The sequence below is a fragment of the Protopterus annectens genome, chromosome 16.part0, assembly GCF_019279795.1.
Source record: "Protopterus annectens isolate FY-2018-M chromosome 16.part0, PAN1.0, whole genome shotgun sequence".
NCBI lineage: Eukaryota > Metazoa > Chordata > Ceratodontiformes > Protopteridae > Protopterus > Protopterus annectens.
In genome coordinates, this window is record NC_056750.1 from 789,872,361 (window position 1) to 789,944,449 (window position 72,089).

Genomic DNA, 72,089 nt, shown 5'->3' on the forward strand with positions numbered 1-72,089 from the left:
CCCATCAGTGAGAATAAAGGCTGAGATGGACAACACACATGAAAAGTTATGGTAAGCACAGAACTTCTTTTTACTACTTGTTGCAGTGTAATCTTGAAGCTTCTATACTACTATAAGCACTGGTTTATTTAATCCCAAAGTACTGTTATTACTTGTTGCAGTGTAATCTTGGAGCTATTATACTACTATAAGTACTGGTTTATTTAATCCCAAAGTACTATTACTACTTGTTGCAGTGTAATCTTGGAACTATTATACTACTATAAGTACTGCTTTATTTAATCCCAAAGCACTGTTACTACCTGTTGCAGTGTAATCTTGGTGCTACTTTACTACCTCAATGCTCCACATAACAGTTGCTTGGTGCAGTTATTAGATTTATTATCATCCTGTTGGTGAGAACAACTATTCCATCATCATCATCATTAGAACAGCTAATCGACGATACTTGGTAATCCATGATCCATAATACATGCGGAATCCGGTGCTTTCTCATAAACCCCAGTGGTGTCAGTGTGACTAAAGTCCCTGCCAAAGCAATAATGCACAAGCTCCATAATCTCCATATTGTTGTCTACTATTAAGTACTGAAAAGGGTTGCTAAAGTCCTACATAAGTGATGTACAATACAATCAGGCACAGGCATGAAGTCACACTCGCGAGATGTGCAAATACACCAACTGGATACTCCCAAAAGGACATCAATGGAATGCTTTCCTTATAAATGAACAACTGTCAACTCCACACAAACAAGTTTTCTAGTCAGTCACAAACAAATGAGAATACCAGTACCTGAAACACCAAACTGCATAATAACAGTAATATAGCCTTTTACACCGGGTATGCCCCTGCACCCTCTGTGTGTGTGTATGTGCATATGGGGGGGCAAAGCTCCCCACTCCTTTTCTTAAATATAGCAACTCCAAAATTGCACAAATATGTGAAATGGAAAAGCACCCTGCAAGGATGAATCAAAGTAAACTGCCGTTTCATAGCCTTCACTACTGTAGAGGAAATGTAACACCAGAGAATCAGGAAATGGTAAATAGCACCTGAGCAAATGGATGTGGGACACTCCCATAAAAGCTGAAATAAATACCAGGTCTGTCTTATATGGGAACAGCCATTCTCACCAAATCACTACAGGGAAAGGATAAGAGCTGATGTGACAGGTCAAATTGGAAGGCCACCAATAGCAATAGGTGTGTATAGGGAACTGGAGACATGGAAGGGTCCAGTGGACCTGCAGAATGATAGTTTGTGCATGAATGGAGAGATTAGGACCAAATGAGGAAAAACACTCCACTACCAGAATATTTTTATTTATTTTACAATTTTGTTGGCTGAGTTAGTCCCACTGGGCTAACAGATTCTTTTCATTTGAGACCAAAGGGGAAGTCTGGCCAGGACACCAAAAAAATGCCCCTAATCTTTTTGATAAGTGTCATGGGATCTTTTAAATTCACCTAAGCTATTACCATCTCAGAAATATGGGGTCTCAGTTTAACACTCAGGAGTGCATCCCCCTTATGCTGGTGTTCAGTTATGAAGTCAGAAACAACTATCCTCCTATTATTAAGTCTTTTACAAGCCAGATAAAAAAAAAGAAAGAAACAAAAAAAGAAAGTGAACCTTTGATTAAAAGAGTAAAAGACAGGCAAAATAATATATTATTTTAGAAAGACAAATTATTTTGCTAAAGCAATTAAATAAATTGAAACATTCACTCTTGCACAGTCCTGAGACTGTGAATCGTGTCTGTCATCTAGCGGAGGCTGAAAGATATTCTGCACACTACTAACACCTTCTTGTATTGGTTAGAAAGTGTGGTACAATCCTTGCTTTGCTGAACCTATCTAACTATTACAATTAAGATGAGCACAATACCTGCCCCGGTGTTATAAAAAATAACACTGTGTTTCCAACTGCAAAACACTGAATTCCAATACTTACTGTTACAAAAAATGAAAAAAAATTCTATGGGGGTTGCTCTCTGCACCCTCTGGCATGGGACCTCTACCCACAATTACTATATATTAACTCTAAGTTGGAGTAAGGAGTATGCTCCAACACATTGCAACCCTGAATATAATATACATTTAGTTATGTTTACTATGAATATTTCAACATTCTGAGCATCACAGCTGTGGTTCTCTAGTTTGTATTAGTCAGTTTCTGTACCCAGTGTGAGTACATGCTTCCACACTGCTGGAATACCTAGGTAGAGTGGATGGGGGAAACTGCTTCCTCAATTACAAGTTGCAGGAGCTGGTGGTGCATGTCCTTCTCAGAGGCAGAGCTCTTGTGATAGGCTCTGTCAATACCCTCATCCAGAAAGAGCAAGCTGGCATTGGCTACCCACTCTGACCCATCATTCCCCAGCTCTTCCTCTGTCCAAGCTGCTAATCAAATCCCATATATCTAGTATGTAGCCAGGGCTACATCACTCCATACCATGGAGTCAGTTTGAAAGGTCTGAATGTTTCCCTTTACAGAATTTGTGGAGAATAGTAGCTGAAGACAAATGCATTCTAACATGTAGCACAATGGAAATATTCTTTGCTTTATAATAATTCCTTACTTTCAATTCTGGATTAGTCAGAATATTTTGCTGAATGTATAATTTGAATGTTGTTTAAATAAATGTGCCATTGCTATACAGCATTTTTTTTTTCAAAAAAGGGACGATACAGTGCTTTGATAAGCCAAATAATAATACCTAAGAACACTAGGGAAATTCTTTTTTTTTTTTTGTGGAAAGGGTGTCCAAACTATTGCAGGTGGTAACTGAGAATCAAACACTGAGTACAGGGAGTTATACTGGCAAATTGTATTACACACAACACAGACACCATTGTTTAATGACAAGCTATTACAAGTGTTCTTTTCTTTCCAAGCAGCTAAATTATAGGGAATATTATGCATAAAACATTTTCAGGAGTTTTTCTATATTATCACATACTTTTACATTTATAGCAGGTGATGTGATTTGTTTCTTTGGTTTATATAAATGTAATCACATTGTTTACTACTGGTGATTTTAGACAGATACAGTTTTTTAAAGGAGTATTCACATTTTAAAAGTGGAAGTGATTTTTACCAATGATTCCTTTTTTACTATTTATTTTCATTAGATAATTTAGTAAAATATGTGTTCACATTGAATTTATATAGAAATTACATTAACACACAAGAATTAACAATAGATAATAATCACAAGATTAACAGTATGACAAATATGCACATGGTGTCTGCATGTATAAAACTTACAATCAATCATAGTTTAAATTAGAATTCACATCATGTACCAATGATTCCTATTGGTCTATTTTTACTAATTGTGATATTTAAACAGGAAGCACTGTATTGTTATTCTGATGAAGTTCCATTTTATACAGCTAGAACAAAACTGCTAAATCCTTAAATAAACTGTGAAGTATGGTTCATTTGTTATCATTTTTTTGTTATTTTGAGGACACTAAAGAGTAAAAAAAAAAGTTTAGGTTATGGAAGGACAGAGGTGAGAATGACTTTATTGTATTTAGTTATTCATTTGGACTCATTAGCTGGGATAGAACAAAGAACTGAGAATGCCCTCATTTTATTAATTTACGTCTACTTGTCAAATGGCGTGCATCAATGATCCGCAGGGACCTTTTCCATACTCACTGCAGGAGCACTGTCTCATTAAGTGACTTGCACAAAGCAACAGTAGACAAACAGAAATGATGGGGATTATACCCCGAACTCATATAAGCAGCTTATCAGCAGCTAATAAGCTTAACCCTCTGTACTAAGTGCCTTTGCCAATTGTTAACATCCTAGTGAGTGAGGTGTCATGCATTTATTTATTTATTGATTGACTGATTGACATTTGGTAACTGGGAAAGTCCTACTGGGTCAGAAACCCATTTTCAGCAGAGACCCAGGGAGAAAAGCACCAAGCAGTGATTAAAAATTGACAATAACAGTAATCATATATCATCAAATTATAAAATAATAGGAGGCAGTGAATGTACATACAAATTTACATTCTGATAGAAAAAATTAAGATCCCATATAATATGTTTTTATAAATATAAATAATAAATTGGATAGTAGGCATTAAAAAACATAAAACGTTAGATGGTTCTGGAGAGGAAAGGTTAATCTTTATGAAAGTAGAGCCAATGCAAGGAGTAAAGAGGGTAAAGGTAAAGTGATGTTTAAAGGCAAGGATAAGTTATTAGGGAGACTGACAGATGAGTTATAAAATTAAAATTAAGAAATAGTGGGAGGGGGTGTGGAAAGAGAGGGAAAGATATGAAGGGGTGTAAGGAGAACAATTTAAGCTAGTAGGAGTTTAGAAAGGTCAGTAGTAGGTTTGAGAGGAGAAAGACAAAGGAAATATAAGAAGATGGGGTTAGCTATTGGTTGTAGTGCAAAGGCTGATCCATGAGTTGAATAGTTTTTTAGTGTAAGCTTGAACTTATTTTGTTATCTATACTGGTAATATTGTTTGGTAGATTGTTCCATAGCTTAGCTATGGCATAATAGTAAAGGCACTGGCAGACATACAATGCAATAACCCTCATTATAACTTCTAGAAGTCCTGGTCCCGCAGACTAACACTGGGTTAGAGTGACTGGAGAGATGCCAATGCTGACTGTGTGACTTGAGACACCAGAAAAAAGTTTTGCATGGTTAATGAGCTGCAGAGTAAATAATGTGGTTATTTAATATACAGCTCCTGATCGGTGGCAGCCAAAAAGTGTTCTGAAGACAGTGTTAAGCTGATCCTGAAACAGTAAAAACTGCTCTTGAAATATTTTTCTCCTGTTGTGAAAGGTGCTGCTCTGTGGTAAAAGGTGTAAATTAAACATTTTCTTTTTTTTGTGTGTATAGTCTGACAAGTGTCATTTATTCTAAACAAAAAGCCTACTATTTTAAGTTCTGCCTCACCATACTATGTAACACATCCACATTACATCTTTCATGTTACAATAGTAATCCGCCTTGTCAAAGTGAAGAAAACTAATTTATGATGACATGACACACAGTACCAACACTGCCATGGTCAAGTTCAAAGTGTATGCATTTAGTTATGTCAAGGAGGGTGTGCCAGTTTCATGACCAGAACGGAATCCATGCAGACAGCCACACAGGAAGATAGGTATGTTGATGTAATGATAAACTTCATTTACCATTGGGAGTGCTCACATTTTTCTAATATTTTAGAAACAGGACAACAACATTGCCATAAACCAACTGCTATTGACAACAACCATCTTTACAAAAGGACCAGCTTTACAAAAAGGGATTATTTTTGCTGATTTACATAGTTTGAGACCATGTGTTTTAGATTTACAGTTTCTTATCAGAATAGTGACAATGAAGGAGATGGATGGCACAGCCATCTTTAAAAGTCGGGGGAGGCAGCTATCATTAAAAGTCTGGGGCGGGAAAATCTGCAACCAGAGAAAATGATTTAAACTTTAGCATAATTGTTTGGTAATGCTAATAGGCTAATCTGAACAGTTTTTAGTAAAATTATGTGGAAATAGGCAGGGGCAAACTAAGTAAATATTTTCATAGTCTAATAATTTTAGTCTTGAAGGGCTCTGCAGTTACATTTTAGAGTTGCGGTTACTAAACAAGACAGATTAGTAAAGTTTCCCAAAAAGGTAATGCCACTAGTGGTGGATGGCTGAGTAAGTAAGGCCTTTCTCGCACAAGGATTCAGACACTGTTAGTGGGAAGGTATTGTTACAGCTAGCTATCCGCATATGCTAGAAAGGCACTGCTACCTGCAGTCTCTGTCTAAAAAGCAGGTCAAAAGAGTACAGTCTCAGAGCTTATGTTACTTGAGAGAATTGGATCACCCTTTAGCATATTAAGTAGTGCACAATTTAAGATTCAACTAAAATGCTCCTATCAGAATATATCCTTGCACTGTCATTCCTCCAACTAAAATAACTTTCACCTGCAACCACTCATTACTACAAATGAGTCCCCCATAGCTGACTACACACACACACACACACACACACACACACACACACACACATATATATATATATATATATATATATATATATATATATATATATATATAAATATACACACATGCACACGCATACAAACACACACACTATATTTTGTCTCTGTTCTAGCTTTCTCTTCAGTCTTGATATTGCTCTGTTATCTTACTATCTCTCAATGCTTCTGAGTTTATTCCAACTGAAGAAAGCAAAATCATCACTTAATAGTATGTGGAAATTTCATAAGTGCTCTCTTCCTGCATGAATAAAAACTGCAAAACATAAAAGGTTTACTGATGCCAGCAAAGAACAGCATTTGCCCAGCAGTAATAAAATCACAAAATCAATAACAGAAGCCACATAACAAGACATCAAACAGCGAACAAAAAGTAGCAGCAATGCAGATGCAGAGCAGAATGTTATTTCCTTGTGCTTGCAGCTCCCAAGGTGGAACACCATACAACAAATTAAAGATGGCTGGGTGATTCCAGCTCTAGAGTTTGCAGTGCTCTTTCTCTCTAGCCTATTCTAAAACTTTAGCTTAAGAAACATTATTGACTGCTTGTTAGCAGATCTGTGGTTAGAGATAATCATTGCATGCTGAGATTATCAGCTATTACAGCAGCTAGTTACTTGATATCCATGGATTCATATGATAAAAGTAGTTACTCCTTTCACACGTTTGCATCTCTGACGTGAGATCATTATCTTCTGCAAGTAAAAGACAGAGAAACTCTTGTCTATTTATGTATACGTTTAGCAAATGTTTTTAGCAAATGGAAGTACTCGTCCCTGCAGGGAATTTCTTTTGATCATACGTTCTGTTTTGTTTCATCTTCTACCCATTCACAGCCTAGTCCTAAATAGAACATGCACTACTTGTCCCTGCAGAGATCCCTTTCCAGCATATGTACAGTTTCATTTATTTATATTATTTATTCATACTTTATAGACCAGGTTAGTCCCACTATGCCAGTGGCTTATTTTAAGGGGAGACCCAAGGATGTATTCTTACTGATTAGTAGAAATTTGGCCAAAGCACTGGAGAACTTCCCCTGCTTGTTGTCCTTGTCAGTGGGACCCATTTTGCATGAGCAATTCCTGTTTCCATTCCATGTGCAGAGGCAGCCTAGAGAAACAAGGGAGAAGATGGAAAGAGAAGGAGATAATAGAGTGGCAAGAAAAATGGAGGAGAAAGCCAATACTGAGACCACATAACAGATTCTGAAGAGATGTTTCAAAGAAATTTGATTGATGGAGGTAAGTCAGCAACTGATGGATGTATAATTACAACTCTCCAGTTGGGAGGCTTGCTGGATGATTTACGTAAAAAAATGGTGATGCAGAATGATCCAGAACCTGAAGGAAATGTTTCCTGGGTGGACATTATACAGAAAATATAAAAGGAAGATGCAGAGACAATCCTGAAGCAGTGAGATGAAAAAGAGAATGCAAGAAGAAAAAAAAAATCAGAGTAGCAGAAAAAAAACAGGCAGAAGAAAATGAAAAACAGTTGCATGTGATAAGGATTCAAAGTAAAGAAGACAAAGAAATGGACAGGTATGAAGTGTGGACAATTTAGTAGATAATTTGGGTGTAAACGCACAAGAGGTAAGAGCATTTATTCTTATTAACATATTCTTGTAGAATATGATAAAAAGAAAGACGGTAGCCCATGGAATCTTTATGTGATAAAAGCATTTAACACGGGAGCTAAAAATAAAATTAATGTAGAATTTCAAACAGAGATGGAAAGACAGACTTTGAAAGGGCATTTGAAAACTTTATGTAAAGTAGTATTGGACATTGCAAAAATTTCTGATAAAAGGTGTTTACGGACTGTAAGATGGGATTGTAATATTGCATTAAAGATAGAAAGAGAAAAAAATATACATATATCAAGCATGATACATGTGCAGGAGAACAGGGGTGTTGTAAAATACTTGAGACAAATAAAAACATTTTTCTGGAAAGGAAGAGCATTTGATAAGTAACTGTGATAAAAGAAAATGCTATATTTGTGGGGAAACGGAACATGTTGCAAAAAATGTGAATTGAAATGTTATAAATGTAACAGAATTGGACATTTATGGGTGGATTGTAAACATGACAAGAGTAAGGAAAAAGAAAAATAAAGAAAAGAAAATTAAAGAGAATAAATTTTAGAAATAGAAGAAAAAATAGATGAGAAAAAATAATAAAGAGGACATAGAAGAAGGCTCTGAAATAAGTGATGAAGAAGACATAAATTGGGAGATAGTAAAAGAAAAAAAATAATTCTATTGGTAAAAGGGTGAAAGACAGCAAAAGAAAATTTTAAGAAATAACTATAAAAGAAAAAAGAAATGAAATAAATGAAAAAAAGAATATATACATCTAATGGTTGGGAGTTGGTATAATGGTAAAGATGTCTGACTGACAGACACAAGGTATAGTGTTTGATTCTCAACCTTGGGAGTGAAACTGGATAGGGCTAGAATGGACCATTAAAGCAGCTAGCATAGTAATTTGCTCTGAACTTATTATATCATGAATCTAAGGAAAAGGAAAAATGAACATTTTTGTGTACTTTCTATAAACGTGAATTGTATTAAGAATATAGTAAGAAGAATACGGATTTTGGAGTGGTGTAATACATGTGATTTAGATGTAATTATATTAGAAGACACAAGATTTTTAATAAATGAAAAAAAGATTACAAACAGAGAAACTATGGAGAGGAAAGAATCTGGAATTTGGGAAATGAGAGATGTTCTGGAATAACCATATTCTATAAAAATACAGTAAATATATTAGATATAGCTTTAGTAAAAATGGTAAGATTAACCATTGTAGATTTAAAATGGAAAGAACAAGTATAGAGAACTATAACATTATATGCTTATACTAATTGCAAAGAAAGGGAAAGCTTATTTAATCCAGCTTTACACTATGTGGTACTAAACATGAATATTACAATAACAGAAGACTTTGTGATTTAACAGGCAAGTGTAAAAAGAAAGGAAGTGATATAAGAAAAATGTTAGAACTTATAAGATGTGGTAAGTTAAAACTTTCAGACAAAAAATTATGGCCTTAAAAAGGGGTTATATATAGAACTGAAATGGATTACTTTACAATATCAGAATGTTAAGTTATATTAGAGGGGGGTAGCTGAAACAGGATTTTGTGATCATCATGCAATATGGCTAGAAATAAAGGAAAACAAGGAATATACAAAGACAGGCAAATAAATAAAAATGGTAATGAGAAATCAGGGAGTGAAGAAGAAAAGACATTAGTAATACATTTACAGAATGATCATATTACTATGAGAACATTTTACAAAAATTGGTCTAAATGTTGGATGATATTTAAGGAAAAATATAAAAATTGTTTTTTGCAGTGGCAATATGATGTGAGAAAAGTAGAGAAAAATATAAAAGAACATATAATTAATGCATTAGAAGATTTAGAACATAATACTAGGAAGTACTTTGACAAAGAAAAATAATTATATAAAAATAAAAATAAAAAATAAAAAATTATTATATAAGCAAAAATATTTTAGAAAGAAAAATAGAAGTAATGCATTACTTAAGCAGATTAGTAAAGGAAGAGTGTAGTCTAATGAGAGAAATAAAAAATGTAAAAGGAGAAACATAAAGTACTCAAGAAAAGTTTATGAATAGTGTAGTACAGTATGTACCAAAAATGTTTAAAGAAAAAAAAGAAGGTAGTGAAAATATGGAAAGTAAAAAAGTTAACATAAAAAAGAATCAGGAGTTGGAAAGGAGATTTCTTTATATGAGCTAGATAAAGTACTGGGACAAGTAAATATAGATTTGGCTGCAGGACCAAATGGAATAAAGTATGAAATTTATAGAAAATTAAGGGATTGGCAAAAAAATATGTTTTAAGGATTTTGAATGAATGGTTAAATTAAGGTTTTATGTATAAAGAATTATGTAGTGGAATACTTAAATTCATATGGAGGAAGGAATATAAAAGACAATCAAAGAAACTGGAGACTGATAGCCTTGAATAATAAGATCTTTATGAAAATAATACAAAGGAGATTTGAAACTAAAATGGAAAATATGGAAGATAGTATATAAAGTATAAAGTGGAAGGGTTCTCAATAATTATTCATGATAGAGAAATTGTGGATGATATGAATAGAAAAGAAGTGAAAATCATAATAGGAGACCTTAATAAAGCATTTGACATGATTGGACATGATATATTGTGGGGGAATAATGAAAAAATATAATGTAAGTGAGAAAGTTATTTATCTGCCAGCATATTGTAATAATAAAGTAAGAATACTTGAACGCCAAGAGGTGCATATGAAGAGTGGTGTAAGACATGGATGCCCAATGAATCGTATACTCTTTGCATTAATTATAAAAGTGATGGTATGTGAAACAAATTATAAAATGAAGAAGGTGAGGTATATAACATCTAAGGAGTTAAGAATCTGAGTTCTGTTAACATATGCAAATTACATTATAATAATAGCAAAAAACTAAATTTGGATAAAAGAAGTAGTAATTTGCACAAATGAGTGTCTAGAGGTGATAGGTATAGCTTTAAATAAAGAGAAAAAGATTGGTTTAGGTGATGTAGTAAAGATAGGGGTATATATTTTAAAAGAAATGAAATTTCTGGGTTAGTTGCAACATTTGGGATTTAAGATGTAAATAGAATTCAATGGGAAAACAATAGGCAAAATGAAAAAAAAAAGTTTTTTTCTTTCTTTTTGGAGAACATATAAATGATTGTTCAGAAAAAAATGTTTATTTAATAAATTCAGTACTGATAGGAAACTAGCGTACTTAGCAAGTGTGTTTATGTTGCGGACAGTATTTGAAAATGAATTATTGAAGACATTTTATTTTTATGGGGTTCTAGAGTAAATCCAGTAACAAAAGGAGTTTTGTATGTAAATAAATAGGAAGGAGGTTTAGGGTAAATTAACCTAGCTGCTTCATTAAATTTATACAAAGTGTTACAGTGGAAAAGATGAGAGATCAGTAGTAAACCTGCATAAATATAAGTATGATAAATGTTGAGGTATAGTATTAAAAAAAAAAAAAAAAAAAAAAAAACAGTGAAAGAGGAAAAAAAAGAATGCATAAATGAAGAAATAAAATGTTACTAAGAAAATATATTTTGGGGAAAGCAAAAAGTGCTGATATAGAAAAGAAAGAAAGAAAAATATGGTATAATAATGTAGTGATAAAACATTACTATATAAAAACATGGGAAAATCTAACAGATGAACAATTGAAGCTATAAAAATAAGAAGGAAATGGTGTAATCAGAAAGTAGAATGTCAATTTTTTTGTGAAGAGTGATAATAGATAAATTACCAGTAAAAGGAAATATGCCATATAAAAAGAAAGGTGATAGAATGTTTACATTGTGAATAAGAAGAAGAAAGTACGGAACACGTGTTTTTGAAATGCAGAAGAGTAAAAAAGTTACTGAGAAAACTTTGTAAAGATGATTTTCCCCCACAATATAAAAAGTGGATAAAATAGACATGAATATGATTAAATATGGATATTATAAGAGTAGAAGTAAAGAATATGTTAAAAGAAGAGATAAAAAAGTTATTTTATGTCATATGTGTTATATAGAAAGAAATTATATTTAATGGTAAATGGATTTTAGCAATAATATTAAGTAAAATTAGATGGTTGTAGAAAAAGAAGTGGGGGTCTAATATGGATGAAAATTTAGTAAGACTGTAAGGAAAATTAATATGTGTAAATATAATTGTATATGTATATATTTGGACATTTGTAAATATGTTATAAATAAGTGTTCCTTTCTGTATATAAATAAAGGACCCCTGCTCTTTTTGGTAAGTGCCTTAATGTCTTTTAAATCCACCTGAGCTATCACAAACTCAGGCAGATGGGGGTTTGGTTTAGCATCTTACCCTCTCACAGCACTACTTGTTCCAGCAGGGACCCCTTTCCTACATACATTCAGTTTCATTAGTCTTGTTTACCCTCTCACAGCTGAGTCGTTAATGCATTACATTTCCTTCACAGCAAGAGCATATTACCTGGATATCTCTCATGATACATGGCTATCCCTTTCTCTTTCAGTCCATCTAGTTAACTACCTTCTGTTTAACCTATGTACAAAAGGTAAACTATCTGTAAATTCCAAGTATCTTTTTAACCTCAATCATGTATGGGTCACTAAAGTTCACCACAAAGGCTGGCTACTGGAAATGCCTACCACTTAACACATTTATATCATACTACATGCAGTAGAAGCATCACTTTGGTTTTCTTATACATAAATAATATATCAACCCCCTTTCTCCCTTTTCTACATGGGGTTGGGGTGTTGCATCAACTGTCTCCACCTCTCTCAATTCAGAGCCACTTGCCTACTTTTTTTGATAATCATGCTTTGTTGTCAAAGGTCTTTTTTTACACAAACAATCCATCTTTTGGCTGGATTGCCTAATTGTGTACTGCCTTCTAATTCCAGCTGTAGATTAGGCAAGCTCAAAATTGATAAAACCCAAACAGTCAACATGTGGAACACTGCTTTCCAACCTGGTTTAGGATTTCATTGTAAAAATAGACGTACATCTAAATAAATGTGCATATTCACAGTATAATGAGGGCTACAAATCACTTATTGCACTTATTTTCTGACTTTACTCCCTGGTTGCAGAAGCTCAGTCTATCAGTAGGTCATACAAATCACTTACATCAAATCAGAGCACAACAAAGCAATCCACTGGATTCAAAGAAATTCCAAGGCCACTGAGTCTTCATGACCATTCTCACCTTGCCAGTACCCTCCCTCAGGTAGTACTTTCTCTAGGGAGGCCATACCACTCATTCCTGGATTTAATTTTTGGATAACCACAAAAATCACTGTGGAAGTCCAATAAAGGGAGAGAACTAGAAGAAAAGAAGTTTTTACACCTGATGAAGTGTGGAATGAAAACGTATTAGTGAGAATTACAACGTTCGTGTATTTGGGTGTGTTTGTGCAAAATATACTTCTTTTCCTCTAGTTCTCTCCCTTTATTGGATTTCCACAGTGATTTTTGTGGTGACCAGTTTGGATTTTCACTGCCATCTCCTTTTTTTGGTTTTTGCTTAAATTTGTGGATACCCATCCAATCATCTCATTTATATTTAAAAGAAAATAATGATCTGCACTGCTTAACATGTAAAGGAAGTTTATTCCAAAGGTTTGGGAGGTTCTGGGTTATAAACCTATCTCTCCATCATGTTTTATTTATATGTGTGAAGATTTAGGTCCTTGATTCTAGTATTGATGATATTGTACTTGTGGAGAAAAAGTAGGTTGAGGATAACTGGGCCTCAGTGCAATAAGTGAGACATAGTTCTCCCTTCAAAAGCCTAGAAGACACTGAATAAAGGGATAGAGCTTCTAGCCTCTCCTGCTAGATCAGGTACTTTGGGAAATTGATTTATTTATTTATTTTTTTTGGTAAGGAACCCTTTAGACTTTGATGATATTCTTTTGACAATTAGGTGTGTAAATAAAAGGATTTCCTGACAACCATTGTTACTGATGATATTAAGAGAGAGAGAGAGAGAGACTATCAACCCAAATGCCTAGGCCACTAACTACATTTCCACTTTGTAAAGTTAAATTATTTAGACAGTATAATGAGAAGAACCAAAAGAGATGATACTACACTAATTAGCATTTAGTTTGAGTCCATTTCATTAAATTAAAAAGAGAAAAATACCAACGGAGCAAAACACAGCTATAAGCTAAGATATCCAAACACAAACCAAGTCCAAGGCGATAAAAAATCCACAATTGATTGCAGAGACACAAACATGTAAACACTTTCGCATAGGAGCTTCATCAGACCAGATAGTGAACAGAAAACTGGCTGATATTTATATAAGGCAGTTCTTACTCAAAAATGTCAATTAAATAATCAATCAATTAATCAACCATTAAAAGCCACAGTATACAAAAATATATGTAATACATACATTATATATTATATATATATATATATATATATATATATATATATATCAAAAATCTCAAAAAATCTTTGAATAAACAAATAACATCCTAAATATGAAAAAGAAAAAATGAAAAATAAAAAATAAGTAAATAAAAATAATAAATAATAAAAATAAGCCTAAGCAACAAGACCTATAAGAAAACATATTAAGCAGAGTACATAAAACCAAGTTTCATTTACACAGCCTCCTTTTCTTCAAAATGGGCTTAATAGAAGCCCTTTCATTCAGGCCTATTCCTCTATGAAAGGGCTTCTATTAAGCCCATTTTAAAGAAAAGGAGGCTGTGTAAATGAAACTTGGTTTTATGTACTCTGCTTAATATGTTTTCTTACAGGTTTTGTTGCTTAGGTTTATTTTTATTCTTTATTATTTTTTATTTTTCATTTTTTCTTTTTCATATTTAGAATGTTATTTGTTTATTCAAAGATTTTTTGAGATTTTTGATATATATAATATATAATGTATGTATTACATATATTTTTGTATACTGTGGCTTTTAATGGTTGATTAATTGATTGATTATTTAATTGACATTTTTGAGTAAGAACTGCCTTATATAAATATCAGCCAGTTTTCTGTTCACTATCTGGTCTGATGAAGCTCCTATGCGAAAGTGTTTACGTTTGTGTCTCTGCAATAAATTGTGGATTTTTTATTGCCCTGGACTTGGTTTGTGTTTGGATATCTTAGCTTATAGCTGTGTTTCGCTCCGTTGGTATTTTTCTCTTTTTATTTTTTCAGATACCTTTGTGCCACGGAGGATTCACCTCGTGGGGTGCTGGCAGCCTTTATTATATTTTCATTTCATTAAATTGTTAAATCTGGAGGGTTTGGGTGTCACTGGGTGATTTAACTCCAGATTGCAATCAACTGCAAGAGTTCCGTTTGCTGGTGGTCTTCGTTCTCTGCTTGGAGATTTGAGAAGTACCAAAAAGGAGAGGTCCCAGCACTATGCCTGAGGGACGTTGATGGTACCTTTCATACTTTTTGATATAGCACCTGTAACTTGCACTGTTTGGGGTTTGTCTTTTAGCCTGTTTGCTATCCAACTTACCAAATATGGGTCAATTTTTAAAGCATTTAGCTTCTGTATTATGCCAATATGTGAAGTGGTGTCAAAGTCCTTGACCAGACAAAGATATACCAGAGACACTGAATGGCCACCATCTACAGACTCTGACTTAAGAACTTTACCAGATTAAATAGACAGGATCTATCTTTCATAAAACCAAATTGCTGGGAGCTCAAGTCTAACAAGATTCTTGATATCACAGTTTATGATGTCAATTATGATACATTCCAAGACTTTACAGATTAGACCTGCAAGAATGATAGGTCTGTGTTTACCAGGGTTGGTCATAAGGCCATCCTTATGGAGGGACATCATCACTGCTGTGGTTCAGTCATCAGGGATAAAACAGGTGGCTAAATGTAAGTCAGTTTGAAGACTGTGTCTACAAGGGCTTATTTAACAAAAAGTAAGTCATTTGGTTTGTTGTCAGATCCCATGGAGGAAGTTGCCTTCCACAGACAACTGCAAGTCAACATTCATGTAGCAGCTGCTTCAGGGTACTTGGACCTTGAATTGGTGACACAAAAGCCCCCGTCACATCACTGTACTGTCAGATCAATCAGTCTGCCTTTGGGGGCAGTTTTTATTTAAAACAATGGTCACATTTTTTAACGGGCTTTTGTTGATTGGTTTTAATTTTGCATAACCAGGCTTTTACGGGAAAATTATGACTTGTTCAAAGTAAATTTCGTTGCATATCAGAAAAGTACTGCAAATGTTTTCAGTCCTCAGCTTCACTCGGTAACCAGTACATCAGTAACTTATTCAAATTATATTATTCCAAAAATGTTCAAATATTCTGAGCTTAGCAATGGTTTAAAAAGTATATTTGAAAAGTATTTTTAAGTCAGTTGAAGTAACACATTTCTATTACTATTTTTTTTTCAAAATACTAGACAAGCTGCTTTGTAGTGGAAATGCCTTAAAACTTATTATAACAAATACTACAATTAGCAAGGTTCATAGGTAGGTACTAGGCTATCGGCCCAAGGGCCTATGCAAGCCTAGCCAACAAGGTTCCCTGGCTTACGCCACCCAAGAAAGTTATTTTCCTATGCCACTAATGAGCAGAGACACAGAAGTGATCTCCGGGGTGTATTTCCTATTTCCCATCCACTCATCAAGATTTTTCTTGAAGAGTGCTAATGAAGAACTTTGCTTGACATAGATGGGTAGCCTGTTCCAGAGTATGGGAAGTCTCTGGGATAGGAATCTATCCCTCCAGCATGTCCTGTTTATTGTGGTGACAAGGTTTAGGTCACTAGAGCGTGTAGCTCAGAGGGATTGGGATTTCTTTAGGTGTAGCATGTCCAACAGCTCTAGGTTTGACATAGCTTTATATGTTAGGCAGAAATCACCTCTGAGTAGGTGATATGCTACGGAGTAAAGCTGGAGTTTTTTGAGGCGGTCAGTGTAGGGCATTTGTTTGAGTCCAGTAATCCTCTTTGTGAGGTACTTCTGTGGCCTTTCCAGCTGCTGCAGATGTCTTGTGAGGTACATTCCAAAAGGGGTGGTGTACTCTATAATGGGTCTAATGAGTGATGAGTAGAGGGTAACGATGACCTCTTTTTTACTGGACAAGAACCCTTTTATGATGAGGTGTGCCATGTAGAAGGACTTCCTGACTACTGTGGCGATGTGACTATCAAAAGAGAGACTTGGTTAGCAATCATTCAATACTCTGTTTAAATAGACAGCTTTTCATTACCCCAAATAAAAATTAATCTGTAAACAAAGTGAGTTAGGTTGCTGCAGTGTACACACAGACTTTAAAATATGCTAGATTTTAAATGGTTTGCTGAGAACTTGGCAGTTGTGCATGTCTATCACAATGCTCAAATGCAATATGATCACCAATGGGAAAAGTGTAACTAGTATTTTTTCTTTTGTTGATGTTTAAGCCTGTCCTTCTCAGTCATTGAATGAACCCAATTTATTCCCTGGTCTGAAAGCTCACAACCCTTTTATTCCCTGGGATAAGAATTGGATGAACTGGAAGTAGGATCCATCATCGTTACAGCTGAGGATTGGAATTTTTTATTAAGCCTTACACAGTGCATCCACAGAATTGGGTATGCACTGGGCATTGGTGAAATGCATTTCCATCTCTGAACATAATAAGAAGCCATGTCCACCTTCCAAACATCACCCATCTGTAAACATTAGGCTTCATCAGGGATTCAACCACAGCTAACATGCCTGGACACACACCCCTCCCAATCTCCAAAGAGAGGTAACCAGACTAAGCCTTGTTATTTCTTCCCTATACTAGCTTCTACAGGCATCTGAACCATTGCTTGAACTGGGGTCACAGGATGTAGTCAGGGATATATTCGTGTCTACCAGCAGGAATGGCTGAGCATCACTGGTATTTATGGGAGCAAAAAAAACATGTGTATGATCATCAGTAAATGGATATAGAAAGGAATTACATCTGGTTAAACAGTGTTTCTTACCACTAAAAGTTATCATAGAGTTGTTGATGTCCTGCATAAAGGGCTAAACAAAGATGTATGCTTATTTTATCCTTCTAGAATAAACATTGTCTGGACTCTGTCTTAAAACTTGACATGTATCTCCATCTTGTCGTCTTGGCCAAAGTCACTTTTCTATCTTTTCTTCAGGCACAGATCTTGATTCACTCCCTAAAAGTATTTTACTCTTGTATTCAGGCCACAATTTTAAACTAAGTAGTGTAATCTATACTGTATGGTTAGGATATATAGAACATTGTTAGTCTATCAGCAAGATAATTATTTGTTACCGCCATAGAATACCCTGATCCTGTCAATTCTTATGCTTTAGTTATGATGACAATAAAACTATCAACCTATTAGCTGGTGGACAAATTTGGGATTACCCTTCCATGTCTCAATTTTTGATACTCAGGAGTGAACTGAACTGGGAACTATCAATCAGAGGGGATTGCTACTGGTATTTCCAAACATGCCAGAAGTGCTATAAAGGACTAATATTACAACAGGAGCTAATGTGAATGCAGTAGGATTCAACACAAGGGATCACATATGCTCAACAATACAAATATGCAAATACCCTTTATTATACTGAGGTGTATAAAAATCCATACTTTCTTACATTGTTCAAGCATCTGCATAACTACAGTTCTGTTGTGCACTTCTACACAGAATACTTAACCTCCTCATTAAACAGATGCCTGTTAGTACATATACATAACCTATGTATAAAACTGAGTAAGCCTCCCAATTTCTGGGGTCTGCCTTCTTATGACAGGTGTAGGCTTAAATCATGTGTGAAGGAATACCCAGTATGCAATGTACTACATTTACAGGCTCACTTATTGTAAATGAACCCTCCCCATTGTCAAGAAACAGTCAAAACAGAAAACTCCTGAACACCAACAGGCAGGACATCAACAAAGGGAAATGTAGCCAAAGACCCCAGCACCAGTTCCACATTGCCCTATGACATGATGTGAACTACACCTTAGCCAGGTTGGACCCCTGCACAGCATAATCCCCTCATAAATGGGCAGACAGTCATGAATGACTTCATGTAGCACCTAGACAGAATCAGAAATAAATAGTACTATTCAGCTTGTGAACCCAAACACAAAACTTGGCACTGTATGGTTGCTACAGTTCAGATGTCCAATGAGGAAGACCTCTGGAAACTCGCCACCAGCATGCCCTTAATGATACTAAAGCCACTGTATTGTGGCATGTACACGATATAAACAGGTAGGTAGCACAAACAGTGGGCACTGTCCTACATCATCCAGGATGCAATGCAGCATGTTGCAGTGGAGTTGTGCCAGTAAATGCCTAGAAATGTGTCATGGACCATCAACAGTGTGTATGCTAAGGTTAGGTAGGACAGCAACATAAAGGCAATGTCCTTACATGATGTTCAGGCAGAGGATTTTCCTTTAAAGAAGAGTAATTACTGACCCATACATTTAAGTCTGACCAGCCTCATATACAACCCATGGACAGACTTAGCATGAAACTAATCAGTCAGGACATAGGGAACCTCCAAACACTGGGCCCATCTCAGTTTGGATTCATCAAGGCCAGGCCATGCTTACTCAGCCTGGTAATTATTTTTTAAAAGGTCACCAAATCAATGGATAAAGGCAAAATGGTACACACCACATATCACAACCTAGCCAAAACTTTTGATACAATTCCCCACTAAATAAACTGTGAATAAACTCATATGTCACCTGTTGAATTGCCAGCTGGCTCACAGATGGGATGCAGGAAATCAAAATAGTGGAATTACCTCCAGAAACAGACCAGTCAAACATGGAGCCCCCCAGGGTTCTGTGCTGTGATCTCTCCTGTTTGGTATCTACTTTTCTGAAGTAAAAGCCAATACCAGATCAGAGTCTTCATCCTGTGCTTGGTATGTGGACTTAGTAAAGCCATTTCAGAAGATTAGGGCATCCATCCTAAAATATGTCTCAATCTTCTTTCATTTGTGAACTGGTGCTCTGTGCTGTGTTGGTGGACGTCTGAAGAAATACACTAGAAATGCAATGGCAGCCAAACGCATATCTCACACTTCCCAGTTCCAGTTCTAGAATGTCTGTAATATTATAAACCTATAGATGCCATGCACAGTGAATCAGGCAGAAGAATGGCATTCCTGGCTGACAGCCCTAGTCAGGAGACTTTGTGTTGAATTTGCAGTCTTGATGTTTATACTGCATTGGGAGCAAGACTACAGTGATGACAGTGGAGGCATTCAGGAGGGGTGTTCCAAGAATGTCTGAAAAGGGCTATTCATTGTTAAGGGACCAATATGTAAATGAGCTCCATAAAAACAAATTAGAGTTCAGCATCATATGGAGTTTGTGCATGAAGTTGCTCATTAATACAGTTATGAACATACCACGTTACAGTTCTGCACAAGTACGAAATGTACGCCATTAGCACAGTAATAAAAATAACACAAAGTGCACTCTCCCGGTTTCTCTACATAATCTTTGCCCTGTGCTCCTCATCACATGCACACAGCAACCTTTCTATTGTGCCATGCACATCATATGGCCATGTTCAAACAATTCCAATTATGCATTGCCAAGACCACCTCCTTTACTGTACGCATTCATTAGCCCACATTAGCTGCCCAATGCCTTAATGGTGTGTGTTGACCAGGGTATCATCTGATGTCCTTTGTTTGTTGGTCAGCTTGAGTCAGTGAACTCCGCATCACAAAATGTGTGTTGATTACACATTGGAAACAACTTGATATGGCATGGTGTCAGAAAATGGAAACATTTGCCAGAACTGAATAACTGTGTGTAGAAGTGAAGAAAATGTATTTGCTGTAAAGGTTTGGAACCACTAAAAGTATAATTCACTGGAGCATATGGATCAACTACACCATCCTGACATTCATTGTCTGGAAGGAAATTTACTTGAAAAATGGAAGCTTTGGCTCCAGAAATTAAAATTATTCATCACAAGTGGATTTGCTGAAAAGTCTGAGATGATTGTCTTCTGCATTCCTCCATGTTGCTGTGATACATGTAATAAAGGTATTTAACATTTGTACTTCTCATGAATATGAAAAAGACAAAAGAGTAGCACTCAGAATAAATTTAATAATTATTATCAGCCTGGACAGAATTTGTCATTTATCAGACATTTGCTTTTTACAAGAACACAAGGTGTCACATAGTCTATAGATGCTTGCATTGCTGAGGTGAAAAACAGAACCATGTACTGCATATTTTATGAGTTACATGATTCTCCAGTGAGAGACAATCTGCAGTATATGAAATGATAAAACAAGGAGTAAGTTTTAATAGAATTAGATCTGACCTTATCAAAACTCTGAATGCACAGCAATTGAACTTACAGTACACAGATAAAAAGAAATGAGAAAAAGAATGGATGTAAAATAAATAGAGTCAAATAAGGCAAACATGAGAATTAATTGAAAGGTTTTGTAGACGAAATGAATGTGAAATGAGTCATATGAAAATAAGAATCCAAAAATAGAGACCAGAATGATTGCATATTCTTAAATTAAGCTTGCAGTAGACATGGTTATAAGTACATCCGCGGTGGTGGTGCTGTGGTAGTGTTGTCGCCTCACGGTAAGACGCTGTCTGGTTCGATTCTCAGCTAGAGCATCTTCTGCGTGGAGACATGCGTGAATGGGCGTACCTTCATTGAAGGTTGTGCATCAGGGCTGGTAACTTGGCACGTAAAAATCAACTACCAATCATTAGCGGACCGGAGTTCCGCTGTGGCGACCCCTAACCGGGAAAAGCCGAAAGACACAACAACAAAAAAAGTAGACATGGTTATAAGCACAAGGAGAAGCACTGTCCAGTTTTTAACCAAACTCGTATACCTCATATTTTCCACTTCTATTTCTAAAATGCCTCTGGGTTTAGCAGCCTACAGATACCATGCGCACTGAATCAGGTGGATGAGTGGCATTACTGGTTAAAATTCCAAGTCAAGAGAGTGCTAGAAAAAGAAAAATCTCTAAAATATATACATGCAAAAATACATGTGCTCAGAAGAATTCTCATGTTGCTGAACAGAAATACAAAAATTATTTGTTACTGGCACTGTGTGACAGATAAAAGATGTGATTCTATGAGTCTGAGAATTCAGAAACACTGAGATATGTACAGTGCAGACAGCTGAAAAAATGAAATTGTATAAGACACAGGTACAGAGTTTATAATGCATCAGAAAATACTTTTAAACAGCTGAGGCTAGGTGGCTCTGAAAATGGAGTGATATACATATATTTAACATATTCTGGCCACCAGGTTACAGCATTAGGTCAAGAACTGCTGAAATCTGACTGCAACAGCAGAAAATTTAGTCTTTAATTTTTAAGCTGTGTATCTAGTAACAATTTAGGTATATTAAAAAAATAATTCACACCACAGTCTGTGTGTCTGCATCAATCGTGAGAAGCATGTAGACTGCTCAGAGACTGTGCAAAGCCATAGCAATATCATCATACATGTGTATACTGATTAATGGGTTTATGAAGCTTTCCAGGAGGAGATCACATTAAAAAATAAAACGTGTTATTAGGGATTCATGCTGTGAAAAACATGCTTGTAGCTTTCATAATTAAAGTAAAAGAGGAACTAAACAGAGTGGAAACATTAGGTTTAATTAATGAGCAATAAGAGCCCTGAACATGGTTACGAAGAAATACAAAACATGCATTTGTATAGTTCCACAACACATGAATGAAGTGATTATGACAGAATTTTCTCCACTGCTTAGAGTTGTAGTAGTAGTCTCAAGAATGTTAAATGCTACTTTTTCCAGCACTAAATAACTAAAGAACTGAAGACTGAAACTAGTAAACCAGATAAACAAGTCGGCACCAAAATTTGTCAGGAAAGCACGGACACTTTGCGTAAGCTTTCATTCACTTTAATGTATGTATGTGTGTATTTTAAACATTTAAATAAAACCATTTGGAACAACAGTTTTTTTGATTGCAACAGTAGCCTGATTGTCTACGTAGCTCAATGTCTTTCATGTACGGGATTCTATATAGGAAAAACTGTTACATGTTTTAAAAGAAGGATATATGAACACCAACTAGCTATTAAAAAAGGAGATGAGAAAAACGCCCTAGCTAGACATGGTAAAGTATGCATAGGTTTTAAGAAATTTGTTTTCTCGGTCATTGATAATGTAGAAAGTGAAGCTTTCTCTGGTGATTTTAAAACTAGATTGGAATGTAAAGAGAGCACTTGGCAAATCAGTTTGAGTGCTGATGTTACACCAGGCTTAAACGAAGTCATCAATTTTAAATGTTTTCTACAATATTTGTTGTTTTTATACATACATGTATATGTACATTTTACTAGTTTAAACCAACATTCAGTTGGATTTGTGTATGTAAAAAAGTTTTTATACTAGATAACATTTGTTGTTGCTTTAAAAAGTTTTATTAATTCATTAACTTGTGACATGTGACTTATTAATAGTGCTATATATAGAATTGTAAAATGGGTAGATGGTCATTCTGATGAAGTTCACATTCATTAAAGTGAATGAAAGCTTATGCAAAGTGCCCGTGCTTTCCTGACGAATTTTGGTGCCGACTTGTTTATCTGGTTTACTTTTTCCAGCACTTGTTACAAACCAGGGTTTCTGGCAGACAAGGCTAGTTAAAAAAAATCATAAAATCATGTAAGTTTAATATGCCATTACAAATGTACAGATTCTGTAGACTTCCATTTGAAATTTCATCAGTGCAAAAGTTGCTCCAAAGTGCTGCTAACACAAGAATCGAAGGCTTAGAAGATGCTGTGAATATAATCAATAACCCATTAGTGAAAATAACATTATGTATATATCTGTTATTTTTAGGTGCTGTTTATTAAATTTCCTGATGTGACATTAAGAGTAATATGATATATAATTAATCCAGGGCTGTAGTTAGTCAATGCAATACCTAGCAGGCTACTTACCTCTCTATTATTCGAGGTGTCATGGCATCAATCATTTTAACTGTAGTGGGTCGAGCAACATCCCTCTAATGGAGAGGAAGAACCCATAACATTCTGGACTTCTGTTATTAAAGTCAGATTCCTCTGTTTAATGTTAGCCCATTTTCTTTCAGTCTATTTAGTCCTCTTCCCAATGACTCTCTGTGCTCTTTTTAATTTCTACCATATATAATAATATTACTATCACTTTTCCTTTTGATGCCTTGTATGGCACCTGCTGTATTACAATGCTAGACATTTTCTCATTCTGGACTAACATCAAATATAAGTCCAGTGTATCTTATTTGTCCTACTTGCACTGAGAATGTGGTAATACTTCTGCTCTCAGGATGTAACTCAGTTTTGCAGTAGGCTAATCTTAAGTCCCATTTGTAATCAACTCATTCCCCTTTGTTTACTTATTATGTCACCGACAGCACATGTATGGTATTCTTTACTTTCTATTACTGTTTGTTACTTGCATGATAATACAAATTTTCAGCTTACAAGGTATTAGTGGAGTAACTGTGGCAGAGACCAATGTGTTGGACCAGATGCCTTTTCAATGGTTTACTATTACATGGTCAAAAATGGCATGTTTGATAAGTGTTACTGTCAAAACTCACTTTCATATTGCAAAATGTTGAATTTCATATTTGTCAAAAGTCTAACTGATTTTGGTACTTGACATTCAGTGTTATTTTTTTAATGTACACCCATAGCAATATGCTTGGTGAGGTGTGAAAAAAAAATCTCTAAAGTCAGAAGCATGGCTAGTTTTGTAATAAGTGATATGAAAATGTGTTTCATTTGTGACCCCTGCCCACCAAACATTAAGTAATTCTCAGAAAATGCAATGCAGAAAAATGGACTGTACTTTTCCATGAAGGAGGAATTTATTTCTCTTACCTTGTAAGTAATGAAATATTGCTTTCTTGTCTAACAGCCTCTTTTGTATGCCTGCTGTATCATGCTTGCACAGCGGCTTTCTACCTAAAAGGCTTCTTAGTCACCTATGCAATCCTCCACTGTATTTTGACTTCTAGGATAACCTTGACAAGCTGTATCCTCAAAGCTTTTCTTGTTCCCTATCTTTTAGGTCTTTCTTGAATATAAGTTTCTTTGAAAAATACACATAGCTGTTTTGCATATTCAGGCATTTCTACCTATATTTCAGAATATGTTTCACTAACATACTCTGGATTAAAGACAACAGATGGAATCTGTTTCAAAAAGTAAAGCAAACTCAAGATTATCAACAAAATACATGCTAAGCTTAAGATTCTGTATATGTCGCCAGTCATGCCACACAATCTGACATAAATGGAACCAAAATCCTTTAGCGTTGGCTCCAGGAAGATCTCTAATAATGCTGCTGGCAGCACTACTGTTTTTTTCAAAGGCTGATAAGGTCATGATAGGTGTAAATGTTAAAGCATTACCATTACAAACTGCATGCAACGTTTGCCAAAACAAATCACGCCATCCTTCTGCTTTTGAAGGTAAAATACAATATGTCAAAGACACAAACATATTGTCCATAACCACAGAATCACAAGATTAAACAATAATTGGAAAAGTACTATCAACTAAGACATATTCTGCTTTGCATAACATATCAAAATTTCCAGCAGCATCTGTAATAAAAATAGTGGACAAATGCCTAATAATAAGTAGCATTATTTACAGGTAACGTGAGGTGTCAGAGTGCATAAAATATCCCTTGCAAAGACTGCAGTAGTACTTTGTCTAGCTCTGTGGACAAGCTGTTTAAGTGAATCCATATTGAGCAACTAATTAGCAACACACACAGACACTGTAGCTATCACTTTTGACACTATTCTGTAAGGGTCTTCTGTAGACTATATAGCACACTTCTTAATTTCATCTTGTGGTACACACACTTCTATCTGCACTGGACCTGACCCATGATGGTGAGGCATACCTTTTATACGTTTTTTTTTTTTTTTTACCATTTCTACTGCTTAAAGTAATACATCTATCATTGCACTTTTCTGAAATGTTGTTGGTGCCATACAAATGCTTCTCTTCAAATGTTTTCTCTAAATGGTACAGGAAACATTAAACATTAAGCAAATGTTTACCTTTCAGTGAAGCAAACATTTGTGTACATTTTTCCTATTTCACCAAGATCCAATAGTACAGTAAAGACAAAAATAATGTAATTCTGGGCTATACTGACACCAGCATATGCAGACCTCTTTCTTTTAATATATGCACTTCCTGAAACATTATACTCAAGATGTTAAAAACATCACTATAGATTTTAGGAGAGGTTTTACTACTCATTCCACTTTAACTACAATATAATTAATTTCTGACTTATGCAATATGATTTCATTGTCATATTGTATATAGTTTCTGTTACAGCAAGTACTACAATGTAGAATGAATACCTCAGATGCATAATCTTGACAGCAATCATTCAGTGATGTACTTTTAAAATTCTGTCTCTAAAGTTGCTGACTTTTGCATTTGACAATGTCATATTTTACTATCTAATAGTAAATCTTCCCAACAGTGTTCACAACTTTCCGACATTTCATAATCTTGTTCAGATCTCTTTTTTAGTCAAAACAGGTATTGTTCTACATAACTGGGCTGCTGAGTTACCCCAGGATCACTCGACAGTTTTACCCGAGTATCTATCTCTTTTCCATTCCGTTCATACAAAATGTATTCACTAAGAGTATCCAATCTATTTTTCTGTTTATGTTGCTTGTGCTACTCAGTACTTATAATTCCCCTAGTGACTTATCTGTAGGGCAACTCAGGACATTTGGTTCATCCCCTTCAAGCACACTAAACATGAATGCATCATTCTGTCATTTACTTTTACTTCTGCCTCAAAGCATCTTTTCAGAGTAAGAGATCTTACTGAATTAGATGCATATGCTCTAGTATTTCTCTGTAACTTATTCTGTGACCTTTGCCTGTTATACATGTTACTAGCTAATATGCTACAAAAACTCATGTAAGAAACCTCACCTTTATGTTTAATATCTTAACTACTATGTCTAACCTTGTCATGGTTCCCTTTCTCATTTAAAGTATACATACACGTGTTTTCCTCTCGGTAACTTTCCGCCTTTTGTTGTTCATCTGTACTATTCTGAGACTCATTCCTGATGTAGGACTTTTTTTATTTTGTCTTACTGGGTCTTTAAGTCTATCAAACTTGTTCTCTGTATAATGTTACTTGCAATTACTGCTGTTCTTCTTACGGCTTCTAGCAAAATGATTTTGTTTTTCCCAGTCATAGCATGCTATTTGCTGGGCACAAAATATTATGTCGGTACTAGTAACCACAGTATCTATATATTCTTCTCTGTAGCTTCTTCTATTATCTCTTGCATTCACAAATATACATTTGGCTACATTCTCTTTTGTCTCCTTATGCTTTTCTTTGCCACATGTCATTCATTTTATTTTTATTTATTTTATTTTACATTTGTTAACCGGGCTAGTCCAACTGGATACATGTCCATTTTCAGTGGAGGCCCGAGGAGAAAAGCTTCGCTAACTACTACTTAACAAGTTAAAAAATATACAGAATTATGCAATAAAAAGAAAAACATTTGCTTTAAATTTCTTCCCGAATGTATAGACACAAGAGTACAATATGAGACTTAGCAGGTAAATAAGATTAGATATTTTACTTAGTTACAGTATTACTACATTATACGTGAGAAGCAAAATTAGATTTATGTCTATTAATAGAGAGAGAGATAGAAATAATTAAGAAGTGGAAGTTGTGGTATACTAGAGTTAGGAGGAGAAGGAGAGGGAGGTCAGAAGAAAGGAAGGAGGGAAAAAAGAAAGAAGTTAGCCAGGGTTATAGCAAGAGCATAGCCAGTGGTTGGTTAGGAAGATTTTGAGTTTGTTTTTAAATAGTGGAATTGAGGTCAGGGATGTGAGGTCTGGTGGTAGTTGATTCCAAATTTTGCCAACTGAGTTGGAAAATGTGGAGTCACCTGCTATGTTATTTGATAGAGAAGTTTGAATCAGTATTTTGTTAGAGGAGCAAAGGTTCTTCAAATTGGTATAGGGTTTTATAAGGGTGGAGAGCATTGGTGTGTTCTCTAGGTGATGAAGGGCTTTGTGGGCAATTGTAAGTTGACAGTATTGTATTAGGTGGGGTAGTTCCAGCCAACCTAGTTTTGTGAGATTCAAGCAATGGTGAGTCCTATATGGAGAGGCTGTAGCAAATCTGGCAATGTTGTTATATGATGTGGCTAGTTTATTGAGATTATACTTAGAAAGATTAGTGTATATGGGGGAAGCATATAATAGGGTAGAGATTAAGTGGGTTCTGGTTATATTTGATCTGGCTTCAGGAGTTAAGCAAGATTTGATTCTGTAGAGAGAACCTAGTTTTCTTGCTTTCAACTTTTTTTAACTGTTCTTGCTTTGCATCCTTCAGTATCTCTGACTTGCTATTCTTGTATATCTAGGGACCATGCAAAGTCTAGAATTCCTTTTGATTCATTACTTGCTCCAAGGGTTTATCCCTTATACTGTACAAAGTACATGTCAGTACTTGTGTTATAATCTTTTTGTCTATGTTAGAGAATTTATAGTTTCGTGCCAGTACTGCAGTGCTAGTGTAATACACATGTGATGATGCATCTTTCTTTAGTTTGGAATTGTTTGCCTAACTTTTCTATTACATTTTTAAATTTGCCCTCTGTTACTGTGATAGGCTCATATATTAGTTATACTTTTCCTACTTCCATGTGCAGTTATATTAAGGGTATTGATATAATTAATGTACATGGCTAACCATTTTTTCCTTTGTGGGGTAAAATTGTATGCATCACAGCCTGTATCAAATACAGACAAACTTAAGAATATCTATTAACATTTTCTTTTCTGCGCTTGCTCACTTTAGTGTTACTGTGAGCTAACATTTTACTCTCTGTGCTCATGAATACAATGGCTACCACTGCTTTCTCACAGTTGCTTATTTTCTTCCTAAAAGTATCTGAAATTTTGCATAATTTTGTTATGTAAAGTTTAGTTTTGCTACTTCTGTGTTGTGGAAAACAAATAATAATCCAGTCTTTTTTCATTTGAAGCACTGTTTTCTATAAATACATTTTCCTACTTGGTGCCATGCAGGGAAACTTTGTAATTACTAAATCATGGCAGTTCAACGACAAGATCGGTCACTGAAAATCCTCGTCCATATAACACCACTAAAATAAATAGCACTGCATGCTGTAGGGTTGACACTTTAAACAAATGGATTCTTGTACATAAGTAAGTACATTCAGGGTCTAGGCAGGCTTAAAAAGTGCCTAGATTGATTTATAAAGACAGCCACTTAGCTGTGAGGCTGACTGTATCAAAAATAAGAACCTTATTTTGAAAAATTGGTCAGAATTCTTCCGAAGGACAAAGGAAGACATCTGCACCAGTGAGTATGCACCTAGTACATTTAGCCCTACAAAGAATTTATTCCAATTCCCGATGATAACATCCTGCAGCTCATAAAAATGTTCCAGTCCAGAAAAAATGATCTGATGTTGTCATTTTCATTCTTCCTTGACATGTGGGTTTCGGATCTGACATGGTCGCTTTCAATAGCATAGGCTCCGAAGCTTGAGCTCCTCCCCTACCCATAATGCCTCATCCCCCCAAGTTACCCCAGATCTCACTTGCTGCACTTAGGAGAAGCATCGCGATCCACTGACTCATGCTCTCGTGCTTCTTGTGAGAAGTTTTCACTGTTCAGTTAAGTTGATTGACTTTCTGGTGTAGTTTTCCTAGTTTTCTTTTATCTCTACTCTACCTGTGTTTCTGGCATATAATATTTAAAAAAAAAGTCTTAGTTTAGTAGTTTTGCATTTGCTGGCATGTTCTTGGTGGGAATTGTTTCTTTCCCCTTTTCTCTTAGTTTTGTAAACGTCTGAGAAGCCTTTAGGTTTCAAAAAGTGCACTTCCTGTGAGCACAAGATTCCCTTATCTGATGCCCACAGGTAGTGCATGTATTGTCTCAGCCCTGCTCACCTTGAAGCCTCCTGCTCCATCTGTGAGGGGTTTCACCACAGAGCACTGGCCAACAGGAGAAATAAACTCATTCTGAAGGGCCTTTTACCTCCTTCGGCCCTGTCTACAGGTTCTTATTCTTCTTTAGAAGCTCAACCCCCTTCCAAGAAACATAGAGAAGACAAGGAACGCAGAAAACATTCCCTAGAGAAATCTGCTTTCTCATCTTCGATGGGCCTCCAGCCAAGGCTCCTAAGACATCAAATCCCAGACCCTCGGATCCGTGTAAGTCCACCCAATCCTCTCCTCGGCCCCCAGCTCCTTCTCCTCGGCCCCCAGCTCCTTTGCCTTCACAGCTTCATCCTCCTGCTACCACCGGGTCTCCCTGTAAAGAGAGATCTCCTAGGATTTCATCCAGGCCACCTTCCACAGCATTATCTGTCAGGTCTTCCCACAGCCTTTCTGAATAACAGGTGGACAGATTGATGAGGCATTTCTTTCTGACACAGATCCAGATGAAGGTCTTACCAGTCCCGTACCCCCCTGGGATTGTGGACAGACAGCCATCTTTCAGGCCTTTAGCTCCTTCTCCAATCCAACTTGCTGCTTCGGAGACCTCAGATCCAAACGCACTGAGAGCTGAGATGACAGAGCCAAGAATGGATCGAGAATCTCTCTCTGGCACCTTCCCTGACTAGCTTGTTCCCAATTGTGTTGGGGCAGAGTTGCTCTTGGTACTGAAGCTCTCTGGCTCTGAGGGGATGACCTCAACTCCAAAGTTTTCAGAGCTGTCGCTTCTCCTAAGAGCACTGGCATTTGACAGCTTGGCCCTGGCTTCCCTCTCAGAGCGGAGGGCTGGAGGGGTTCTGGGATCCTCTGTCCCGGTAGTTTTGGATCTGGGACAATGGTCTTTGGCATCTCTGGCACATTCTGCTTTCAAGGTGGTGGAGAGGGTTCTCTCCATGCCTAGGTGATCCTCGTATCCCACTTTAGATCCACTTCTCATCCCCTTGGAGACTGTTTCTGAGACCTCACCACTGCCCCCCTCGGGACAACCAACCCAGCAAAGCCTGCAAGTACTTCCACCTTTGAAAACCCAGAGCTCTTCCTATGTCTTCCCGGAACACCTCACTGAGGAGATTCCCCAGAAGAAAAGGTGCAAAGGAGGCACCTGGATTCCTCAGAGGAATCCATCACAGAAGACACCAATTTCAAGGAAGGGGAAGGTTCCCCCCAGATCTTCACCTGAGGATGTCTCCTTCTCAGACATCTTGGAAATCCTGCACCAAAGATGTGGATGGTCTTCACAAAACCCCACCCTCAGAGGAAATGGTGCTCTTGGATGCTTTCAGGTCTGGCCTGCCTACATCTTGGGTGTTCCACCCCCTCGAATTGGTATCAAAAAGGCGTGGAAGGATCCCAACACAGTAGAACATATCCCCAAGCATGCTGACAATATCCTTAGTGCTTCCCCTGACCAACCCGATTAGACTAAAGGAATCCTGGTAGATGTCAAGACTGTTGCTGCAGCCACCAAAAAGGAGTTGGCCCAAGAGAGCTCCACTGTCTCCCTAACAGGGAGTCTAGGACCATGGACAGATTCAGCAAGAGAGTTTACGCCTTGTCAACCTTCACCTTACAAGCCTTAAACTACCTTTCCCATTTTACTAGGCTACAGAAGGATTTAATCAAATAACTTTCTATGGCAGTCCCAGAGTCCATGTTTGATAAGGAGAAATCCTTCTCCTCCACATTGGTCACTCTACAGTCAATTTCCAATGCATCCATGAGGTTCCCATGCAGCGGAGGGTTCCGCAAGGGCTGTTGGTTCCTGCATTATCATTAGGCGCCATGCCTGGATATGTCTGTGTGACTTTTCAGAGCCTTTCAAGGCGTCTTTTGTCAAGGCCCCCTTTGACAGTTCATCTTTGTTTGGGCCCACTGTTAGAGAGACACTCTCCCGTAGTGAAAAAGATGGAAAGACCATGTCTGCCATCGGAATCCATTTTTCTACCGCCCAAAGATCTTTCCCAGGAATCAGCAGGGAGGGGCTGTGGTTCAAGAAATCTCAGGGTCCTTTTCGGGAAGCTCAGGGAGAGTATTCCCCCAGAGGCAGAGGGGAAAAGGTTACAGTGGCGATGCCACCTGTGTGTCAGAGGGGGTCCACAAAATCGATGGTCTCTAGATTCTCTCTTGGACAGGCCTTTTCAGTCCCCCTGAAAGGTTACCTGGCTGTCCTTCTCTGTAGGCAGTCGGGGCAGCTTATTGTTACACCCAGAAGCCTGGCTAGCTATCACAAATGATCAGTGGGTGCAAAGGATTGTATCTAGAGAACACTCCATTCCCTTTTCAAAAATCCTCAAACCAAAAAGTTCTCTCCAGGATGTCAGAGACAGGCAATGAAGTTGGTGATCTCAAGGCTGCTCCAAAAAAAAGTCTTCCAGAAGGTCCCACCAGATCAGGCATTTACTCAAGATTCTTTTTAGTACCAAAAAAGACAGGGGAGCTCAGGGCCATGTTTGATCTGACATCCCTGAATAAGTCAATAAAAAACACAAAGTTCAGGATGGTCACAGTTCAGTCCATTCTACACCTTTTGAAAATGGGCGACTGGATGTGCTCAGAAGACCTAAAGGATGCGTACTACCAAGATGGACAGAAGATCCAGAAAGTATCTATGTTTCAGGCTGGGAGCCAGTCATTTTCAGTTCACAGCACTTCCCTTTGGTCTCACCACAGCCCCCAGGGTGGTCACAAAACGAATGTTGGTAGTTGCAGTTCATCTCAGACAGCAAGGATTGCACCTAGATAACTGGCTCCTAACCGCTCCAACCAAGCATCTGCTCTTCTGAGCCAGGAACTATCTGTTACAAGTAGCTCCTACCTTGGGCATAACAATCAATATGCAAAAGTCTCAGCTACAAACTTTGTAATTACTAAATCATGGCAATTCATCAATAAGACCAGTCACTGAAAATCATCGTCCATATTACACCACTAAAATAAATAGCACTGCGTGCTGTAGGGATAACACTTTAAACAAATGGGTTCTTGCACATACGTAAGTACATTCAGGGTCTAGGCAAGCTTAAAAAGTGCCTAGATTAATTTATAAAGACAGCCAGTTAGCTGTGAGGCTGACCATATCAAAAATAAGACCTTTATTTTGAAAAATTGGTTCAGAATTCTTCAGAAGGACAAAGGAACACATCTGCACCAGTGAGTATACTTAGTACATTTAGCCCTACAAATGATTTATTCCACTTCCCGATGATAACATCCTGCAGCTCATAAAAAAGTTCCAGTCCAGAAAGAATGTTTTCCACTGATAGTAGCAAACCATCCTTCATGTGCCCTTCGTGTCAGGTAGCCTAACCTTCGGATCTGTGCTGTTTGATTACAGAAACTGAGCAGTTTTAAAAGTAAAAAAGACAGCATTCTTTAATGTTTTTTCATTGGTTGGCTTCAATATCATAATCATCATCTCTTTTTATTAATGTCTCTTAGATTAGATCACAAATTATGCAATGCACTGCACAGGCAGGAGACATGATACTGCCAATGTGTTACAGATATTTCTAGAGCTTTTCTCCTGGAGCCACTGCTGAAAATGAATAACTTTTGGTCCAGTTAGACTATCCCAGTAAACAAATGCAATAAATTAATAAATATGATGCCTCAGTTCTGTCTGCAAATGAGCTTATTGTACATATCTATTGTACCGATTTAAGTTATGCATTCTCAGGACCTGAATGTTTTTATGATGTAGAAATGTCAGGAGTTGTATATTTCATTAAGTTTGTGGAATTTGAAACTGTACTTTTTATTAGAATAGAATTTTAAGTTCTTCCTTGTGAAACTGATTTACTGTCTGGAATATTTTGTTTGGTCTTTTTATATTTTACCTGATTTTCTTGTTAAGCAAAATTGTTTTCATTTAATGATTTATAAAAGTTTCTGGGTGTTTTCTTTTTGTAGTTTAAAAGGGAAACCACACAGCATTTGTGTGATTGTTGGCATCTGCTCTTTTTGAAGAGACAATACGTGTTTGGCCATAAGCTACTATAATTAAATACATCAGTTAGCGCAACATAATATTAGTTTACTTGGAGGCAGCATACAGAATGGACACACGGAAGGAGTACTGCCACAGGAGGGTATCAGTAGACTCCTGGAAAATAGTGTGTCTGTGTGAAAAAATAACCTGGTTAAGGCTGCGTTACTGTTGTAAGGTTGTGCTACAAGGCACTGGGCTTAGACTGAGGTTGGTAACATGATTATAACCCTGTTCTGCAGCTGTACAGTCTAAAGCTTATTTAGGTGCGGCAGCTGGTAAAAAACTGAGGTAAAATGCACATTTACCAAAAGTTCTTCAGGCCAGCATCCCTTTAATCACATAGCTGGAGCAGAAGTATGGGATTCAACGCCTATGCCCACTGTCCCTGACATATTTGGTGCCAGTGGTATGAACTTACAGCCCAGTGCAGATTTAAATTCCATGATACCTGCACCTTGACACTGATTGTTTTACAGTGTTGGGATACATTGTAAACTGGATTACTGCAGCCTGCAAATAATTCTCCCACCAAAAATGTGTGTATCATTGCAGTCACAAGGTACAACATGCAGCAAAAGCATACACTGCAGAGCAGTTACTTTATTTTTTGCTCAGATAATTAGGACAGAAGCAAGATGAGCTCTGAAGAATAGTCCAAGATGTCAGTGACACAAATGGTTAAGAATCACAAATCAAAAGGATTACCACTTACTGCTTTCAACAAGGATGACTTAATAGCCACCTTGTGTGCAGTTAAACATCAGTCTCACTAGAAATGGATACATACTTGTAGAGGCTATAGGTCTGCAGCATGCAACTAATTGATCACTCATTGCACCCCAGGATGATCTAAAGATACTAGACCTTAAGATGTCAAGAGTTTGAAACAGCTGAAGGAGTAAAACAGCTTGAGCTGTGTGTGTGTGTGGGGGGTGGGGATGGAAAGCAAAATCAGCTTGAAGCCACAGAGAGAGAGAGAGAGAAAGACTGTGAAGAAAGATAATAGCATCAACGTGTGAGGGAATTCATAACCCTTCACCAAATATATGTGAATGGCAGGGGTAAATATTTAGGCCCTAGAAATCAAAGTGAATACTAAAAGTTTGCCTCAGTATAAAGAGGGGACTGACTTTGCCAGTTTTGGTCATAAATGTGAATGTCTGTAATCTATACCAAAGAGAACAATTAAAATGTGTGAGGTCTTTAACTTCTCTGCTCAAGAATTAAAGCTTGGCATGTCATCATTAGGAAATAAATTTATGAATGCACTGACTATCTATTCAACTATCTTTCTATGCTGGCTGTTATAATGCCCCTTTGCAGTCACATCTCAGGCTCACAGGCTCATTAAAAAGTGATATGATGTACACATTCTAAGTTACAGTGAAGATAAGACTATATGGAAGTCTGAAAACCATTTACAAGTATAAAATGTTACATATCTTCATAAAAAAGCCCGTCCCTCACTGTCTTCAAAAAAAATTTGTATAAATGGATGGGGAACCATAAATTCACTCCTGGGGTGCTGTCCATGTCCCTTATGCACAGAGGCAGTCTGTAGAATGACTCAGGGATCCAACACCCAAAGACCCACTACCCTGATACTGCCTCATCCCATATCTGGGGAATTAAGATATAATATTGTCATATCCTGGGTATTATTGGCTAGGCTTGTAAAGGTTTGTGTGCCATTAGCCTAGTAATCACCTACAAACCTATGAACATATAAGTAACAAAGCAGTTACATTTACGTATACAGTCAATTACCATCAAACAAGTACAAATATGACTTTGTAATTGTCCTTGTTGGTGTGAACGACCTGAGACATACCTCCCTGGACTACATGAAAAGAGACATGGAAGAACTATCCGATCTTGTAGCCCAGGCAGGTACGACCCTAGCCCCGAGTAGCATCCTGCCATCACCCAGAATGATAACGCAGTAGAAGGACAAAATGATTGACTTCAACAACTGGCTAAGCTTCTGGTGTCATTCTAAGGGGATCCAGTATCTGTCTGCATAGGACGACATGGTCGACAGACCATGATGCTTTGCCAGAGATGGCCTGCACCTGTCTCCCCTGGGATTCCGGATACTGGCAAAGGCTCTTGCTGCTCCCATAGTGCCTTTTTTAGGCAAGGTTCAAATGACAAATTCACCACCATAACAGGAACAGGCAAGCAAAAACTGAGGGTGATGCTACTCAATGCTAGAAGTCTAAATCTCAAAATGCACACACTCGAGGCACTCCTTAAAATGGAGAACATCAATGTCTGTGCAATGACTGAGACCTGGTTCAAGGTGCCAGAGAGCACCCCTGCATTACCAGGCTATAACTCATACCACAATTTTCGGCTATCTAACCTGGACCAGAACAGCAAAGGCGGAGGTGTGTCCATATTCATTAAGGATATCCACACCTCCAGGCTAGTTGCTCAGCATAATGCAGCCGAGGTTATCCTAGTGCAACTAACTCTGGGCAAAACTGCAATCCAAATTGTAGCATGCTACAGATCCCCCACCATGCCTCAGGATTCCCACTCCTCTTTTCTTGATATACTGGAAAATATTAGGGTTCAACCAAACACTCTAATATTGGGCAATTTCAACTACCCCACCATTAAATGGGAAAACTACTCATGTACCAACACCTTCACTCAGCACTTTCTGGAATTCATAAATTCCAATGCCCTGGATCAATTTATCCACACCCCCACCAGGGGCAACAATATCCTAAACCTAGTCATTACCAACATGAGTGACTGGTGTTCCACACCTGAAGTCAACTCTTTGGTCAGATCTGACCATAAGCTAATCACCCTAGATATCCACATCCCACCCACCCCCCATTAAGGAAACCATGGTAAAAAATTTCTCCAAAGCCAACTTTATGCTTCTTAAGACAGAAGTGGTGAACTTCATGACACCCATGGAGATGGACAATACAGTTATGACTGCTGAAACCTACACAAATGTATTCTATAAGCACTTATACGAGTGCATGGATTGTGCTATCCCAAACAGAACCAAGACGCTATCCTCCAAAAAAAGGAAGCCAATCTAGTGGTACCCTGCCATAAACAAACTCTACAACAGAAGGAAGAAATTGTTGCAAAAGAGAGTAAAATCCCATGAGTGGCGGAGCTCCCTGGTCAGCCTCAGCAAGAAGCTGAGATCCCTTATAAGATCCTCCAAAGCTAGCTATGAAAACAAGATTGCCACTGATTCTAAGGACAACCATAAAGCATTCTATAGCTATGTCAAGAATCTCAATGGCAACACCCAGATCTGCTCTGAGTTACAACACAACGGCACAAAAATTACAGAACCAACTGATATTGCAAACATCCTGGCAGATAGGTTCAGTGCTAACTTTACCCCCCTCTCACCCCTAAAGGGCTCATATCTAGACAGGAAGAATGCAGAGTCCCTGTAATCACAACTACGCAGGTAAAAGCTGCGATCTCTAAAGCCATAAACACAGCATCCATGGGACCGGACAACATCCCAGGCTGTGTTTTACACAAACTTCAGAATGAACTGGCTCCTCACCTAAGTACCATGTTCAATCATAGCCTCACGTCAGCTTTGTGCCCACTGAATGGCACACAGCAACAGTTATCCCACTCCGCAAAGGAGGAGCCACCACTGATCCCGGGAACTATCACTCTATTAACCTGATGAGCCTGGTCTGCAAGGCCATGGAACGTATCATCATGGAATTTATAAACAAAGACATTGGTAACTTCAAACTCTGGACCCCACCTAGTTCGGGTTTGTGAAAGGCAGATCTTGCATCCTGAACCTGGTCGACTTCTTTGAGGCAATCACCAAAGCCATAGACGAGGATAAGATGGTTCACACAGCCTATCTTGACCTTGCCAAGGCTTTCAACACCATCCCCCATTCTGGAATTATAGCTAAACTCAGTAAACTAGGTATAAATCCCTATGTCACAAGATGGGTTGCCAACTGGCTCACTGACAGAACCCACACTGTAAAAGTTGCAGACTCCAAAACTGATTTCAAACCAGTGACAAGTGGAGTACCACAGGGTTCAGTCCTGGGACCTCTCCTGTTTGGTATCTACTTCTCTGAAGTGCAGGCTAACACAGAAGGCCTCTGGCTAATGAAGTTTGCAGATGACTGCAAACTAGGAGCTATAGTCGAGTCTCCAAATGATGTGGACATCCTACAGAAGGGCCTCAATGAGACAGATGCCTGTTGTCAGAGCCATGGCCTCAAGCTCAATGCCAAAAAGTGCATTGTTATCCCCTTTGGTAAAAATTCTGTACCCATGCACTACCAAATAGGTGGCAGTCTTCTTAACATTGAATGTGTGATAAGAGACCTTGGAACCCAGGTGGACAGTAGTCTCTCCTCTGATAATCACATTGCCACAGTAGTCAGGAAATCCTTCTACATGACACACCTCATCACAAAAGGGTTCTCATCCAGGAAAAAAGAGGTCATTGTTCCCCCTCTAATCGACACTCATTAGACCCATTATAGAGTACAATGCCCCTTTTGGAATGTACCTCACAAGACATCTGCAGCAGCTGGAAGGGCCACAGAAGGACCTCACAAAGAGAATTACTTGCCACCAACAGATGTCCTACACTGATCGTCTCAAAAAACTCCAGCTTTACTCTGTAGCATATCGCCTACTCCGAGGTGAACTCTGCCTAACATATAAAGCTATGTCAAACCCAGAGCTGTTGGACATGCTACACCTAAAGAAATCCCAATCCCTCTGAGCTACATGCTCTATGGACCTAAACTTTGTCACCACAATAAACAGGACATGCTGGAGGGATAGATTCCTCTCCCAGAGACTTCCCATACTTTGGAACAGGCTACCCATCTATGTCAAGCAAAGTTCCTCATTAACACTCTTCAAGAAAAAACTTGATGAGTGGATGGGAAATAGGAAATACACCCCAGGGATCACTTCTGTGGCTCTGCTCGACAGGGGCACAGGAAATTAACTTTCTTGGGTTGGTGTAAGCCAGGGAACTTTGTTGGCTAGGCTTACTTGGACCCTTGGGCCAATAGCCTAGTACCTACCTATGAACCTAAAAGAAGTAGGTACATTGCTAGGGCAGCTTACACTCATATAGTCAGTAAAGCAATCAGTACATGATTTTGTCAGGTATCACATTAAAATGTGGTATACTGGCTACATGATATCATTCAATTCCATGAAAACATGAACATTTTGATTCTTTAAGCAGATGCTCATTCAGTTTTGTTTTAAAGTTTTTTAGTGTCTGCTATTTTCTTACCTCTAATGACAAAAGATAGCTGGTCCCAGTCAAGCTACACCTTTTCCCTATATTAGTTTTAAAATCTTAGTCTCAGTAGAGTAATAGCTTCATCTTGGCAACTCTTAAAAGTCTGGCAACTAATGTGCAACATTACATAGTAAAGTACATCATGACTTGTATGTGTTAGTAAAAGTAAAAAGCTACCCCCAATTTACCTGAAACTTAAAAGAACAATGTCAGAGAAAATAGAAAAAAAAAACAGAAAATAGTGTCAGTGCTTTCACTACAGAATTAAGTACTTACTTTCACAGGCTGATTAGAGGATGTCACTTTACTACTCTGAAAGACTGGGAGATGTTATGAAAAAAAGACCATGCACTCAGTACTTTGCCTGAAGTTACAAGGATCTGGTTGGTAGACCGGGAATGTGAGATGGGCAAAAGGGGGACCATTTTTAGCAACTAGGGCAAAACTGCACAGAGGGGTTTACCTATTACCACATAAGGAAGCCCACAGGGGGTGGTCTGAACCATCACAATAATCATACCTCTCAACCACTTAGGGCAAAACATCTGGACAAAGCCCAACATAATAGGAAGACAAAGGCCCAAAAATATGGACACATTTTAAATATTGCTCCTATAAACTTAGGAAGTTGATAAAATAACAGCATTTGTGTCGGCATGCATTTTCTGAAGAATCCAAAAAAAAAAATAAAAAAATAAAAAACGAATAAAACCACAAGCAAGAAGAGAAAGTCACAAACCACAGGATGCAGGCAATAAGAGCCAATGAATCCACACCTAAAGAGGATTTCCAGCCAAAAAATGAAGTAGCAAGTATGCCAGGAACTCCAACAATTATTGCCACAGAAACAAGTGTAGATATAAGCGATTTTGTTCCAAATAATAACAGGAACTTCATCAGATACAAACAAACTACAAAAATGCATTCTTTTAACCACTTTTTAACATGATGTTATTTCCTGATCTAGTCAAATGCATTCAGTTAAGGCTTAAAGCAACACAGGAATAAAAAAGAAAAGAAAAAAGACGAATGCAGCAGTAATACATAAAATTAACTGAATTACTGTAGCCACAGATGTAACCATCCCAAAATAAAACTAGACTAGAATAAGTTGTAGAATACTGTTATGTAATGATTTAAATATATAAAGTGTATAAAACCACTGTCTAAGTTACACATAAAAACTATCCTAAATGGATATAAAACGGATAAAAAATCGCCCAAAAATACATAATGAGCTTATGGATTCAACCCAATAGCAAAACAATAACTCCCATCATGACACATATAAAATTGTACAAAAATATGTGAAATAAAATTAAAATTGTTAAAATAAAAATTTATCTGTTCAGTGCTTTAAGTTTTAATAAACAACTAATGGACAGGCTGTCATTCAAACCTGGCCAATGTAGAGCATCTAGTTGTAACTGCCAGGTTAGTTCGGCCTTCTCAAGAAGATAGGGCCATACGGTCCCCCTAAAAGTGTTTTCCTTGCACCTCTAAGACAATAAATTTAAATTAGTGATTATGAAAATCTCTAATGTGATTGGCAAGAGCGTTGACTTCACTTTGATCCCTAATGTCTTTCAAATGTTCGCTAATCCTGATCTTAAGTTTACGTTTGGTTTTACCAAAGTAAAAACATGGACAGTTTGAACAGATAGCACAGTAGGCTAGCCGCTCTGTAACACAACTGCATCTACCTGGGATCCTAACCATGACATTATTAATTCTACACATATCAGTTTCCAAAATGTGTGAACAAAATTTACAAGTTCCACACCTGAACATATGTCCATATCTGGGTTGTCTAGATGTGTGTTCAAAAATGTACTTTAAATTATGTTCCTTTTTAAATTTGCAGAAAGGTTTCTCACCCAGAATATTAAAGAGGTCCCTCTCATGACTAAGTAACATCCAATTTTTATTGAGAATGTCCCTTATGTGCTGTGCATCACATGAAAAAGGTGTAGAAAAGCTAGAGCTGTAGTTAATAACTACAAGTTCCGTGGAATTACCATTATTCCCAACCGGAATATCATTAGATTGATAGTTCAAATTCTGAGTGGAACTGGGGACATTTGTTACTGTCACCATCTCTGAAGTGACTGATGTAGTATTGGAGGGCCTCAAATTAGATGTACCCAGAATTGGCAAAAAAATGGCCCTGTATTATTTTAGTTCTCACTTCAGACATAATATTGGTAATTAACTGTAAGGGGTATCCTCTCTTAAGGAACATTTCTTTCAGATTTACACACTAAGTAGCCTAAGCTGGTGGTTCTGTTCTCTATTGAGGCAGGAAAGGTGTGAAATGCTCTGTTAGGAATTTTCAACAGGGAAGTTTTTTCTTGGAAAATACTGCTGTAGAGAGGTCTAACTTTATATGAGGCTTACTGACCTGTCTGTGGGAGCACTGTGGGGGAAAGCAGTAAAAATCTAGCCCCTGTTATTTGCGAACAAAAAGTTTGGTGAAAAGGCTTAACTCTTAACATACCAACAGCATTCAGTGACTGATTTAAGCAGGAGTAGAGCAAGTACATACCCCAACTCCTGTTTGCAAAAATGGAGGTGCCCAAAGAATCCGTAGATTTTTCACCATTTAAACAACCTTATGGTCATAAGGTTGGTTGGAAGTTGACTGGAGAGAAAAGTACAACAGTTCAAGGATTTACTCAGGGCTCCAGTACTCCAAGAAGAGGAGAGGAGATGAAGAAGAGTGACAGTGCCTAAAAACAGCATGTGTTAGGACTACAGAAAAGATATGTGGCCGAGTCAGGTATGGAAATAAGATATAAGAAAAGCTGGTGGTGGAATGCAGAAGTCCAGGAAGTCATCAAAAGAAATGAGGAGTGCAGGAAGAACTGGGAGATAGAAAAGACTGACCAGGCCAGGAAGGACTACTGGTTGGCTAACAAAGAAGCTAAGAAAGAAGTTGCAATAGCAAAGAAGAGGGCATCAGAGGCACTGTACCAGCTTCTGGAAAGTGACTCAGTAAGGGGCACAAAGAAACTATATCAGGTTGCAAGATAAAGAAGATAGACACCCTTCTTAAGGGATGCCAGCAACAACCTGCTCACCAGTCCACAGGACATCAAAGGCAGATGGAAGGAGTATTTCCAGCAGCTTCTGAATGAAGAAAACCCCACAGAGGCTGTACTGTCCCAGAAACAGCCTACAATGAGAGAAGAAGAGGAGCCCATCTTAGAAGAAGTAAGAACAGCACTAAGGAAGATGAAGTCAGGGAAAGCAGCAGGCTCAGATGAGGTCACAGCAGATATGATAAAGATGCTGGGTGAGATAGGGGAGAAATGGCTCTTGAGGGTACTAATAGCAGTGTGGAGAGAAAGGCGTATCCCAGATGACTGGAGAATAAGCATACTCATGCCAGTGTACAAGAACAAAGGGGACATCCACAACTGTGAGCAGTGCAGAGGTATCAAACGTCTACCACATTGCATGAAAATTCTGGAGAGGGTGACTGATAAATGGATACACAGAGTAGAATGTAAGATGGGAGAGGAGCAGTTTGGATTCAGATCAGGATGCAGCACGACTGACCCAATGTTTGGATTGAGACAGATATTTGAGAAGAAGCTAGAGATGAGGAGAGAGTCCAACTGGGCATTCCTAGACTTGGAGAAAGCATATGACAAGGTCCCAAGAAAGCTGATCTGGGCAGTACTGCGGTGGTTTGAAGTCCCAGAAACATTTGTAGAATTAGTGCAGGCTATGTACAAGGACCCAGTGACTCAAGTCCGAACAGTGTTCGGCCTCTCAGAGGGGTTCCCAGTGGGAGTGGGTGTACACCAGGGTTCATCTCTGAGCCCACTGCTGTTCATACAGGTGATGGACTACATTAGCAAACAGGTTGAAGGGGACAGATCAACAAAGCTGCTGTATGCAGACGATGTGGCAGTACAGGCAGACTCGAGCTAGAACTTCAGCAAAGGATAGGAGAATGGAATGCAAATCTGAAGGCACACGGGATGAAACTAAGCACAGATAAGATGGTGGTAATGGCAGCAAACTGGGAATGTCAGACGAAGCTGAGAATAGCGATAGAAAGGAAGATAGTGGAACAGGTAAACAGCTTCAAGTATCTGGGAGGGGTGGTTGAGGAGAAGGGTAGTCTGAATGAAGAGGTCAAAGATAGAATCGGAGAGGCTGCAGCCAACTGGTACAGAGTATCAGGTGCAGTCTATAACAGAAAAATGCCAAAGAAGCTGAAACGTAAGGTGTACAAGACAGTGGTGATACCAGTACTACTGTATGGTACAGAAACCTGGGCAGTAAAGGCAGAACAGCTGAAGAAGCTAGCAGTGATGGAAATTAATTGCCTGAGAAAGGTGGTAGAATGCACACTGTGGGACAGATGAAGAAATGAGGACATAGGAGCAGAAGCTAAAGTAGCTCCAATTGCAGAAAAGATCAAAGAGACCATATTAGGGTGGTTTGGGCACATGTGTAGAAAAGCAGAAGACAATCTGGTGAGGAAGAATTGGGACAGACAGGAAGAAGGTAAGAGGAAGTGAGGACGTCCAGCAAAGAGGTGGATGGATTGTGTGAATGAAGATCTTCAACAGTCAGGCATGAGTGTTGAAGAAAGTAGGAGTGTGTCACTGAATCGAGAGAGTTGGTAACAGTTAACACGATACCCCGACCCCATGTAGAAAAAAATGGGAAAAAGGGTGCTGATGATGATGGTCATAAGGGGCGGTGTTTACTAGACTTAACTTGTGATGACTGGCAGGGTGAATGAGGTTCTCCAAAAGAGTCTGCTGTGAAGCATATACTATGCTTACGGAGGTTATGGGATTGGCACAAGAGTATATTGCTCATGTATATCATCAGAAAACTATTTGGTATGAGTGGACAATGACAGTGTGACAATATACTGCCACACAAATGGTAACAGTGCTTATCCCTGTTAGACCCATTCATTCTGGGAACATGGAAGCATAGCATTCCCAGGCTGGGCAAAAGTGCAATGCCTAGAGAGAGTAGTCAGGAGAAAAATATTTTCTTACAGTTGTCCATTTGTGTATTGATAGTGAAGTCAATGGGTAAAGTCCTTGGAGAGTGGGAAAAAAGTGTTAAACCTCTGCATCAAATGTTTTACTTGTGAATGTAAAATGTAGTTTTTAACTGCTTTACCCCACAGCATTTCCACAAAAAGGTCAGTGGGTTTGAAATAAACAATCAGCATGTGTGGGTTCTGTTACTGTTGTAAGAAAGATAAATGGTGTTAATTACATGGTGGAGTTAGTAGGCAAAAACACAAACTTTACCATATTAATATAAGAAAGCCCTGCCATGTTAGAGTCATTGGTACTCAGAATTTGTAATGAATTATAGGAGGAATTAGAAGGATGTTTACTGGCTCTTAAACCAAAAAATGTATGTGGTACCACTCCCACAGCAGCTATTCCCTACTAAGGTTCAGAATGTCTGAGAAGCATTACAAGAGTTTGGAGGGATGCTTAGTGGCTCAGACAGGTGTATCCTCTATTTGAGTAACATATAGAAATAGGGATCCAATGGCCAGGTAAGAGGGCAGAGTAAGCTATTAAGGGAAAAGGATATGTGGTAAAAATCACAAAAGGGTTAGACTCTGTTTCTAATATGCAAAAGGCCTTCCAAGGCATGGAACTGTGTGACGTATCTTGAATATATAATCTGTCAAGAAAATTTGACTGCGATTTTTGGTGGTGGGGATATCAAGAGCTGAAAATTTTCTTTGCTGCAGAAACATCAGAAGTTGAATATGTGGATATGTGGAATTTGTAACTATGTTTAGAAGACCAGAACTGTTTACTATTTTTAAACTAGCTGTTTCCTACCAAAATCTGCATTGCCCCGTCTTGGGACTGTACTCTTTTTTTTTTTTTTTTTTTAACCACCATAAAAGTGTTGAACCAGAGTTCTTACCGCTACTGTTTTGGACTTTTACTTAGATTTGCGAAGCGTCTAATTTTCAGAAAAAAGACTGGATCACAACTCCCATGTCTTCTTCATTATAGATTACGGACTTAATGAAGTCTATTTAAACTTTAAGCAGCAAATCATTTTCTATAGGGTCTGTAGAAAAGATAATACAGACTATTTTTCCGGAGACTATAAACTCTCTGTCTAATAATCTGCCTGTGTACCATCTGCAGCCAGTGGATATTCTAGTGACATACAGAGTTAAGCAACAATCTTTTGAAGAAAGTATTAATGACAATTTAGTTTTAATTTCAGTTAGAATTATTCTGTCATCACCTCTCTTTTCAAAATATGTATATTTTTATTTCTTCCAAGTGTAATTAATTTACTGCATATATTTTGAGCTTTTTATGTTTTTAGTGGATTTTCCTCTTAAGTGTTTCCATTTCTTGATTTGGGTGAAATTTTAAGGAGCCAATGATTATAACTGCTGAGCAGCAGTATAGTGTAAAGCTAATTTGATTATGGTAACTGTTGGTCATATACTGTAATCCATGCTTGACATAGCCTCTTAATGCCAGTCCCCCTTTTACAGATCTATTTAGTTGTAACTGTGCAGGATTCACATCCCACATCCCATGCATATGACATTAGTGGTCTGAAACCACTGTCCACTATCATACTATTTGGTGTCAGTGATGTAGATTTAAGCTCCATGACCCTACATCTTCAAAAAATTACTGGCTCATGCACTCTTGAGTGGTAAAGGATTACTTTGATATACCTTACTGTTCTCTGTTATTTTTTATTACTTCTGTTTCACTGATGTTACAGATGATGATGAAATATCTTATATACTGGCCTTTGTTCTTCTATGTTTTGGGTCATGACTAAAGAAAGGTTCACTTTGGATAAGTGTACCTACTCAACAACAAAATGAATAAATATTCTTTTAGCAAAAAGAGGGATTATGCTTTCATACATGAAGTCATATTTAAGTCTCTTTTGCTTTAAACATGCATGTATGATTGATTCTGACTTTTTAATGTTTAAATGTGCTAGAACATGGCACAAGTTTAGTAAGTCATGAGGACATGCACAGAGTACAGTACAACATATTAATGCCCATTAACAGAGACAAGACAGGTGCTATATGTATTTTTATAACAAATCTCCAGGTATAAAAGTGGTTCTGGAAGACTGTAGAAATAGCATGGATAGATCCTTTTCATAAGGAATGATATGATATAATAAAGGAGATGTACACTATAAGGCAGTCATCCTCTATTAATGGCTTTAGGGATATTACGAAAACACTGACATAGAGAAGATGCTAGACATACCTCTCAGCTATCCAGATTTTTGCAGAATGTCCTCATTTTTGCCTCATATTTTGTCTCTGTTCCTCATAAAATTTGTGGTTTTCTGTTAAATCACTGAGGACTATAGTCGCTAAATTATGACAAATATTTCAGTTTTACACTTAATATCCTTCAGAAAATGCACGCCAACATACATCCTGTTATTCTAGCAACTTTCTAAGATAAAACATCAGTATTTAAAATCTGTCCCTATTTTTGGGTCTTTGCACCACCATTACTCCAGGCTTTGTTCAGATTTCTTGCACTGAGGTTGAATTGTATCATGACAGAGCACCTGCAACTCTCTGATCAACGGAATTCAAATAATCAAATTGAGGAGGTCTCATCAGGCGTACATTAAAACTTATCTGACATATCATGGCCTTACTATAAGATGAAACTTGTCTTGGATTTCAGGAAGTCTTAATTACTTTTATCAGGTAAGAAATATTAAAGGTAAGGAATTCATAACTAAAAAGTGACAGAAGGTTGAAGTAAGGTCAGTACCTCTTAAACAGAAGGCAGTGACAAGAGGGGTGGTAATGGGATTAGTTGAATAGCCAATCCTGACTAATGCATGTGTTTGTGACTTTGCAAGCATACTAGATATGTGTTGATGTAGACAACACAAAAGATGTTTTTATGGTGGACAGTTGAGGAAGGTAAAAGTTAAAATAAGCATTAGAAATCTGAAGAAAGTCATCAAGAAAAATAAATGACTCATTCATATCTAGAAGTCAAAAGATACTCTTCAAAGCAACAATGTACATTTTACATTCCTGCCTTATCAAGATGATCCTGATAAAGGAAGAATGTGTACAATATGCAGATGTGAAAAAAAAAAAAGATTTTAAACATTTTATGAGTGAGATGCGAGATGTTTACTTATTTTATATGACGCATGCTCATATTTAAACGTGGTACCTCCTAACAACCATGAACTATTTTATTCAGGTGCTTAGGTTATTCTTCACTGTATCATGGCAGCTTGTTTGCTGTGCAAAACACATGAAACCACACGTCAGAAGAACATATGCATGTTATGACATGGGAACAATATAACACAGTGGGAAATACTGAAGTTTTGAGCAAAGGAAACAGAATGGAGGATAATTATATGATTAAATGTCCTACGGGCAGCAGACACATTTGACAGTGCTATGAGGAGAACAAGAATACTCAAGGATGGTCCTTAGCAGGAAAAAAGGTAAGGATAAACCAGATACCCCATGAAGCTCAAAAATGCTTAAGAATTTTTCAAAGACAAATTACTTCCTACTAAGTGATGCTATATGAAATTCCAAAGGCCCCTCAAACGCAGATAACATGGACTCCTGTGCAGAGGTGTACACCAATGTTCCATATAAGCACTTAAGCAGTTGAATAGAATCTTCTGTACCTGACCAGACTGAAACCAAATCTTGCTGAAAAAAACAAGCCACCCTGGTGGACCCCTAGTATAAACAGCTATATAACAAGAGAAAGAAACTAATATCCAAGAACAAGAGGGAGCTGGGTCAGCAGAGGAAGAAATCCCTCTCTAGATTAAACAAACAAATTACAGATCCTGTCAATGCCTCTAAAGCTAATTACTAAGTATAAATAGCCTCCCTAGCTAAGGCTAATCACAAGGCATTCTTTAACTACACCCAAAATCTAAACGGAGTACACAGCTATGTGTTGAACTGGTTGTGGATGGCACTACCTATACTCAGCTGGAGGTAATAGCCAACCTGCTAGCTGACAGATTTGGAGCAAATTCACCCCTTGTCCCCCTCCAGTCATTCCCCCACAATATACCTACCACCATTCCTCAGCCTGATACCTCAACATAGTAGGTCATCTTGGCAGTCTCCAAGGCCAAAAACAGAGCATCAATGGGCCCAGATAACATCCCAGGTTGCCTTTTAAATAACTTAAAACATGACCTACCAGACTCACTTGGATCCTTTTTTAACCACAGCCTGCAAATTGGCTGTTTCAGCAGGACAGAGGACAGCAACAGTAATCCCTCTGCACAAAAGGGGACCATCACCCGACCCTGGGAATTATAGGCCCATAAGCTTGACTAGTCTGATCTGCAAGGCCATGGAAAAAATCATTATGGACTTTATTAACAAGGACATAGGTAATCTCCAAACTCTGGACCCAGCCCAGTTCAGATTTGTTAAAGGTATATTATGCCAGTTAAACATGGTTGACTTCTTCGAGAAAGTCACCAAGGCTCTGGATAAGGGAAAAGACAGGGCATACCATCTATCTTGATCTATCCAAGGCATATGACACAATCCCCCGCTCAGGTATTATGGAGAAACTCTCCCATTTGGGAATTCACCCCTACATTACCAGATAGGTAGCCAGCTGGCACACTGAGAGAACACATACTGCCAAAATGCATGACTTCACCTTTAACAAAAGACCAGTCACCAGTGGCGTACCACAGGGTTCTGTGCTGGCCCCCATTCTGTTTGGAATTTATTTTGCAGATGGCCTGTAGCTGAACAAGTTCGCTGATGATTGCAAATTGGAAGCAATTATTGAGTCCCCCAATGATGTTAATATGCTGCAGGCAGGGTTGACGCGGACAAATGATTGGTGCTAAAGCCACAGATAAAGCTAATGCAAAAAAAAATGCATTGGTATTCCCTTTGGAAAAGCTGACATCCCTGCTAATTACATTACAGACAGCACCCCCCTAAGGGTAGACCCAGTGGTATGTGATCTGCATACTCAGATTGATAGCAATCTCAACTTTAACCATCACGTATCCACAGTAGTAAGGAAATCCTTCTATGTGGCACATCTTGTAAGTAAAGGCATCAAATCTAGATCTAAGGATGTTATAATTCCATCACACTCAGCCCTCATCAGAACAAGAACAGAGTACAATGCTCCGCTTTGCATGTACCTCACCAGACACCTGCAACAATTGAAGAAACCAGAGGTTTCTCGCTAAGAAATTACAGGATACATAAAACAAGTCTAATGCAGAAAAACTGAAAGCCCTGTCATATTCTGTCTCCAACAAGTTGCTAAAGGGTGACCTGTGCCTGGCTTACAAGGTAGTCTCTTACCCAGCCCTGATGGAAATGCTACACATTCATAAATCAAACTGCAAGAGGGTCACTTGTTCCATGGCTCTTAACCTAGCCTCTGACATGAAGAGGTCATTCTGGAGAGACAGATGGATCTCCCAGAGACTGCCACTTCTCTGGAACAAGCTTCCAATTCCTGTGAAAGAGTTTCTTTCTGACCCTCTTCAAATGCAACCTAGATCAACATATGGTTGACTGGAAATTCACTCTTGGAAAGAGGAAGTCAATATTAACTAACACAGACCCTTACCTCTGCGAACTTCACTCACCTAACTACCAACAACTGGGGCAACTCAGGATAAATTCGGCTAGGCTTGTAAGGGCCCTAGGGTCGTTAACCTAGTAACCTTCTACGAACCTATGAGCTTGTGATGAAATGAAATATAATCACATTCACCAGATAATCTATTAAACACAATGAAGTCCAAAGTTCCATATGATATGTATAGTTTTACTGCAGAATAAAAAACATAAAAAGCAGCAATGCAGAACAGACTAGCACAGTACCTTTTTTCAAGAGACATCATAAAATAAGGAATAACAATTACTCTCAGGTAAAAGTCCAATAATTCCCTTCCACATCAGAAAGGGATAGTAATGATGTCATTAGCATATGGGTATTCTCACACAGATTCTCGTCTCCTTAGGTTCTACTGGATTCCTTTGTTAGGAAGATGCCCATGTCTCTCTACAAATACACCACAAATGTTTCTTCTATAATGCAGGTACACTACCCAGAATCCTTACGCCAAACAAACAATCCACCTTCAAAAGTGACCAATTTCAATGACTCTGCAATGTTAGAAGCCCCTCTCTTATACATCACAAATCAGTTATTAGTAAGTAATTGACCTTACTGACTAATACAATCATGCAGCAATGATTACTTCATCATTTATAAAGCAACAGAGATGATTTAGACACCATTTTGACAAGACACAGCAACAATATGTTATATTGCCCCCCCCCCCCCCCCCCACTGCTTAAAACTTTCTGTTTCATGCCCAACAGATTGGCTGTGATCCTTAGGCGATCTGCATTACAGTGGGTCAAGCCCTGTCTGTGTCAACAGAAATGTGAAGAGTCATATGGACAGTGACCATCTACACAGTCTTGTAATTCCATGGTGTTATTTGTTTAACTATAACAGTGGGGCAAGGTTTATGACAAGTATTAATTCTCTACCAAGAATGTATTATTTCAGTGAGAATGGTGCCCATTTAATTGTTAAGCACTCTGTGTCAGTGGTAGAGTATTTGAATTCAGCTCTACTTTGTTTTCTGCTCAAAAAGGATGCGAGATGTGTTCCATCATTAAAGGTGTTTGACAACACTGCCCATAGACTTACTCATGTAACAATATTAACTGTAAAAGGCCTACTGATATGCAAAGAAGCTAAGACATGCATTAAATCTGTAAAGAGGGCAAGCTACTGAGACAGAATGGAGTATAAATTTCCAGTAGTACCCCAGTTAACCCCAAAACTGCCTTTACATGATTCTTAACTGCAGTGAATGAACCAGTTTCCAATCGCATCAGCTTTTTTCTTTATGGTGCCTACCAATCCCTTCCAATAACATATCCCACAAATTCTGCCCTCTCACATCTAATATTTCACTTATGTTATACCTAATTATCTCCTGATGGTATTGGCAGTTAAGTCGGCCTCTTTCAAGGACTCAAGTATGGTCTGAACGTTAGGTGAATAAGAGTCCCATTATTCTGAAGGTATTATGACATTCTCTAAGTTAGCAGCAGCAGGCTTGACATGCCATCTTAGGACTTTGTCCATAAATCAATGAAAATTGCAGGTTCACTGTGGAGCTGAAAGGAAGGACAGTATACCGGAATAATCTCACTGGTGTCATATGCTGACAGAAATGGGTTTGGATCTTTGACCAAGCAATATTTCTTCCTCTTTTACTATATCAATGAACTCTTTCTTATTAAGTTTTTCCTCAACACTCACTTGTTGCTTAGTATTTTTAATTGCTTGGAATTTCTGTTTCATCCTGACAGAAAATTTAAAATTCTGTTCAATTGTGCATTTTTCATACTTCCTAATTTCATTACCTAGGAATATACTCTTTCTGCCTGTGAGTTTTTCTCTCTAGTTTTGCTAGTCATGTCTTCTCACTGTTTTGCAACACTTTCAAGCAGCAATATTTTACTGCCTAACTCCATTTCTTCTGCTATCTCTGTTTTTGCTGGCTGCTCTGACAAAAGTATACACTGACATATCTCTTTAAAAGGTGCAAGTTAATTTCCTGTCTGCAAGCTTAGACAAATTTTAGTACCTTTAGATATTTTAAAATTAGTCCTTAATCTCTGCTAGATTCATATACTCTAATGAATGAGTATGATGGTTGTTTTCCCCTGCTTTTCCAGGTTAGGCATGTCTATTGGCTTATTCACTTTTGCTGGTTCCCCTCCCCACCCTGTTAAAGTAGTCCATCAAAAGTATTACCTTATTCCCAACACCTTTATGAATCTTTAAAGTGTGGAAAATGTTTTCCTATTATCATATCATGTGTTAAACTGGGAACTGCAGCAACAAGACAAACTACCTTCCCAAACACAGTTATTTCTACTGTGCAATGGGATACTCTTTCCTATCTCCATGAATGCAGAGTATTTCAACTACTTTTTAGTAAGTGTATTCTTTCTATACAAAGACCATGCTGCCTTGATCTATGGATTCCTGGAACTGCCAGCCATAAATTAAGACATTGCACTTAACTCTGTAGCAGCACAACTCTGACTTAAGTATTCTTCAACAAGTTTATCACATTCTGTAGGCTCAAGATCATTAGCAGTATGCTTTTCAGTGGTTACAACTTTCACAAACAGAAAAATGTTACCTGTGGTAGTACAACAATCCAGCTATTTGGCCTCTCATTTCACATTTAAAACAGAGTCATGTCTACAGCTGATACTTTCTATTTATCAGAATTTGATGTGTTCTGCCACAGGTCTACAGTGTCCATTTGAAACATAGATTCACTGCATAATAATCGCTTTACTACTACAACAAACTTTTTAGCATCCTTAGGGTTACTCTGAAAACCCCTATTTCTTAAAGTAGCAGGAAAAGTCAATTTACCATCAGTTAACATTTTTGTCATTTTATTATTATCGTGACCTCTAGATGTAACCATAATTTCAGTACAAATTTTAAATCACATAACTGAGATTTTACTGGTTTGTTAAGAGAAACTGTAAGTTATAAAACATTTGACCTTGCAGCTCAGAGGTAAAGCCAGCTCAGGCTAGCAACTGCCTTTTTACTTTTACATAGTTTTGATATTCAGTCCCTTCTATATCTGTGAAGGCTTTTACAGGTTCTCCAGCTAACTGACCTGAGAGATTTCTGACTCAGATAGTCTGGTCACCTCCCTCCTGTTTATTGTAACTCTCAAAATCTACCAAGGTACACCATGAGGTGTTCCTCCCTGGTAAGCTGTTTATTGGTGGACTATATTTTGGCACCATCTTGGTTCTGGCAACTGCCATAACCCTCCTCATCTGTAGTAGCAATGTTTTGTACAATCTGTTCAAAGACTCATCTTTTTTAAGAAGGCAATTACAAGTGTACTCCACACAGAAGCTCCAAGCACATACCGCAGGACTGCTTTCCCTTTAACTGAGGTAAACTGGTGCAAACATTTTGCTAACATGCTGTCTTTCTAGTTGGGAAAACATGTTCAAAGAGATGGAATTTGCTCGGGCAGTGAAAGATATAAGTTCAGGATTTTTGACATGAAATGATGTACTAAAACTATGCCTGTTGCACGAACCAATGTGGTATATGCAAAAGCAGCAGGGTTTAATTTGCTCTTAACAATGGAATTTTTATTAAACACACCAAAATTATGGTACCGATTCTCATAAAAATAACATCGAATGAAAGGAACTAACACAAAGCACTTGTCATGCTAAAGTTTTAAACACATTCTTTACTGTGGGTTCCAAAACCTTCCAAAGGTGCTTTCTTCCTGCCGTATTCCTTGCAAAAAGATATCTAGATATCTGTTAAGTACTTCATAAAGTCTGGCTTTTACTACAGCCCTTCACCCAGGATTACTTGCTTGATACAAGCACTCCCCTTCCATGACAGGCTACCTTATCTGACCAACAGGAACAAAGCCCTCATTTTTATACACCACTTTAATAGAAAAAATAGCTTTAATAATAAAAATACTGTGGGAACCATGTCTAACCGGGTCTACATTACAACCGTGAAAGTCCTAAACAGCAAATACGGAATCATTGATACATATTACCTGAACTGTGAATACTCTGAACACCATAAACCACGAAATTCAAAATCTCGAACTGTCATAGTTGTCCAACCCCACCGCGTGCTACATACTACCTAACCAAACTAAATAAACCACATACATACACTAACCAAAACCCTACTTCTAACCCTACACTAAATCTTACATACATTATTGTCTATGCACTTACCTTAACTCGCACCCTAACCCTAAGGTCCGTAACTATCGCACACTTACCTTACGGAGCTATACCGCAGAAGGGCAAACCATGACGATTCCACATTTCGGATTTCACGCTTCAGGACGATCGTTGTTTTCGCATTTTGACGTATACGTGTCGACATTTCCGTATTTGGGTAAGTGGACCTTCATGATTTTAACAGAGAACCGTCTAACCAATACAGCAAGTAGAATGCATCTGTCTGCATGAAAGGAACAACATTACTTGCAACATGGGTTTTGAGAAACAATTGTACTGACATTATTAACACCAACGTACCTCTCTTTCTCTCTCATTGTGTACTTACATATGTGTGTGTGTATCGGAGGGTAAACTAAGGGAACCAAAGTAGACAACTGCTAAATCCACACACAAAGGAACAGTAACTCAGGTAGACAGTATAACTCACAATTTTATTAAGGGCTTTTCGTCCTGCTGAATCTCAGAACTTCTTCAGATAAACCCATTCAGTCAAACCTGCAGTAAAATACCCATTTTCTAAATCATGTGACAGAAAATCAACCAGTAGCATCACATTCAATTTGGTTAACAAGCTTAGACAAAAATGAGTAATGAATAATAATTAAAAGTTGCTTCCCCAAGTGAACTACAGGTACAATATTAAACAAAAAATTACTAAATCTCAATGGACATAACCACCTAAAATTGTTCTTCCTCTACTTAAAAGTCTAAAACATATTTAAGAATCTCAGCTATATAAAATATAAAAAGTATGCATGTAACTCACTGCCTGTTGAGACTAAGAAGTTTTAGGATACATGAAATTGTACATATTTCATTTAACCCTGGGTAGTGGTATGATTCCAACCGAAGTTGCCATAAAAGCTCAAGTCTTTCTAATAGCAGAAAATGTGGGTCTAACCTTATGTCCATACTAACTTGGTCAATTACCGTGAACTTAAAACTTGTCTACTTAGCCCAGTGCCACTCCTGTCCAGCGTTTTATGTCAGAAAGACGGAACAGAAACTTAAAGAGAGAATATACGAGCACACTTACAGTATTAGTAGAAGGAAATTTGAAAATGCATTAGCGAGGCATACAGTAGAATACCTGAGCCACAGTTTTAAGTACACAGTAAGTGACCAAGTTAGTATGGACATAAGGGGAGGCCCACATTCTCTGCTATTAGAAAGACTTGAACTTTTATGGTAACATTGGTTGGAATCTTACCACTACCCAGAGTTAAATGAAATATGTTCAATTTCATGTATCCTAAAACTTCTTAGTCTCAACAGTGAGTTACATGCATACTTTATATATTTTATATAGTTGAGATTCGTAAATATGTTTTAGACTTTTATGTAGAGGAAGAACAATTTTAGGTGGTTATGTCCATTGAGACTTAGTCATTTTTTGTTTAATATAGTACCTGTAGTTCACTTGGGGAAGCAACTTTTAACTTTTAATTATTATTCATTACTCATTTTTGTCTAAACTTGTTAACCAAATTGAATCTGATGCTACTGGTTGATTTTCTGTCACATGATTTAGAAAATGGGTATTTTATTGCAGATTTGACTGAATGGGTTTATCTGAAGAAGTTCTGAGATTCAGTAGGACGAAAAGCACTTAATAAAATTGGGAGTTATACTGTCTACCTGAGTTACTGTTCCTTTGTGTGAGTATTGGAGGGTGCCTGTATGTCTGCTGTGATAAGTGAAATAAGTTGTAGTGTAAATTTAGATAACATATTTTATGAATGGTAAAAACATGACTTATGAAAACACACTCCCCAGTCCTGCAGCATTACATATTTCATTATCCAATGAACAGAAACCTGCACATTTCCTTTATCCATCTTTTTCATTATTTTTAAGTTAGGATTACTGTTTCTCTAATACATTGTACTGGAATGTGGTACCTTTCTTGCCTATTGACTAGGACTTCATACAAACTTCGTTTTATGAATGGACAATTTTGGAGGGGTTTTCTGTTACAGTTCTAAGGTAAATTTTAATCTTTTTATACTCTCAGATAATTCTGTAGTATTATTTTAGCAAAGTAATGAGTTAAAGTTATGTCAATATATTTTAGTTTAATATTTTAGTTAGTTTAATCTTATTTAATCCATGTTTTCAGACTTGGCTGTTTTTGGAATGGCTGGATGTGACTATGATTTTCCACTATTGTTTTTATTTTAGTTTAACTAGTAAATTTCACATTACCAAGTTTAATCTATGCAGATATAGTTGTTTTTATGGGTCAGCACAAATACACAGCATCTCAGTCTCAGTAGCTCAACAGGTAGTGAACTTGCCTTTGCTGTAGAAGGCTGTGGGTTCTAGTCCCACACTAGGTAAACAAATTAAGTTTCCACTACTGACACTGCTTTACAGCATAAGGGGGTGGTGCTGCACTCCTACGTGCACCATCCTTTGCATGAGATGATAAGCCATGGTCCTATCTTTCTGAGTTTGTGGTACCTCTGACAGATATAGAACATACACTTATCAAAAAGAGTAGGAGAAGTTCCCCAGAGGTCTAGACAAATTTCACCTAGTAAATGTGAATACCATCTTGGATCTCCCTTGAAAGTGGCCATTGGCCTTGTGAGACTAACCCAGCCAACAAAGTGTAAATAAACACAATAATAAAAACTAGTTTGTTGCCAAAAAGCCTGAATCTATGGGTAAACATCAAGCTTTCTTTGATCAGTACAAGTTCAACTAGAAAAGAACAGTCAACCTGACATAACAAAATATTCTGCTGTAGCACTGAGCACTTTTGTTCTCCGTAAAGAACTTCTTCAGAGTGAAACATACTCTCAAATACCAACACAATGTATAAACTCTTAGAACAAGCAAGTGTATTACATACTCAATTAATACATTGGTTAATAATTTAATAAATAATAAAACTGTAATACAATTAGCCAAACCATAACCTTAAAAGACACAAAACTACATCTACACAATATATTACATAAAACCCTGTATTTTTTCTGATTCTGTGACCTCCTTAATTAAGACAGGTTTTAATTTTGCACTTTCCTTTAAACTGGACATTGTCAAGGTGCTTACTCAGTTGAAATAATATACTAGAGCCTTAAATTTGTGTTTATTTTTGGTAACACTACACCTTTGATGGATGAGACTTCTTTAAGACCAAAGAGAAAGAGTCTTTTCCTACCTCCCATAAATCCTACGGGAGCTGCCTTTTGAAAGGGTTTGTGAACAGGGTTTTAGAAATGTTACTGCCAACTATAACACAGGTTGTTTCAACTGACACCACCTGAAAGAGAAGTTGTTTCTTCAACTAGAAATGACAGAACCCTTCGTATCATGAAACCGGATAAGGGGGCAGGGTAGTTATCATGGATTCACTTGATTATTCCATCAAAATGTGTGAGTTGCTGGCAGATGAAAACACATACTCTGTAGTTTCTAAAATTTAAATTAATATTTCTTAAAATAAGCTTGATTTAGTCTTACAAGATTTACTGTTTCAATGTGTATTAGACTTACCAGCATACAATTTTTTAAAAGTGGACAATCTGGTGATAGCTTCAATGTTTGGAATCCCGAAGGTCAACATAAATCCTTCCAACCCACCTTTTAGACCCATTGTTGCTGCCAAGAGGTCTAAAAATGGAACCTTTGGACATTTTTATAGAAATGACTTGCAAATTACTTTTGAAGTCAAAAAACACATACTTAAAGACTCGTGGCAACTTTTAGAAAAACTTAAGCGTGTTCCTTTTTGATTATATTTCCATCACTGTTGATGTTATTAATTTGTTTACTGTCATCCACCATTCTGTTGGCATTGACTATTTTTTGCTACCCTCATTCAACATAATAATTTTCTGATCTTCAGATCAAATTAATGGAGAGTTTTTTAGATTTAGTGCTCAATAATGACTTTGTTTTCTTTGAAGGTGAGTTTTATCACCGGATTGCTGAGGACGCCATTGAGGCAGCAGGTTCCCCCATTTATGCCAACACCGTGTTAAACTACTGGGGAGAGAATTTCATTTTTACCTCTGAATTTCACTGTCAGGTGGTGGCATATTTTAGATTTCTTGACAATATTCTTATTATTTGGAAAAGAACCCCTGAACAGTGATTGGAATATAAGACAGTGTGTGATAAATCTACTGAATTATTGTCCTTTACATACAAGTTAAGACATGACAACATTGAGTATTTAGATGTTATGACAGGGAAAGACACTCCTTCTATGCAATACACTTCCATTATTTTTAGGAAGGCAACCTTTTCTAACTCATACTTGTGTTTTGATAGTTGGCATCCTTATTTCAAAAAGAAAGGAATTGTTAAGGACCAAATAGTCCAACTGTCTAGGCTTATTAGTAATTACCACAATTTCACCCGTGAAACAGACCATGTTCATCACCTTACTTACTGCCCGTGGTTACCCCGGTAGTCTTTTAATGGATATTAAGGAAGAAGTGGTTAGAGGTAGAGCCATTAAGTTTTGTCCCTTATTAGGGCATTCTAATATTTTTTGTGAGACATCAGTACCACATACCTCATGTTCAGGTGATAACAGCTTGTCATTTATTTTACATTATGCCAGCAATGCTTACAAATATGGCAGTACTCTTTGAGACAACTGGAATGGGTCTATATTAGATAATCAAACCTTCAAAAGTTCGACTGTCATATGCACCCCTCACACCCCACGCAGATCGCACTACAGTGCAGAAAAGGGAAATCATCCCATTCTGTGCTATACAGAGATCTCCGTTAAAATGTTCGAACTTTCAAAAACTCGATCATATGCTGTCGACCATTTGCCAATCGAACTTTTGAAAGTTCGATCATCCAATATAGACCCAATTGGAACACCATTTTTACTGATGAAATTAAGGTTAAATTGGGTGGATCCCCTTGAGTGGTGTTTAGTAGGGCCTGAAATCTTAGGAATGTATTAGAACTAGAACCATGTTCTACCTACTATATGCAGAGACACATGGCCAAATGCAGGCTTTGTAAACAATGTTGCTACACTCACGAGTGGGTGTCTCTCATCAGATCCTAGAACAAACTAAAAAACACAAATACTTTCAAAGATTACAAAAGCAATGAATCAGAGTTAAAAGTCAATTAAAACATCCAAAAAAACAGTTAACAAGGAAAAATTAAAAGCAGTACATCAATCTCCTAGCTTTAAAAACTGTTTTTAAAGTGACCATATAATTAAGACCGTAGTCCCTATATGCTTGTAGTTTGACAATCCATCTAGTCTCAGTAAGCTCAGTTTTGTTCCTAAGATGCCATCCCCTCAGGCTATTACTAACTAGTTGCAGAACCAAAAAATTTAAAAGAATGAGCAGAAAAAGTAGCAACATGTTCTACTAGTGCACTACTGGAAATGACATTTTGTATCACGGAGGTGGCAACAAGATACGATCTTTCAAGGAGCGACTTTTCTTACCAACATAAAAATGAGTACAGACATTACAAATAGCTAAGTATACTAAACATGTACAATGCTTCCTTATGAATTAATCCTCATTATAAAACATATACAACAAATGCTTCTGCTACTATAAGCTGTATATTCCCATGGAATTCCATTTCATATTTAGCTGAATGAAGTTTTGATTCTGACTTTGTCACTCTTGCAAATGAACAATAATTACCTCTGTAAATGGATATAGTTTCATAGTTTAGTACTAGGCTATCTGCCCTGGGGCATTTGTAAGCCTAGCCATAGTGATGTGGCTTTCGCCACCTCATGAAATGGTACAAAAATGCACAGAATAGATTTAAAATACTGTGCCTCTGTCTAGTAGTGACACAGTGAAGGTCCCCTTATATAATAGAATTAGTTTACTGTGCCCCTGTCTAGTAGTGACACAGATGTGACTCCTGAGGTAAACTTACGATCTCCCATCCACTCATCAAGATTTCTCTTGAAGAGAGTCAGTGAGGGGCTCTGCCTAACATGAACTGGGATCTTGTTCCAGAGCATGGGAAGCCTCTGGGTTATGAATCTATCCCTCCAGCATCTCCTATTCATACTTGTGCCGAGGTTTTAGTCTTTAGCTCTCGTGGTTCTGATGGATTTGGATTTTTTGAGGTGGAGCATGTCCATCAGTTCCTGATTGGACATGGCCTTGTATGTCAGGCAGAGATCACCTCTGAGCAGGCGGTATGCTACTGAATAGAGCTGGAGTTTCTTTAGTCTGGCAGAATAAGACATATGTTGGAGACCCTTGATCCTCTTGGTGAGGTACTTTTGTGGTCTCTCCAGCTGTTGCAAATGCCGGGTGAGGTACATACCAAATGGGGCATTGTACTCAATCATGGGTCTGATGAGGGAGGAGTATAGGGGTACAATGACATCCTTGTATCTGGATGTGAATCCCTTCATGATAAGGTGTGCAAGGTAGAATGTCTTTCTAACCACTTTGGCAACGTGGGTGTCAAATGAGAGGTCGCTGTCGACTTGGGTCCCTAGGTCTCTGATTACTTTTTCCATACTCAGTGGGTTGCTGTCTATGTGATAATTTGTGGGTACTTTGTTTTTCCCAAGGGGGATGACTATACATTTTTTGGCATTTAGTTTAAGGCCATGACTCCGGCACCAGTTGTCCGTTTCTGTGAGGCCTTTTTGTAGGATGTATGTGTCCGCTGGTGTGTCGACTATGGCGCCTAGTTTGCAGTCATCTGCGAACTTTGTCAGCCACAATCCTCCCATGTTTGCTTTAACATCTGAGAAATAAATGCCGAACAAGAGGGGTCCCAGGACAGATCCCTGTGGGACACCACTTGTGATTGGCTTTGAGTCTGACATTGCTCCAGCGATTTTAACTTTATGGGTTCTGTCCTTTAACCAGTTTGCAACCCATCTAGTGACATAAGGGTTTACATTTAAGCTGTTGAGCTTATCTATGATGCCTGAGTGGGGTATTGTGTCGAAGGCCTTAGCCAAGTCCAGGTAGGCTGTATGGACTGCTTTGCCCTCATCAATGGCTCTAGTGACTGTTTCGAAAAAGTCAACCAGGTTCAAAAGGCAGGATCTGTCCTTTACAAAGCCGAACTGGGTGGGGTCAAGTGTCTGTAGGTCCCCAATGTCTCTGTTTATGAGTTCCATAATGATTCTTTCCATAGCTTTGCAGACCAGGCTGGTTAAGCTTATGGGGCAGTAAGTTCCCAGGGTCTGTAGAGGTACCCCCTTTGTGGAGTGGGACCACTGTTGCTGTACGCCAATGTTCAGGTACATATCCTGTAGTAAGGCTAAGGTTAAATAGCATTTTTATGTGCGGGTTTAGCTCCTCTTGGAGTTCACGTAGCATGCAACCCGGGATACCGTCAGGTCCCATTGATGCTGTGTTTTTAGCTTTGCTGAAGGCGGCTCTCACCTGGACATCTGCGATGACAGGGAGATTACATTCAGCTGGGATAAGTATTTCTTCTTTTGGGGGTGAGGGAGGGGAGAAATTTGCACTGAACCTGTCAGCCAGAATGTTGGCAATATCTGTGGGTTCAGTGTATTTTTTGTTGTTGTGAACTACCTCTGAGCATATCTGAGGGTTTCCGCCCAGGTTTCTAACATAGCTGAAGAAGGCTTTGTGGTTATCTTTAGTGTCCTTAGCGATTTTTCTCTCAAAGTTGGCCTTGGATGTTTTTATGAGAGAACGTAGTTTTCTGCTAGTGTTGATCAGAGATGTCTTCCCTTTATGGGATTTTGCTCTGTCGTGCAGTAGCTTCCTTCTTTGTTATACAATTTGTTAATGGCTGAGGTCCACCAGATAGGACGCTTGCCTTTGGTGGAGAGGGACTTGGATTTATTTGGGATTGCATGATCCATGCATTCTTGGAGATGTCCATAGAAAGCATTTGTGAAGGATTCAGCATTGTGGGATGTGGTATCCACTGGCCCAGTGGGCTTAAAGGATACCATCTCAGTCTTAAGAAGAGTGAAGTCTGCTTTTGAGAAGTTTTTCACTGTGGTCTTTTGTGCTGGGGGTGGAGGTGGGATATGTATATCCAGGGTGATTACTTTGTGGTCAGATCTCACTAGTGAGAGGTATACCTCTGGTGTGGAGCATTTTGTCCCCATGTTTGTGATGATTAGGTCTAGTATATTATCTCCCCTAGTGGGAGAGGTGACTAGTTGTTCCAGTGCATTTGAATTTATGAATTCCAGGAAACCTTTGGGCTAGGGTGTTAGGGCTAGAATAATGTACCCAATCTATGTTAGGGTAGTTAAAGTCTCCCAGTATGATGGTATTTTGTGATACATTCATATCCTCCAATGTCTTCAGGAAGGCTGAGTGGGGTTCCTGAGATTGGGAGGGTGGTCTGTAACATGCTACCAGTTGTATAGCAGTTTTGCCTATGGTTAGTTGCACCTGTATGGTCTCCGATGCTTCATGTGTTGCTACTAACCTGGCGGTGTGGGTATCCTTGATGAATATTGACACTCCCCCTCCCTTTGTGGTTCGGCCCGGGTTTTGGGGCCGAAAAGCATGATACGAGGTATAGCCTGGTAGCGCTGGGGTGCTCTCAGGAGCCTTGAACCAGGTTTCAGTTACTGCACAGACGTCGATGTTCTCCATACTGAGGAGTACATCGAGTGCCTGCATCTTGAGATTTAGACTCCTGGCGTTGAGCAGCATTACCCTTAGTTTTTTTCCATTTTTGTTTTCTAAGGAGGTGGGTTTGTCTTTTGAGCCTTGCCTAAAAAAAGGCACTATGGGGGTGGCAAGAGCCTTAGCCAATATCCGGAAGCCCAGTGGTGATAGCTGCAAGCCGTCCCTTGCGAAGCAGTGTGGCTTGTCCAACATGTCATCCCAGGCAGACAGACATTGGATCCCCTTAGAATGACATCAGTACTTGAGCCAATTATTAAAGCTGATCTGATACTAATATTTCTTCACGTAACCTATTGCTTATTTCAAATGTTATGCTCCTTACGCAGTCACCTCACAGAAGGAATTCAGGAATTTCAGTCTTTACATTAAAGTTTTGTTCCAGTGGAATAAGAGGAGAAAATAAATACATCTGATGATTCCACAGAGTAATAAAAACAGAACTTTTTTTCCAGTTTGTTCCTAGTTTGGGTTCTTGTTACTCTAGTACAAAGCACTGACAGATTATTTCCCGCGTAAACATATGACAGCCTGATAATCTCAAAAATGGGAAGAAACTTGCAGATGTCTTGGCCTTTTCTGATTGCAGTGGGGGGGTGCAGGTGTGCTTAATGCTAAATCAGTTATGTCCTGCACTACTTTTATTCCTTGCAATTGTTTTCGCCCTTCTGCTGATTGTTAACCATCATGCTTCACTATGAATCAGTCTTCCTTTATCCCATGGGCAACAGCCAATCATGTCAGCCATTATGCATGTAGCCATTTGTGCTTTCGATTTAATCATCCTAACCCTGACTGCTGGTGACCAATTTGAGACAGTCCTATACTTTCATCATGCTGAGTACATGCTCCCAAACACTGTGCCTGAGAGCTACAATCCTGGGTTTGAAATTGAGAAGCCCATGTCCAACAGTCCTACGGCCACTGTAAAGGTGCAAATCTCTGCTTGCACTGCAGAAGTCAGCTAACCAGAACCACCATCTCTACCTCTGTGGTAGGTGAGTGAGGGAACTTGGGCTGCTCATTCCCACATCCCTGCATAATGTTATCGATCCCTGGGTGTCTGGGTCATATTCAGGGATTTATCTCTATGCCACTGAGCCAAGGTTTGTTCCTCTGAATTAAGTAGCATGGCCAGTTCCCTCTACATGTGCCTTTCCTGCTCAGCTCAAAGCAATCCGTTAGGGATTCACTGCTTTTTCTTTCTTTCCTTCTTTTTCACTTTGATTATGCCTTGCCTATAAGAGGACTAGGAACAGTCTAATATAAACTACTGACTAGCTTCTTGCAAGAATCTGATTCTGCTATGGTACACAGAGATTTAAAAAAATGAATGAAACACACACCTGCCTGCTGTTTTGACCTTTAGAGATTATGTTGACAGACTCTTTAGGACCTGGTAGTTCTAAGTAAAATTGGACTTCTCTGTATTATTTAACAAGACTATGTATATATCCCCATGACTCATTACCTTATAAGATATAAATAATTATGTTGTTATTCATTTGCTTATAGACACTTTAAGATAAACACATAGTTAAAACCCCTCCCTCCCTCATTGCAGCACCTTACGGTGCCCTTTTATAGGGATATTTTTACTATTTATTTTAAAAAGACAAGGATGTTAGGGATTCAGTCATTGAGCAAGGTAGAACCCCCCCCCAAAAAAAAAAAAAATAATAAGGCTGCACTTTCTTTTAGGAACAGAATCACCCATAACACCTGTAAGGGCTCACTGCCCCATTTCCACAAGAATTAAATCAACTAATGGAGTACTGGCTCCTGAGCAACCTGGTGTCCAAAATCACTAACAGCATCCTTGAAAATGTACTGTTTCACATCTTGAATGTCTGGGAAAGGTCTGTAATTTTTAAGTATGCATCACTGTCTCTAGGTTCTCTTATGTCAGATAAACTCCCCCTCATACTGACTCGGTGCTTTGGTGTTCATGAACTACTAGTACTAGTCCTGTTAAATGATCTATGCTTCCTCCCGTTGACCTGTATTTATCCGTCTGAGTTTTCTCCAGCCCTTATTATTCCTAACACTGCCACTATTACAATTTCTTATACAGCAGGTACCAAACAATGTTAAAGTCAATAATGCTTTATCCTGTTCCTTACAAGAAGATGGTACTATTATAATTGTTTGGCTATTCATTATGATTTACAAAGATCCATGAATTGCCCAACTTATTGATTTCTGTCGTAATCACTGTACAGGCACCTCTCTGCTACATCTTGCTTCCTTGTTTTTACCCTACCCTATTCCCACCCACCCCATATCATTTAACTTATACAAAAGTTGGTCACACCTTTGCCGATAGCTACCCAAAATAAAGTTGGCACAATAAGTACTCCACATACTAATCTCACACCTTCTTCACACAATGCAATTCTACTATCTCCAGCTCCTTCACAACCTAGTTTCTCACAAGAAGTCCTCCTCCACGTTGATCTCCCCAGTAGAACAAGGAGGTGTAGATTATGTGATTTGAAGGGATACATAGTTAAGATTCTTATACATGAATACAAGTAAAAAGCTACAATTCAAAGTGGAAAGGGCTGATTAAGCAGGGGAGTAATGGAGAGAGTGGGATTTTGGATGCAGATACTTAAGGAGACTAACAACAGTCATACAGAATATTATACTCATAAAGCAGCAGAAAGTATACTAATAACTAAGCCAATACAGGAATGAAAAAGGAGATTCTGTTGAAAAAGTTGACTGCAATTAAGAATTCAGAAAATAAGCAAGCAGGGGCTGGAATTTACTTGAGGAAGCTGACAAAAGAACCAAGGTACTGGGAACAAATAATTAGAGAGGGAAAGGTAATAGAATGGGAAGAGGCCAATAAGACATTTGGACTGCAGGTTAGAGATTGCCTTCCCTATCAGGTACTGATATCACACTGGCTGAGCTTTAATTGACTCTAGAACAGGAGCTTCTTTAAAAAAAGATAATTAGTTGAGCATATAAAATATTGCACGTTAACTATAGGAATCAATCAAAGGACATCAAAAAAAGATTGGGAAGAAAGATTAGATAATCACAAAGAAAGAATGGAAGGGCATATGTACAAAGGATCACAGGAGGTTACTAGGCTAATGGCTCCCAAGGTTCTTACAAGCCTAGCCAAGTTCAACCCATATTCCCAAGGGTGTCTGGTTCAAGCAGACAGTAAAATCAGCACCCAAATATGCAGCAAAGTCTAGAAGATTTATGATTTTTTCCTGGAAGAGTTTTCATAGATACATTTATACCTCAAGCAGACTCCAGTGCATTTTGGCTCGGTGATGGCAAACTTTGGAGGTATAATGGGGAAGAAAGAGCTGCCTGGGAGCATATGTTCTCAGAGTGCAATGAGCTGGCAGACTTTAAATATCCCCTACAGAGTACTTTTGTTAGGAATACTGAGCGAGCAAATGAGTATAAATATGGAAATTATTTTTTTGAGCTGGGATACAGGATCTAAATTGCCTAGACATAGTAAGACCATTTTAAGTTTAATTCTGATGCCTTCCAAAAAAAGCAATTACTAGGAAATGGAAACTGAAGTCTAAACCAGCTTTGCGTGAAGTAGCGAATACTGAAACAGAAATAAAAGGTTAGGAAATGGAACCCTTAGAAAAGGGCAGGAGTATATTACAGAGAAAAAAGTGGAAATTATGGGAACAATACATGCAGAAAAATGTTTTGGAGAGGGAATGACATGGAACAGAATCCAAGAATTCAACACTTATGCAATGTTGCTTTGATTATATATGTGATGTATAATGCCTATAAATGTGAACCTGTTAATATGATTTGATTACTTTTATATAATTATAAGTTTGCCTATGTCACAAGTCTCTAGAAGCCATAGGATGCAACTGTCAATTCTTGCACTGCTCCCTTCTTTCTGCAGAGGTCACAGGTGGCAGGTAATGCTCAATGCTTAACCCTCTTTCTCCAGATTCCTTAGGTAAGAGCTTAAGCTAAATATTGTGCTTCCTCTAGCTATAATCACATTTTTGATTCAAGTGTCAGCTAAGGTTAACATCAGTCCATACCACTCTGACTAAAATGTTCAAACACTCTTTTCATTGTCAACATTTACTAGTAATTACACAATAAAGGCTCACTGACATTCAAAAACATTCACACTGATTGGACAGTCCAACCAGTGTACCTATTGCAAATCATGCATATACCAACAGAAAAACATCCGGCCACTGAAGTACCATTGATCGGCTAGACATTTTGAATGGCATATGCTACGGAGGACAGAACAAAATAGAAGAAAACTCAGGTACATTCTACAAAACTAAAGAAACAGAAACATACACTATTTTCCTTGTATTTCTGCGCTGTCCTTCCTAAAATCTCAGTAGACTCTCATACCTCTCAATGATCCAGATTTTCACCAAATAGTCTTTGTCTTTTCCTCATAAAAATGTAGTTTTCTGGCAAGCCACTGGGGTCTGAAGTCATTAAATAATGACAGAAATTTGAGGTTTAGGCTTCATATTCTTCAAAAAAAGCATACTAACATAAAACCTCTCATTCCAGTAACTTTCTAAGTTTATAAGAGCAATAAAATGTGTCCTTATATTTGCCGCCCCCCCCCCCCCCCCCCCAGTTATGTTGCTCTTTGTCCAGGTTTCTTGTATTACGAGTGGCAGGAAAAAAAAAACATGAACAAGGATTATCTTTCTCCATTTCTCCTCCAGAACAGCACTGAAGTACTGTGCAAGCATGGGAGTACAAGTCTCATAAGCATGTGCACTACATCAGCAAATGAGGAACACAACAGAGCCATTATACAAACACATTACTTAAGACAGCTAAGCAATTCCATTCTTAAATAATGTACGGTAGCAATAACCCACTCCTGAGTGTGGGTAAGGTAAGCAATTCCATTCTTAAATAATGTTGTATGATAGTAATAACCCACTCCAGAGTGTGGATAATGCTCCATTTACCCATGGCTGGCTTTGGTTAATCACTAGGGCTTCACCCTTGTAATCAAACCATGCCACCCATAAATAAATACAACATTACCCATACTGAGTTGTGAGTTATTGCTGAATTATTCCAACAACTCATTTTGTCACAGCTTATTCACACATCATCCTTTGTAGGCAGTAAATGGTTGAATCTTTCTTCTTTCAATCTCCCTTCTCATATAACTTTCTGTCTTACTCAACAATTCTCCAGCTTTCTTCTTCCTCTTCTTGCAATTAGCAGTCATCAATAGCAAGGAAACTACTCTCGGATTACTTATTGCCCCTTCCATCTTTTATACCAATCACATCCCATCACCACTCAAACCTCCCCTTTCCCTCACACACCTCTCCTTCATGTCACCAGTTACCTCTCCATCCCTGTATTCTTGTGTTGTCAAACCAATACTTCTTCCTCTTAAAACATTCCCCAAATTTACCACTTGTAATACTTGAATTTCCATTCAATTACTTAAACAGCAGAGATAAATAATTTCAACAATAACAGAAGACAGTTCCATGAAAAAAATCAGTTATTCTAGTTATTAATATGCACTTCATGAACAAACTGATGTAAGATCCACCTTAACCCTACTGATCTCTCTCAGGTCTACTGATTATCGATGTGTTAAAACTAACATAACCACTCCCCAGCAACTTTAAAGCTCATTACAAAATAATCCTTCACACAACAGTCAGATGAGTTTTTGTAGCCCAGACAGCAAAAGTTAACACACTGCCTCCAATAAAAGTTGCTAGAAAGACTTAAGCTAACACTATTCATCATCATCATACCTTTAACCAAACGAACAAGCAGATGGAGTGCTCTCTTTTACCTAACAATAAGGAAACTTAAAAAGCAGGTAGAACAACCCCAACCCAGAACTCAGTACAACCACAATACCAGCCTTTTACATATAAGATCAGAACAAGCAATGAAATAATCAAAACTCTCTATCACCTAAATGTTCAAAGCCAATAACAAAAGTGTCTCTAGTAAAAACTTTGGCATTATATGTTAACAGTGAATCTTGGGTCAAAGATAATATTTTGACATCTGCTTTTCTCTTTCATATTTTGGAACTTATTGTGGAACACCAGACCAGGTTAAAAAAAAGGAGGGAGAAACAATGGTACTTGTCAAAATGTACTCAAAAAGCGATGTTAAATTAACAGTCAGCAATACCTCTAAAACGCTAAAAAGAAGACTCACCAAACTGACTTACAACACAGCTTAAAATAAGCAAGCATGTTCAACTTTTCATAGCCATTGCTTTAACTCCCACCAATCTACACTAACTTTCTGGAAAGCACAAAAGAGGACATGTGAAGATAGGTAAAGGCTGTCAGCCTATCCAGACAGAATTTTGTAGATAATTTTGTAATTTGTAAATATTAATAAAAGCCACAGGCTTGTTCTCTTACATGGGAAAATGGTGTTAAATGTGGAACTGCAAAAATGTAACAACAGTCCACTCTGCTGTAACAAAGCTGACAAGCCAATTCTTTGATGTCAAAACTCGGAGCCGATATGTCTGGATGAAGGAATTTTGCCTATTGTTTTGAGGCCAGAGTTAATGGCTAGAGTTTGCATGTATAATTTCTTTTATTGCTCTGGTTCCTGACCAGCTGCAAGATCAAAGGGGCCATTAACCTCTGAGTTCTGTTAGCCTGGGAACCAGAAAGAAATGATGTAATCTGAAATGAATCAGTGGTACTGTGTTATCAATTTAAGGAAAGAAAGAATGAGAGCATTAGAGCATTTGTGTTGAGAACACCCAACATCACCAGCACTGCCTGTATCTATATGTAAATAGGATGTCAGACTTTAGTGTTTCTCTTAGAAATAGCTAGGAAACAGAAATATTAGACTAAGTGTTTTTCTGTGTTGATGACAGAACTTTTCTACGGTATTATTTTAAGTATTTCTCTGTGATCCCTGAACTCTTGACTGACACTGTGTGGTAAAAAGTATTGTCTTGTGTTTTTAGTATTTATTATTAAATATTTTTAAACCTTTCAACTATGGCTGTTTTGTGTAGAGATAATTTAAGCTCTAAGAGTACATTGCACGTATATAGTGATACTGTACCAAGTCACCCCAAATAAGTCTTGACTGTTAGGTTGCACTTACCATTTGGATAATAATATTGCACAGTAATAATTGGACACCCTTTTAAGGGTCTTTGAGTAGCTGATAAATATTAGCTGGGTGGTGGCAGTGATTTCTACCGTATAGCCTGGGTAAAAGGGGCATAGCTGGATAACCTGTTCCAGCCTTCCCCAGGAGTGTCTGTGTGGCTGTATAAACTCTTATCTCAAAGTGTGTCAGCTACTTGGGCAGGAACACAAAGCGCTGGTTGGACAGAGAGGGTGCTGGAGGTTTTAGCTTGCCCACTAGGCTGAGATCTGGACCCTATAGCTGTGCCAGTGGAGAGTCTTATTGGGGACCTGGAGAGAAAGGGAGAAACCAGCCCCAGATTGACTGTGATCTCCGTGTGCTCTTAAGGGAAATTGTAGTTTACTGTGTGTGTATTTATTATCCTTTCCCTATACGGACACCCCTCACTGGTGCTAGCTGTGAGGATTGAGGCTCCTTGACTGCTGGGCCAGTGTACGGGTATCACAGGACATACAAACTTATTGTCCTTAAGGAAATATCATTATTACAGGGGACTTCAATGCAGACCTCTTTAGTCCAAAGAGAAATCAAATCTCCACCTTAAACAGCCTGACAAAATTAATATTCACTCAACTGGACAAAAATAAAAATATCCATCAGAAGAAAATAGATACAACCTGCCCCCACAGTGACCACCTTCTGCAAACCACAAAATTCTCATCTAAAACCCTAGCAGATCTTGCTAAGAATTATTTCACAACTTCTTCTTGTTATTTTAGATCTTCTTTAATGCTTTGTTAAATTATTTATTTGCTGTATCATGTTTTTCACTGATTCCATGAGTCTGAAATAGGTCCAAGTGGACCAGTGCTGTAGTTCTGTAAGCAAAGACAATAAAATAATTAGAACAAAAAAGACACAGAACTTGAAAGTATGGACTACATTTCATTTTACAACACAACTATCCCTAATTCTGCACTTCAAATTATCAGCTGTCTAATATTTTCAACAATAGCCAAAATTATTCTATTGACTTGAAAGAGATTTGGAGGCAAAATCTTACCATTTAACTAGTGGCTTGAAAACACTAATACAGCAGACAGAGGGATACGTAATAGAAAAATAGAAATCTTGTAAGCTTCAATCACAACAAAAGACCTTAAAGTAACAGTGTAAACTCAACAGTGAAGATGAAAATTACACCAGATTCAAAAAAAGCAAGTCTAAATGTTCTCACAACCCAAACAATTTAGGAAAGTAATAAAAGCCATTGCCTATACAGCATTTATGCTACAAAACAAGCATAACACTGGTTTAAATCCCTCCCTGCAAAAATAATTTGTAGAATTTATTTTTTCCATCAATCCACAAACAGCTTTAAGTCTTCTTTTATTAAGTACCAAGAATTATTCAGTCAAGCAATCTTCATTCCCACACATTTACATTTCCTGCATCCCGTCAATATGTTTGCCCATACCTTGTGTTATCACAGCCTTTCTCAATGCCCTGGGTTGCATTGTCAGGATTTCTCCTTCTATGCAATATCCACGTTGGTAATATAAAATGAAAACTACTAATTGCACAAACATTACTGTAACCTCAAGAAAGTACTGCAAAAAATGATATTAACGGTATGTCAGTGTATAAATCTAAGCACAATTCTTTTAAATATTAGTATACTCTTAACTGTAGAGATTCTGAAAACTCTATGCCCAGTTCAGGGTTGAAAAAGATCCCTGGAAAAGTCCACCTATGTGGTTAACAACATAAATAAAACAGAATAAAATAAAGTACAATAAAAGCAGCCAGTCATCCAATGTATTTTTTGGGACAGGGCTATGGGAAAATAAAGCAGACATTGTGAACATGCAAATTCCACACACACAGTGACTGAGGTCAAGAGTGATGGCCAAACCCTGGAGCTCTAAGGCACAAACCTTAATGACTGAGCCACTCTATTGCAGTTTACAAACTAGTATAAACATAAACAGAACTGGTTAACAGACGTAAAAACTATATCCGATATAAAGTCTGTTAGCAGGCAAAGCTGCAAAGTGTTTAAATGCAAATATTATGTTTAAATGTAAATATTATTAGAACTAAATCATCTGCTGGTCTTCTAGGGCCACTTGATAAGGAGAGCATGGCAGTAACTCAGATTTGAACAACAGACCAGTGTGGCTGGAATGAAGTTTGTTAGAGTTAGAGAGATGTGGTGCTTCTGTTGATTGTTTTGTTGCTGCAAAAGGATAGGAGGTGTCAAAAATCTGCATCAGCCAGCAGTATTTTGTAGTGATCTGCTGTGGTGGCAGTCTGGAGTTTAAGTGAATAATTGCAAAAGTCTGCCTTCTCATGACATACTAGGTATGTATGTGCACAGGAGCTCTCCAGACAGGCAGCCGAGGGTGGCACTGCAAGATATCTAATCAATAAACTATGCAGAGGATTATGATTGTTTATTTATTTATTTGACAATTTGTTTACCAGGGTGGTCTGACTGGGTCTACAGATCCCGTCTTCAGCACAGGCCCAGGGAGAAAAGCTCCAC